At 40.9% G+C, this 72,089-nt stretch overlaps 1 non-coding gene across 1 annotated transcript; it reads left to right on the top strand.

The window, feature by feature from the left end:
* The first annotated feature begins 31,851 nt into the window (after positions 1–31,851).
* On the top strand, positions 31,852–31,958 carry LOC141619681 (small nucleolar RNA R71). The gene has a single exon (XR_012531782.1). It is a non-coding gene; the product is annotated as a small nucleolar RNA R71 (small nucleolar RNA).
* The last annotated feature ends 40,131 nt before the right edge of the window (positions 31,959–72,089 follow it).

Raw genomic sequence — 72,089 nt, 5'->3', positions numbered from 1 at the left:
GGTTTTTGTTTTTTTTTTATTAATAAAAAGACATGTTTTTGTATTTTTCAAAACTTTTCAAATTTTTATCATTTTTTTGTTTAAAAAGTCATGTTAGAATTTTCTATCCCCACACTAGTATGGGCATTGTCCTCAATGGCCAATACGATAGGAAATTATGCAATCTATATGAAAATGCATGATTTCTAAGCTAAATGAAAACTATATGATATATAAACAAAAGTTAATGCAAAATAAGCTATGCTATATGATGCATGATTTTTTGTTTGGTTAGAGAGCATAATTTAAATTAACTCCCAATGCATATGCATAAACTTCCCCAAACCAAAATAGACACTATTTCTAATGTCAAAAATTGGGGGAGTTCATGCATAAGGATGCTATGCATGAAACTACAATTGTCATTTTGGATTTTGAATGTGGGAACAATAAAAGAAACACCTCAATGGGACCGAGGTGTGAGTCCTATAGATGGTGCTAGGACTCCAAATCATGATCAAGATAAAAGAATTATATGAAAAATAAGAGAAATAGACAAACCTTAAAGGAGGTGTAGGAACTCACAAAGTAATGTGGCATCCTCCCAAGAGCTTGCTAAACCTCAATCCTCGCCCATATGGCGTCATCACTATCGTCTCCATCATCATCACCAACTCCACTAGAATCATCATCAACCTCCATAGAAGCGGAGGCATCACCACTTTCACTTGCACTTCCTTCTTCTTCCTCACTACCCTATTCTTCTTCACCTTCTTCATCATCTTCATTTTCTTTACCTTCTTGGTCACCACTCTCAACAACATCCTCCTCTTCACCCAAGCTAGCACCCGTAGAAGCACTAGGAAAGAAGACTTCCTTATCCGCCCAACTAGGCAAAGGACAAGATGGATCAAGAAGTCCTTGCCTAGCAAGATGTAGGAGAGGCGGATATTGTGCTCTATAAGCATTGACTCTATCCTCATGAGCTTACTTGTGCATTTCTTTCATCAAAAGAGTCAAGTAGTCATTCCCCGCTTTAACATTTTCGGGTTGAAACTCATGGTAGGTGAATGGGTAGGGTTGAGTGATAATAGAGGAGGAGGGATCGGCAATGTCTTCCCCTTGATGTTGTATAATGTACTCGGCTTCCTCGGAGAGTGGGAGAAGGTAGTGTAACACCCCCATATACCGAGGAGCCTTAACTAGACCTTCCTTAGCATATAAGAGCGTTACCATCTCGGTTGCCCGAGGTAAGTAATAATCAAAAGTCGATAAAAGAACAGTTATGGTTAAATATACAAGTGTTACAACCAACCAACAAAATAAAGATTCAACTCGTCAGCTACACACTAACTCTATCAGAACTCGTGATGATTCAGCCCTGCCAGGACTCCAGCTATCAACCACATCAACACCTGCTAAGACTAACTGCTCAATATAAGGGATCACGGCAGACACATAAACAAACAAGACAACCACACAAGGTCAGTACTGAGACAAAACACAACATTAACTAACATTAACCGACAACACAAAACAAAACACAACCAGTCACACACAATCATACCCACTCCAATCAATCTCCGTCACCGACTGTCCACTGGACCAGCCCTGCCAGTGGGGGACCGCAGCCGTTCCCACCTAAGCCCCGCTCATCATACCGAGCGATAACCTTGTCCCATTAATGTGCACATCCCCTCCCGTGGCGGGTTCCACGGAGGGCGAAACTAGGGCGTGAAGCCACTCCCGCAAGTGACTCTACTCAGCTGAGAACGCACCTCGAGAACCATAGACAATCAATCACAGACAGATGCAATACAACAAAAACAAACAAACTGTATACACCAACCGACTACCGCATATACTCTGCCACACAGACACAACAACAACACAACAACCACGACACAACAACCGACACGCTAGACCATCCACAGAAACTGAGTAGGCGAACCTACCTTTAAGCGACTGCAACGATTCCAAGCCCATACACGCAATATCCAGCAATCAAGCAACACCTATATACACAACACAATCATCTATCACTACCAAACTAACCCTAACTGAAAAGACAAAGATACGGATGATGATGACGACATACCTACAAGAGGAAACCTGGCAAAGGACCACTACCCGACTCAAGCTATGCACTCCTAAGGCACAAGGAAATTCAACGCCTCCCATGAAAGGTATATGGTGAAGGGAAGGGAAGGAGGCGACCTAAGGATCTGAAGAAATAAGGCGGAAATGATTTGCGGTTTTAACAAAACACGATTATAAACCCTCGCTGAAAAGACGCTACTCGATCGAGTGGCCCACCTACTCGATCGAGTGGCCCCTACTCGATCGAGTATCCAAGCTACTCGATCGAGTAGCCTCTGCTCTATCGAGTACCACCCACAACACAAAACTCAAGATAACTTTCGTACGCACTTCTAAAGACTATTACTGCTCCCAAATTCGGTCAAAGCTGGTCAACGGGTCTCTTAAAGGGCGGGTATTACAGTCTTCCCCCCTTAAAAATAACTTCGTCCCCGAAGTTCAACTTCACCTATCCCAAAGCACAAGATACGGAAACAAAACGACACCACTACTCTTCCTACATAGGTCACTACTCCCCGGAAATACTATCTTCCATGTCATCATCATCAACTTTCTAACGCTCCATATAGACCGACTTCTACAAGCTACCACTTGAAATACCAACCTCACAACATGGACCAATACAACCAACGACTACACTGCGGCTCACAACTCTTAGCCACGCACTATGAGATAACACTTTCACTAATGACAACCATTAACACGAAACATGTAACATTAAAACCACTATGTTACTCAACGATACGATTCTATTCCAACACATGACATCATAACTATCTCTTTATGACCGTCTTTTAAAGCACCCTATCAACTTTTACTTCAACATACAATTACTCGCGAACAAGTGAAAACAATTATAGTTTCATACAAGAAATGTAACCGAAATACTAGAAAACATTATAAACAAACAACAAAATAATTGCAATATCGGCCTTTTATTTTGCGACATTACTCTTCCCCTCTAAAAAGGAACTTCGTCCCCGAAGTTCACCACCGAATTACTACGCATATTACTTAAAACTTACCTCTTGACATGTACCCAACTCATATGATTCGTTATTGACATTACCCATTACTCATACCATTAATTCATAAAAGCATGTGCAACTTTATTCGAATAACTAGCCACAATTACGAGTGCATGTATAAATCATTTGTATATGTATATGGAAGGACAAAACTCCGGTGAAATATATTTAGTAGACATTACGGATGTAAAATGAATGCAATAAGAACCAACTACTGATGCGTGTATTTTATATAAGGTTTTTACCTCATTTTTACACGTATTTCTGTACTATTTATGTAGCATCTAGCTACAAATACCCCCGAATATTCTACTTTCGTTTGTTTTATGTAATTTGCAGGAATTAACCAAAGAGGAGCTAAATCGAGCCTTAATTCGTCCCGTTTGCATGCAGTTATGGAGAACGAGGAGCCGGATGTAATACCCGCCCTTTTAGGGATCCCTTTGACCAGCGTTGACTGTCCTTGGGGGCGGGAGTAACCTTAGGGAAGTATGCCAAACCATCTTGGGGTGCGTTTTATAAGTGGTACTCGATAGAGTAGAGGCTACTCGATCGAGTAGCTAGGGCACTCGATCGAGTAGGGGGTTACTCGATCGAGTATGTTGGGTACTCGATCGAGTGCCTGGTTTTCAGCGGGGGATTTATATCGCGTTTTGTTAAATCCGCAAATCACTTTCGCCACTTTCCTTCTATCCTTCAGCCGCCTCTTTCCCTTCCCTTCACCTCAAAACCTCCATGGAAGCCTTTGTGAAGATCCTTGTGCCTTAGAAGAGCGCCCTTTGAGTCGGGTAGCAGTCTTTTGCCTTGTCTCTCCCTAATAGGTATGTCATAGTCATCATCCGTGCCTTTGTTTCCATAGTTAGGGTTTTGCTTGTAGTAATAGATATTTGCATGGTGGTAATAGGCTTTGCTTGTGCGCCGGATCTTTGTGTTTGTCGACATGGATTGGTTGCGGATGCGTAAAGGTAGGTTCGCCTACTCGCAGTGTAGATCGTCTAGTGTGTCGGTCGTTGTGATAGTATTGTGGTTGCTTGACGTAGTAATTGTATTGTATTGTGTGGTGGTTGTGGTTGTGATCGTTGTGATGGTTCTCGAGATGCGTTCTCCGAGTGGGGTCGCTTGCGGGAGTGACTTCACGCCCTAGTTTCGCCCTTCGTGGAACCCGCCACGAAAGGGGATGTGCACATTAATGAGCAGGGTTATCGCTCGTATGATGAGCAGGGCTTAGGTGGGAATGGCCGCGGTCCCCCACTGGCAGGACTGGTCCGGTGGACAGTCAGTGACTGGTTTGGTTGGATTATGGTGATTGTGGTTGAGGTGGGTTCGTTGTTCGTGTTGTTGTTTGTAGTTGTCGTTGTCTTGTTTCATCTCAGTACTGACCTTGTGTGGTTGTTTGTTTGTTATGTGTCTGCCGTGATCCCTTATGGTGAGCAAATCGGTCTTAGCGGTGTTGATGTCGTGGATAGCCGGAGTCCGGGCAGGGATGAGTCTTCACGAGATATGATGGTCATAGCGTGTAGTCTTTGAGTTGTACCTTGTATTGTATTTTGGTTTGAATCACTTGTAATAAAGCTTAATAGTTCTTTTATTGACGTTTGATAATTACTTACCTCGGGCAACCGAGATGGTAACGCCCTTATATGCTAAGGAAGGCCTAGTGAAGGCTCCTCTGAATATCGGGGTGTTACAAAGTGGTATCAGAGCAACGATTTTGGAACCTGTAACAAATGAACATAACGAATGTAGAGAGTCTAATAAAATGAACCTGGTGTATGTGTAATGGGAGCCCCGGCTGATGCTAGATTTTGGGTGAGTAGGCGCCCTCACTTCAAAATCTTGGCCCCATGGCACTTAAGCCAGTCACACGGGATGGGAATGTGGAGTCCGTGTCTCAATGTGTACTAGGAATGTTAATTGTGCCGGAGCTACCTCCGGTTAAGTTTTGTTAGAATTAGTGGCGGTGTGATAGTAATGTTGGATTGAATATGGTAATTGTTAATGGAGTTATGAGTTCTTTGAATGATTTGTGAGCCTGTATGATAGCTATGTGATGCGTGACGAGATTCCTCGTCATGGAGATGCGTGAAAGTGTGCATTTGCGTGTGTAATATGAGTAGCAAACATGTAAGGGTTTGTCGTAAAACTAATGACAATTATAGTATGGATGAGTAATAATTCGAATCACGATATATGGTAATGTGTATATGCTCTATTAGTTAGTTAGAATTTTTTTTCCGCTGCGAAATATTGAATTATGCAAAATAGATTGCTTAGAATAACATGTAAAGCATAATTGATTAAGTGATTGGCAAAGTATATAATTATGTGATAAGTAAATATGGGAATTAATGTGAACTATACGTTTCAAGTTGATGTAAACACGAGTTTAGTAATGGCATGTAAAGTAGGTTTAAATGTAATAAAATGACACGGCTAGGTTTATACATAACTCGGTGACGGGTAGACCGAGTTGGGTAATTTGTATAACGTAACGTGATATGTCTCTCAGTTGTTGGAGAGTTGTATTTTGTGTGACGATGGTTATAAAACATGATTGAATGCGATAATTAGTGTCAAGTTCCGAACTTAGTTGGAATCGACACGCGGTGTTGTTTTTGCAGGAATCTTCAAAGCTACTTCGTATTCTTGATCGAGTACTTAACTATACTTGACCGAGTGCGAGTGCTTACTTGACCGAGTAGACCTCACTCGATCTAATTAGGAAGCTATGATGTCGGATGTGGGAAAATTCCCGCAGTTACTCGATGATTTAGCTCCTACTCGATCGAGTAGGGTGGTACTCGATCGAGTACCCCAGGCACTCGATCGAGTAGGTTTCAAATGACTTCTACGGGTTTTCTTAAAACCCCTAATCCTCCTATATCTTCTTCTTATTCTTCTATATTTCGACACTTTTACACATAAACCACTCTCAATCTCCTTTTTCCTCTCAAATCCTCTCTTTCTCTTGGGTTGGTAGCGATTGTTAGGGGTGATTTTTCTTGTTTAATTCGTTTCTTTATCTTACTAATCAATCAAGGTATGTAGTTCTTCTCAATTTATGTGATTTGTTATTTTGAATATGTCAAAATAGTGTAGTAATCTGAAATTTTCGATTATAATGATCAAATTGGTGCTTTTAATTGTTGAAATATGATTCATATGTCTTCTTTTCATGGTTGTTGGTGATTATATGTTGTAAAATTAGATTGGAAATTGCAATAGTTGAACCCGAAATTTCTAGGGTTACAAATTTGAAATTGATTTTTGATTGTTTTACTTTGATTAGATGATGGAATTAAGTACTATACATTGTGTACATCATGTGGAAGTATGAATTTTGATGATTATCACCTTAGAAAGTTGCCTTAAAACTCCGTCTTAAAAGTGTCTTATGAGAAATTCGTGGATCGAGAATGAGAAAATTGATGTTGTAATTGGCAATGTAAGCATAAATAGGATTCCAATATGATAAAAGAAACAATGATTGATGAATACATGCCACAATTCTCACAAATTTGTAAAGACCGTCGAAAATTTTGATTGAGTTGTTTTACATAATAGTGAAGGTGATATTGGTTTGTCATATATTATTCTTTCTCTTGCATTAGTGACATGTAGTTTGCAATGTAAATGGAACAACCTTTAGAAGCATGCTAGGATATTCAAATTCTTTGAGTATATGTGTCCACAGGCCAAACTTTCGTAATTATGGTTTATAAGTGGCTACAAACTGAGATCATAGGATAAAATTGAGGCAACTATAGATGATATATGAATACCTAGCGAAACATCTAAGTTTAATGACATTAACTATGAGCCTCGAGTATGGAATTGGTTAGCAAGTTAATGAAGTTCTTTGATTGTATAAAACTCGAATTGTGTAAAGTGTATGCCAACATGTCTTATACAAATTGCTTGAGCTTATATGTCAAAAATTGGAAACTGTTGATAAACATGTGCACTTACCTTAATATTCAAGTTTAATAACATGAATTATGTGCTTCACATGTCAAAATCGTTGGGAAATTTCGTGCTTATTTGGATATGCGAATTCAAGTTACATGAATTAAGTGTTTGGATGTTTATACAAGTTGCTTGGACTTATGCCTAAAACAGATGCCGAGACTAAACCTTGGAACCCGTCAGAGTAAACGGGGAAGAGTTGATCCACTTGAGAGGGGGAGGCTAGTGGATGGTAGTACCCGCAGCCATGATCTCGAGTACCCTACTCGTTGTCTTTGTTGACTTTAAGCAAAGAGAGCGTTTTGTAGCTTTACAAAAACGCAAGATGAGACCCACAAAGTGTATAGACACCGGTGTGCTAGAGGAGTTGGAAATAGAGACGGATGTCCGTCATATATTCGAGACCTTGGGTTTTATTGGGTTGTACCGACTGAGGAAGCACACTTACCCTTTTCTTACCCTAGAATTCATGAGTTCCTTTAACTATGACCGGTGGGTCGATCGTGGAGTTGGGACCGATGAATACCGTTTCCTTTTGACCATGGATTTGTTTGCCTCTCACCTTGGGTTGGCCAAGCCTCCCAAGGACTCCATCACCGACATTCCAGTTGAATGCGGCGTCTGCCGCCTAATGCCCCGCTTGATCGGGAAGCAAGCTCCCACCGCGAGCAATATCGATTAATGACGTTCAAAGACATCACCTTGAGAATCTTTCTCCGTTCCCTTTCAAACCTCCTCTATGACCGAAAAGATATCAGTAAGTTGAATAACCATGAGGTTTTACTTTTGATGTCGTACCTCAATCCGGAGCGGGCCAAGAAAGTGGTCTTTAATGCTCCTTCCATAGTTTGTCTTTGCTCTTGCCTTGATGGCTTCCTCTAATTCTCGGTGCACTGAGTGTGGTGCCATTGCCACTCGGTTAGCTGAAAAGCTAACCTCCTTTGAGGCTTCTTCGAAGTACGTGCCTCTAGTTACCCCCGTGCCTACCATGGATCGTGAATACTATCTCGACCTGAAATGGTTGAGAACCTTGGCGACGGTAGCCTAGCGTGGAGGGTGCTTGGCATGAGTTGGATGAAGATTCCAGCTCCTGAGCACCTCCCAGCCACAGAGCCCTTGGAGCCGGCAGTGGTGACTGTGGATGGGGACGATGAGGAGGAGGAGGAGGAGGATGAGGACACACCCGCCGGTGCAGACCTATCTCATTGATGGCACGATCCTCCGGGAGATGCCGGAGCCGACGAAGGGCGAGAATGCGGAAGTTCGGAGGGTGGAGAGACCCAGAGTGGTGAGGGGACCCCGTCGCGTGAGGGAGAGGGCCCCGGAGGCTAGGCCACGGCCAAGAGCACCACCGCAAAGAAGAATGACCCTTCCCGTACTACCCTTACCTCGACACCCCGGAGACGCGATCCGATTACCTAGCAGAGAGAGTGTCATCTACCTTGACACTCCGGAACATGCATGAGATGGCGTACACTCAGGGGATAGGGACCGAGGGACCGCATCCGGTCTGGTGGAGTGGCGTTGGGAATTACTCGGGGTTTTCCATTCTACGGGGTGGAACAATCGACATGGGGAGCACCTCGGTCCTTCCCTTATGGAGGCTTGACGCCTTGGTACGTGGGCCCGGGAGCAGGAGCAGGGGGTGATGCGGGAGTAGGTTCATCCGGAGGTGGTGGTGGTGATGATGAGGTGATGTTCGAAAAAGAAGCAGCAGCAGAAGAAGCAGGAGTGATACTCCTTGTTTTTATCTTCGTTCGTGATTGTTGATAGTAGTTGATGTTAGATGGTGGTATTGTTGTTAGACTTTGATAGTTGTTTCCTTTTATTTTGAGACTTAGTTGAAACATACGATTGGCCATAAGGCCGAATTTGACATTCTAACTGTTTGCAGGGTATTAGAAGTCGGGGAGTCGTCCCGACTCGATTTTATATGTCAAGTATGCGCATTGGTGTTAGCTTGTGACAGATTTATGAGGAGTTAGCCTGTAGGTACTCGATAGAGTACCCCGTACTCTATCGAGTAGCTGCAGGATGACATGAGAAAGAGCATTCTGATCTCGGGCTACTCGATCGAGTAGCCAAGACACTCGATCGAGTAGCATGGCACTCGATCGAGTACCTAAACATACTCGGTCGAGTGACACTGTTACAGGAGGTTTTCGAAAATTAAAAAGGTCCAATTGTTTTATAATCACGATTTTAATGTTTAAAGTAGTTGTGAGTGCGTAGTAACACATTTGAACCATTAATTTCATATGTTACAAGTCATGATTGAAGTTTTATAAGCGTATCTGTCACAATTAGTGAGGCAGTAATAATCTATTGTTGCTTTTATTTTGTATGCGCCTTTTACGATCTATTTAGCGGAGTTGTAGCTTCTCGTACTTTTGTGCTTACCATATTAATACATGTTATCAATCGGTGGCTTGTTATTCCGGTGGCATGTGTATGATTTTAACTTAACGAGTGTATAATTAGCGAGTAATGTCCATAATAAATAATATGGTTATCTTTAATGATTCGGATACAAGTAGTAAATTATATACGTGATAATTTGGGGGTGGTGAACTTCGGGGACGAAGTTCCTTTTTAGAGGGGAAGAGTAATGTCGCGAAGTAAAAAGGTTGTTTTGAATAAATGTTTTGCGTTTATAACGTTGTCGGTAGTTGTTTAAAATGTTTAGTTGTTTACAATGTTGTTGATGTTATGATCCGCTTTAGCATAACGAGTTATCTTAGTCCTTTAATATGAAAGTGAGTGTGGTTGTATGTTTCATTATGATGGAATCACGTTGCCAAATAACAAGGCGGTAGTAGTTACACCACATGAAACGTTGATATGAGACATGTTCTAGATCGACAATTTGATAATTGTTATGGTATGTGGGGAGATCACGAGTGACGTTTCGCATTGCAAGTTGGACGTTTTATATATATATATAAAATAACGGTTGACTGTGATAAAGTTTGCATGAGAGTGTCAAGAGTCGATAGGTATAAATGTGGTCGGTGATGATGATGACATGGGGGGGGATGGTATTTTCAAGAGGTATTGGTTTGGCCGGGAAGTTTGGTAAGGTCGTGTTGTTTCCATGTCGTGCGGGAGATAGGTGAGGTGAACTTCGGGGACGAAGTTCTTTCTAAGGGGGGAAGACTGTAATACCCGCCCTTTTAGGGATCCCTTTGACCAGCGTTGACTGTCCTTGGGGGCGGGAGTAACCTTAGGGAAGTATGCCAAACCATCTTGGGGTGCGTTTTATAAGTGGTACTCGATAGAGTAGAGGCTACTCGATCGAGTAGCTAGGGCACTCGATCGAGTAGGGGGTTACTCGATCGAGTATGTTGGGTACTCGATCGAGTGCCTGGTTTTCATTGCGGGGATTTATATCGCGTTTTGTTAAATCCGCAAATCACTTTCGCCACTTTCCTTCTATCCTTCAGCCGCCTCTTTCCCTTCCCTTCACCTCAAAACCTCCATGGAAGCCTTTGTGAAGATCCTTGTGCCTTAGAAGAGCGCCCTTTGAGTCGGGTAGCGGTCTTTTGCCTTGTCTCTCCCTAATAGGTATGTCATAGTCATCATCCGTGCCTTTGTTTCCATAGTTAGGGTTTTGCTTGTAGTAATAGATATTTGCATGGTGGTAATAGGCTTTGCTTGTGCGCTGGATCTTTGTGTTTGTCGACATGGATTGGTTGCGGATGCGTAAAGGTAGGTTCGCCTACTCGAGAGTCGTAGATCGTCTAGTGTGTCGGTCGTTGTGATAGTATTGTGGTTGCTTGACGTAGTAATTGTATTGTATTGTGTGGTGGTTGTGGTTGTGATCGTTGTGATGGTTCTCGAGATGCGTTCTCGCGAGTGGGGTCGCTTGCGGGAGTGACTTCACGCCCTAGTTTCGCCCTTCGTGGAACCCGCCACGAAAGGGGATGTGCACATTAATGAGCAGGGTTATCGCTCGTATGATGAGCGGGGCTTAGGTGGGAACGGCCGCGGTCCCCCACTGGCAGGACTGGTCCGGTGGACATTCAGTGACTGGTTTGGTTGGATTATGGTGATTGTGGTTGAGGTGGGTTCGTTGTTCGTGTTGTTGTTTGTAGTTGTCGTTGTCTTGTTTCATCTCAGTACTGACCTTGTGTGGTTGTTTGTTTGTTATGTGTCTGCCGTGATCCCTTATGGTGAGCAGTCGGTCTTAGCAGGTGTTGATGTCGTGGATAGCCGGAGTCCGGGCAGGGATGAGTCTTCACGAGATATGATGGTCATAGCGTGTAGTCTTTGAGTTGTACCTTGTATTGTATTTTGGTTTGAATCACTTGTAATAAAGCTTAATAGTTCTTTTATTGACGTTTGATAATTACTTACCTCGGGCAACCGAGATGGTAACGCCCTTATATGCTAAGGAAGGCCTAGTGAAGGCTCCTCTGAATATCGAGGTGTTACACCGGAGCTGGGAAATCTAACACTTGGAAGACGCGTGATTATCTATCTGTTATTATTGTTAACTCGATGTTGATGCATAGCTAATTTCCTTTTGCTAAGACAAAAGGGGATCCATGTTTATGAAGGGATAGTAATCATTTTATTAGGTTAATGCTGGTATAGTCTTCGTTGTTAACTGCTGCATTTATCTGTATCTGTTTAATTGAGTCGACGCAATTAGGCATTTATATCTTAGTGAACCTTGACCTGGACCGACAGATTGGAAAAGGGGAGACTCGTAGCGAACAATAGAGCATTATAGTTAGGGCGAAAGCTAAGCTATTTATACTTTAGGGCGAATTGAGACCGAAAGGAGATATTTATTACTCCTTAGACCACACTTGCATTGACCTGAGACCTAGATTACTTGACTGAATGATCATGGTGAACCGTCTGTCTTAGCTGCTTTCTCTATCTGGTTAATTCCTTTTCTCTGCTTTATTCTCTCTCTTACTCTCTTTAGTTTTAGAACAACACAATTAAAACCTCCAAATTTGGTTACCCAGACGAACTTAGACAAAGCTGACACTTTCCCATCTCCCTGTGGAGATCGACCCGACTTCCCTAACTATATTAGTTAGAGCCAGTTGGTTATTTTTTATAGGTATACGACTGCCCTGTCAATTTTTGGCGCCGTTGCCGGGGAGGTGGCGCAATTTTGTTGCTTTATTTAAGTTTGTTTCTCGTCTCAAGGAATTTATTCCTTGAGGATGATCTCATTTCTGCAAAGTTTTTGATTAGTTTTGCAGGTTATTTGTTTGCTTTGTAAAGTCTATTTGCCAGAATGCCTAATTTAGCCAGCCATTCAGAACCTAATGTGGATTCGCTTCCAAAAGGTTTCCTATTACCCATTACTGATCCGGGAAACTTTGGAATCCACCCATCTTACATACAGCTGGCAGAGAGAAATCTCTTTAGGGAGGTACCTGAAGAAGATCCATGAAGGCATATAGAGATGTTTACAGAGTATTGCTCTACCATTCCTCTTTCTGCTGAGGTGACACAGGACAAAGTGAAGGGAGCTCTTTTTCCCTTTTCTTTAACTGATGATGCCCGGGAATGGTTGAGAGATCTAGATAGGGAGGCAGCCGGTGTAACCGACTGGAGTTCCCTTGCTTTGGCCTTTTACAGGCGATATTTCCCACCGCAGCGCACCAATACCTTGAGAGCTCAGATTAGTTCTTTTGAGTAACTACCCACTGAAAACTTGGATGGGGCTTGAACTAGATTTAAGAAGCTTGTCCGCTCTGTGCCTCATCACGGGTTCAAACGTTGGTTCCTTTGTACTCAGTTTTACAACGGATTATATCGAAACCAGAGAGCTATTCTTGATAGTGTAGCTAAGGGGAGATTCACGAAGAATGTTGAAGATGACCAAGGGTGGCGTCTCATTGAGGAGATGGCTATTAATGTCTCTGAATATGGAAATCCTCGAGGTAGTGAGCAAGTTAATGAGTTGGCAGCAGCTGCAGTGGAAGGTCCTAGCAAAGGTCTAGGTAATGTGGAGATTACAGAAGCTATAGGCGAGAGTGCACAGGTTTGTTCGATTACTGAGCACGTGGAGCTATGTGGTAGACGTGGCATGGAAGGGAATGACCCAATTGAGTGCCTGGCAAGTATAGAGCGCGTCCTTGCTTATCAGAAATACAAGCAAGGAGTTCCTTTTTCTCAACTTTATGAAGAGATGAAGAATGTTTCTACCCTTTCTACGCCAACACCGCAACCGGTTTCTCCTCCTGCAAATCAGGAAATTGCCGAACTGAAATCCTTGATGTTAACCATAACACAACAGTTTGGTGAGAAGTGCAATAGGAAAGAAACTGTCATAGCGGAATTGAGAGAACAAGTCCCGCAGTTAACACTCGCGAAAGACCAAGCCAAACTTCTACCGACATGCGATCCAGTCAATGTAACGAATCTCCAAGTTGGCCTTACTCATGAGGGGCCAAAAGTACCAGAAGACGGGGTTTTGATAGCTGAAGATACCCCGGAGGATGATATTGATGAGTTTTTAGACGAAATCCTTGCTGCGTGTGGTCTAGACACTCGATCGAGTGAAAAATCTACTCGATCGAGTGAAATAATTCATCTTATCACTCGATCGAGTGATAATTATGGTCGATCGAGAAGTGCATATATTGCTGATGGTCGATCGAGTGATATTCTTACTCGATCGAGTAACTTTGCTGAAGAAATCACTCGATCGAGTGATAAAAATGCTCGACCGAGTAAGCCTGAAAAAGAGATCACTCGATCGAGTGATAAAAATGGTCGATCGAGTGAATGCCTACATGAAACCATTCGATCGAGTGGTAAAAGTACTCGATCGAGTACCAGAAGCGGCGGAGATCCTATTTTACTATCTAATTCCGCTACCGTGTCATCTTCCCCTGCTGTGGAGACGTCACGTACTGATAAAGGTAAAGAGAAAGTCACGGGTCCACTCATTGCTACCAAAGTACCTTTCTCAGGTCTTCTGAAGGACGCAAAGATCGAGCGACAATACGGTAGGTTTATGGACGTTGTTAAGAACCTCCAGGTAACCGTCCCTTTTACCGAACTTGTTACCCAGGTACCTACTTACGCTAAATTTATGAAAGATATTGTGACGCGTAAGAGAGAGCTAAGTGAATTTGAGACAGTTTCATTTATGGAAGAGTCTAGTAATTTGGTTTTAAACAAGGCTCCACCTAAAATGAAAGACCCGAGTAGCTTCTCTATTACCTGTATTATAGGCAATGTGGTTATTGATAAGGCTCTTTGTGATTTAGGAGCCAGCGTTAGTGTCATGCCCCTATCTGTCTGCAAGAAATTGAATATGAGTCATCTCAAAGTGACTAATATTACCCTACAGATGGCTGATAGATCTGTTAGGAGACCCTTAGGTGTCTTAGAGGACGTGCCTGTGAAAATAGGCAAGTTCTTTATCCCAGTGGATTTCATTGTTTTAGATATAGCTGAGGACACCCGGACCCCAATTATCTTAGGAAGACCATTCCTTTGTACAGCTGGGGCCGTTATTGATGTCAAACAAGGGCGTTTGACTATTGCGGTAGGGGATGACAACATCACTTTCAGTTTGCCTAGTACTTTGGCTCGGCCAATGATAGAGGATACTTGTTATTCGGTTGATATTATTGACGAGTCGGTTGGGTTCTTTCATGAAGGACCCACTAGAAGCTCTTATGTTTTTTTATGAGTGTGCAGATAGCCCAGATGACGATGACGCTGTGTTGGATTTGCTTATAGATGATCTAGATGAGCGGGGACTCACCGACGCTGAGGGAGAGCAAGTGGAACAGATGATTAGCACTTTTTGCTCCATTGAGGTAAAGGTACCAGAACGTAAGCCTCTTCCTTCTCATCTAAAATATGTTTTCTTAGACGATACTGAGCAATATCCAGTCATTGTTAGTGCTAAGCTTGATAATGATCAGCTGGCTTCCTTGTTAGCTGTGCTTAAGAAAAACAGGAAAGCAATGGGTTATTCATTAGACGATATCAAGGGGATTAGTCCCGATATTTGTATGCACAGGATAGAGCTGGAGGAAGATCACAAACCTTGCAGACAGGGTCAGCGCACACTGAAATAGAAGATGCAAGATGTTGTGATGGCTGAGGTAATGAAGCTGCTCGACGTAGGTATTATTTATTCTGTTGGTCATTCTAAATGAGTGAGTCCAGTGCAGGTTGTCCCAAAGAAAGGAGGAACAACTGTGGTTAAGAATGATAAGAATGAGTTAATACCTACTCGAGTAGTGACTGGTTGGCGGATGTGTATAGATTACAGACAGCTTAATTCCGCCACCAAGAAAGATCACTTTCCCCTTCCTTTTATTGATCAAATGGTAGAAAGGTTAGCTTCTCACCAATTTTTCTGCTATTTAGACGGGTATTCAGGGTTCTTTCAGATCCCTATCCACCCAGACGATCAAGCTAAGACTACATTTGCTTGTCCTCAGGGCGTGTTTGCTTATCGCAGGATGCCTTTTGGTTTATGTAATGCCCCAGTCACCTTTCAAAGGTGCATAATGGGGATATTTTCAGAGTATATTGAGTCTATTATGGAAGTTTTCATGGACGATTTCAGTGTTTATGGAAGTGATTTTTCCAACTGTCTGTCTAACCTTGATAAAGTGTTGCAGTGCTGCATTGAGGTTAATCTTGTGCTTAACTGGGAGAAGTGCCATTTCATGGTCAATGAGGGAGTTGTCTTAGGGCACTTAGTTTCTGATAGGGGAATAGAGGTTGATAAAGCAAAGGTGGAAGTGATTCAGCAATTACCACCTCCTGTCAATGTTAAGGGGGTGAGGAGTTTCCTTGGCCACGCCGTCTTTTATCGCCGGTTTATCAAGGATTTCTTTAAAATTGCTAAACCACTTACACAGCTGCTACTTAAGGATGCCCTTTTTGTGTTCACTGATGAGTGTATTTCTGCTTTTCACAGGTTAAAGCAGACTTTAATCTCTGCGCCGATCATATAGCCTCCCGACTGGGACTTGCCGTTTGAGATAATGTGTGATGCCAGTGACTATGCACTAGGAGCGGTGCTAGGCCAAAGGAAAGACAAAGCTTTAAATGCAATCTACTATGCAAGCCGAAATCTGGATGAGGCTCAAGTGAAGTATACTACCACTGAAAAAGAGCCGCTAGCTGTAGTTTATGCCTTAGAGAAGTTTCGTTCTTATTTGGTTGGGTCAGAAGTTACTGTTTTTACTGACCATGCAGCTTTGAGGCATCTCCTTGCTAAGAAGGAGGCTAAACCACGGCTATTGAGATGGATACTCCTTCTTCAGGAGTTTGATTTGCAGATTAAGGATAATAAAGGAGCTGAGAACGTTGTAGCTGATCATTTGTCGCGACTGACGCGACAGGATGGGGAAGATTCTCTACCTATTGATGACTCTTTCCCTGACGATACTTTATTTGCTGTTTTATCGTCTATTGCTAACCAAGAACCTTGGTATGCAGATATAGCTAACTTCGTTGTCAGTGGCAAGCTGCCGCCTGACCTTTCTCATCAGCAGAGGAAGCGTTTTCTGTATAACGCTAAGCAGTATTTCTAGGATGATCCTTATTTGTTTAAGGAATGTGCAGACGGTCTCTACAGACGGTGTATTCCGCAGTGGGAGGCCAAGGTAGTCCTGGGAGGCTGTCACTCCTCTTCCTATGGTGGTCACCACGGTCCATCACGCACCGTGGCTAAGGTACTTCAGTCTGGTTTTTACTGGCCTTCTTTGTTTGCTGATGCTAAGTCTTTTGTTTCAGCTTGTGATGCTTGCCAACGATCAGGGAATATTTCGAAGAGACATGAGATGCCACAAAATGGCATCTTAGAGGTTGAGGTTTTCGATGTCTGGGGCATTGATTTCAAAGGACCGTTCTCGTCTAGTAAAGGTAACAGGTACATCTTAGTGGCTGTAGATTATGTGTCGAAATGGGTTGAGGCAATTGCCTCACCTCATTGTGATGCCAAGACCGTGATAAAAATGTTTAAAAAGGTCATATTTCCCCGATTAGGTGTCCCTAGGGTCGTCATTAGTGATGGGGGAATGCACCTTAAGGAAAAGAAACTAACTTCTATTCTGTCTAAAGTTGGTGTCCAACACCGGCGTGGTTTGGGGTATCATCCCCAAACTAGTGGTCAGGTTGAGGTCTCTAATCGCGAGTTGAAAGAGATCTTGTCTAAGGTAGTTTCTAAATCACGGAAGGACTGGAGTCTTAAATTAGAAGATACATTATGGGCCTACATAACTGCCTTTAAGACACCAATTGGTGCATCGCCTTATAGGTTAGTTTATGGGAAATCATGTCACTTACCTGTTGAATTGGAATGTAAGGCTTAGTGGGCAATTCGTGAGCTTAACTTTGATCCTAAGTTGTGTGGTCAGAATCGTCTTTTGCAGCTAGATGAGTAGGAAGAGTTTAGGCTTAATGCCTATGATAGTTCGCGCGTTTATAAAGAAAAGACGAAGAGATGGCATGACAAGAGAATTCTACCTCGGGAGTTTCATGTTGGGCAAAAGGTGCTGCTGTTTAATGCCCGATTGAGATTATTTCTGGCAAGTCAAGTCCGGTGGAGTGGTCCTTATACGGTGACAAAGAAGTTACCAAATTTGGATCCGTGGAGCTCATGAGACTACGAAGGTAGTAGGTTCAAGGTGAATGGGCAATATGTGAAGCATTATCACGAGGCAAATGAAGCAGACAATCGTGTTGAAGTCTTGTACTTCGACGAGCTTGACGCGCCAGTTAATTGATGCCAGAAAGGTCGTGCGGGATCTCTTAAACCTGCGCTCTCCGGGAGGGAGCCCGGACTGTTTTATTATATTTTTGTTGAACTTTTTATTTTTATTTAGCTTTATGTCGAACTTTAGACGCTGTTTTTATGCAACATTTGTACTTTCCTTGCTTTTAATGCGTGTTTTGCAGGTTAATCCACTCGATCGAGTAGTTTTTCTACTCGATCGAGCGTTTTTGGGGTAATATTCACTCGATCGAGTGATATATATACTCGATCGACCAGTTGCATAAACACGTTTACTCGATCGAGCGTTTTTGGGGTAATATTCACTCGATCGAGTGATATATATACTCGATCGACCAGTTGCATAAACACGTTTACTCGATCGAGCGGTTCTTTTACTCGATCGAGTCCTTCCAGACACCAGTTCACTCGATCGAGCAGTTCCAAGCTACTCGATCGAGTAGTTATGTCTTCCAGCTGCTATTTCACATCTATAGAACTACTGCTTGACTTTCTTTGACCTCCCATGTTCATGGTCGGTTTGGGGAGGTCCCTCTTCACGACGTTTTGTGAGTATTCCGACTCCACTTCTCCTTCTCTCTTCAGTTTGCATTTCTTTCCCTATTTTTGGTACAATAAGGGCATTGTACGGTTTGGTTTGGGGAGGTATGCATCCATATCTGTGTCTGCATGTTTTCTTGCATTTCCGCTTGCACGTTTATTTATTTTCGCATGCATTGTCGTTTTTAATTCAAAAAAATCATAAAATTCAAAAAAAATTCACGTTTAATTTGAGTCGGAACGTTTGAACTTTGACGCTACATTGAATCTTTATTTTAGCCTTGCATATTCTTGACATTTAGTTGGCATGATTATGTGCATGATCTACGAGTTTTTGTTTCTCTCTTATCTGAACGAATAGACTTGACTCTTATATCGGCAAGCTACATTACATTCTGAGGTTAGAGCTTTATAAACTGGTGACATTCATGACCGGTTTCATTTAGGATGTGAGTAGTACTCTTTTTAAGGCATGTAACATCAATTTGCATAAGCATGAGTCTAGTCTTCTTAATACCTGTATGCATTCGGTCTGTGGATGGTGACACATGTTAGGAGAAGCAGTTCCTTTTATTTCATTCTACCCATGAGCCCCACATAGCCAAATTGCCTTTTTGTCCTATTAGCTATTGTCTATAATTTTTCCTACCCTAGCCGAGCTAGTGATGAGTAGCTGTTTGGAATGTTTTACTGCAGTTTGGTTATTTTTATCTGATTTCAGAAGATGGTGGAAGAATTGAAGGGAATGAAAGAAAAAAAATGATGAATGAAAAAAATGAAAAAAAATGAAGTGAAAAGAAAAAAAAAAGAACGAAAAAGATGGAAATAAGAAAAAGAAGGAAAAGAAAGAAAAATCATGTGCGCAGAAAAATTAGAAATTGTATAATGATTTTCACTCCCATGTCTTACTTATATCTTATGGGGAGTTGACGAGTATTTGGTGTTTTGTGAGTAGAGTGCATGGTATTTGCACCGTTTCGTTTTATATTGAGTACGAAGTTGGGATGCAGTTCAAAATTTGGAATTCGTTGTTGCTAGCCTGGCTATTAACTCCACATATCCAAATTCGTTTTAGCCCCTTATTACCCATTACCTCACTTACCCAAATGTAAGTCCTCGGCATGTGTCTTGGTCATTAGTATGGTTGGAATGCGTATGTACGGTTGTAGAGACTTTATTCATGTTAACTGCATGCATGTTCTTATAGGTCGAGTTAGGTGAGTGTCTTTACTTCTTTCTATCCTTCGCATATATACTCACCTTGTGCCTAATTTTGAGTGATGAGCGACCCGTGAGAGTCCGATATCTTTTGAGTCTTGCAAGGCGACGGTTCAGTAAGTTTGAAACATTGATTTAATTCGTTTGCACTTCTCATTTGTCACTTTCTCAGTTATTGCATTAAACTGGTTTTAGTGGGTGATTTGTAGCTAATGCGTTGGTCCCGTTCCACTGTTTGTCCTTAGTTGCATTCATAATTTGCTTGGGGACAAGTAAAGGTTTGGTTTGGGGAGATTTGATGCGTGTATTTTATATAAGGTTTTTACCTCATTTTTACACGCATTTCTGTACTATTTATGTAGCATCTAGCTACAAATACCCCCGAATATTCTACTTTGGTTTGTTTTATGTAATTTGCAGGAATTAAACAAAGAGGAGCTAAATCGAGCCTTAATTCGTCCCGTTTGCATACATTTATGGAGAACGAGGAGCCGGAGCTGGGAAATCTAACACTTGGAAGACGCGTGAGCTGGTTTTGGGAGGTGTTTCAATGTCTAACGTACCTAAACAGCTCGATCGACTAGTTTTCTAGTCGATCGAAAGCTTTATTTATTGAAAGTTGCTCGATCGAATGGTTCGAGTGTTCAAACGAGAAGACATTGCAAGGAGTACTCGATCGAGTGGTTTATTTCCACTCGATCGAGAGGTTTGATGCTAAGTTGCTCGATCGAGTGGTTTATTTCCACTCGATCGAGTGGTTTAGCCTGCTTTAGATTATTTTCAGCCTAATTTCGTATGGGCTTTTGTAATTAGTCCATAGGTTAGGTTTAGGAGAGGATTTTCGAATGTTAAAAAGAACACTAAACTGCGTAACTCCTCTCATTCACTTTTACTCTATCTTTGGCTACTGTTTCTTGGATTTTTGCTCTCTTCTACTCTCTTGCTACTTGAATTCGGATTTGTATTGGTATTATTATTCTTCTTTAATCCTTAGCCCTTTAATCGTTTTTATTGTTTTGCTTTTTCTCTTTATTACTTTCATCATTACTCTATTCAATCTTATTTAGCCTCGTTAGTATGTTTAATTTCGATTATCTATCTGTTATTATTGTTAACTCGATGTTGATGCATAGCTAATTCCCTTTTGCTAAGACTAAAGGGGATCCATGTTTATGAAGGGATAGTAATCGTTTTATTCGGTTAATGCTGGTATAGTCTTCATTGTTAACTGCTGCATTTATCTGTATTTGTTTAATTGAGTCGACGCAATTAGGCATTTATATCTTAGTGAACCTTGACCTGGACCGAAAGGTTGGAAAAGGGGAGACTCGTAGCGAACAATAGAGCATTATAGTTAGGGCGAAAGCTAAGCTATTTATACTTTAGGGCAAATTGAGACCGAAAGGAGATATTCACTGCTCCTTAGACCATACTTGCATTGACCTGAGACCTAGATTACTTGACTGAATGATCATGGTGAACCGTCTGTCTTAGCTGCTTTCTCTATCTGGTTAATTCCTTTTCTCTGCTTTATTCTCTCTCTTACTCTCTTTAGTTTTAGAACAACACAATTAAAACCCCCCAATTTGGTTACCGAGACGAACTTAGACAAAGCTGACACTTTCCCATCTCCCTGTGGAGATCAACCCGACTTCCCTAGCTATATTAGTTAGAGGCAGTTGGTTATTTTTGATAGGTATACGACTGCCCTGTCAACTGCTACTTGCACTGTTCGTTACGAATACGCATCCAAAACACAAACACGACTCCCAACATATGAAATTAACGGTTCAAACATGTTACTAATCATAAACAACTCTATTAAACCTCAAAACATGTAACGATATTAACATTAAAACGATTTTAAATAACGAAATGTTCCTGTAACAGTGCTACTCGATCGAGTATATAGGGTACTCGATCGAGTGCCCGCTACTCGATCGAGTGTCTTGGCTACTCGATCGAGTAGCCCGAGATCAGAATACTCCCTCCTCGTCACATCTGCAGCTACTCGACCGAGTGAGGGACACTCTGTCGAGTAACCACAGGTCAAAGCCCTCGAAGTCTTCCCGTCATAACAATATATATATATATATATATATATATATATATATATATATATATATATATATATATATATATATATATATATATATATATATATATAAGATGATAGATAAACGCGAGTCGGGATGAAAACCCGACTCCTCAAAATCCCGCAACAAGTTTAAACCAAGCAAATACGGCCTTATGGCCATCCATACAAACCAAATATAAAAAGTACCAACTAAAATACCTACTACCATCCAACACAAACAACCGTAAACAAAGAGAAAGAAAGGAGTATCACTCCTGCTGCTGGTGCTCGTCAATCATCTCATCTCCACCACCATCCCCTCCCGAGGTGGCTGCTCCTGATGACCCAAGACCCGCATCAACCCCTGCTCCAGCGCCTGGACTCTCATACCATGGGATCAAACCACCAAATGACCAAAGGCAAAGGACTGAGGTCTCCCCATGCCGCCATGTCCACTCCGTAGGAATGGAAAACCCCACTATAGTCCCCAACTCCGCTCCACCACACTAGATGTGGTCCCTCGGTCCCAATACCCGGAGCATACGCCATCTCATGCATGTTCCGGAGTGTCAAAGTAGATGACACTCTCTCTGCCAAGTAGCTCGAACGTGTCTCTGGGGTATAGAGGTAGGGGTAACAAGGAAAGGGTGTCTTTGTTGGCGTGGTCAGTCTCACTGTCCTCTCCCTCACACGACGAGGTCCTCTCCCCAACCTGGGCCTATCCTCCGCCGCTCTCATGTTCTCCCCCTTCTTCAGCTCAGGCATCACCCGAAGGATCGTGTCGTCAATGAGGTATGTCTGTAACTGTCGAGGTGCATCCTCGTCCTCCTCATCAGAATCAACCGCATCCAAAGGCTCAATCGGTGGAAGGTGCTCGGGAGCCGGTATCCTCATCCAGCTCATACCCCACACCCTTCATGCTAGGCTACCATCCTCCAAGGTTCTCAACCATTTCAGGTCGAGGTAGTAGTCTCTGTTAGAGGTGGCAATTATTGACACGACCCGAAAATACGACACGAACCCGACACGAAGTTAATGGGTTAGGGTCAAGACGTTGCGACCCATTTATTTAATTGGGTTGACAAGGACACGACACGAAACTTAAACGGGTCGGGTTAGGGTTGAGCTCTTTTGACACGAACCCGACACGAATAACCCGCTTATTGAAAAGTGTCAGGATATATTTGTGTTGAATCAGTAATCCACCCAAATAACTTAAAAATAAGTATTTTCAATCCTCATTTTTGAGATAATAGGCTTATAAAGCTTAGTTTATTTTATTAGTTTATTGGGTCAAACGGATTAAGTGGGTTAAAAATGACCCGTTAAAAGATAAATGGGTTATACATGACCTGGTAAAAGATAAATGGGTTAAACAGGTCGGGTTGGGTTATAGAAAAATTAAATGGGTTGGGTTAAGGTTGAGACAAATGACCCGTTTATGTAATTGGGTCGGGTTAGGGTTGGGGTAGTGATGACCTGTTTAAAGTTGACACGAACACAAACACGACACGACCTGACCCGTTTGCCAGGTCTAGTCTCTGTCCATGGTAGGCATCGGTGTGGATAGGGGAACGTACTCAGAAGAAGCCTCAAAGGAGGCTAGCTTTTCAGCTAACCGGGTGGCAAGAGCACCACAACTCAAGTACCGAGTGGTAGAAGTAGCCATCAAAGCAAGGCTAGCATAGACCATGGCAGGAGCATTGAAGACCACCCTCTTGGTCCGCTCCGGTTAAGATAAGACATCAAAAGCAACAACTCGTGATTGTTCAGCTTACTCATATCCGGCCTCTCATAAAGAAGATTCGATATAGAACGAAGGAAGATCCTCAAAGTGACATGTTGAACATCGTTAATCAACATGTTACTGGAAGTGGGAGCTGACTTTCCAGACAAACAAGGCATAAGACGGCAGACCCCGCACTCAGATGGAATCTCACTGATGGAATCCTTGGGAGGCTTAGCCAAACCAAGGTGAGAAGCAAAGAGGTCCATGGTCAACACAAAACTCGTGTTCATAAGACGGAACTCAACAGACTGTTGAGCTGGCTCGTATTTAAACGAGCTCATGAATTCCAAAGTCAGAAAAGGATAGGTATGCTTCCTCAAACGATACAACCATGTGAACCCCAAGGTCTCAAAGATATGACGGACATCCATCTCAATCCCCAGGTCATCAAGAAGTGTGGTGTCCACACAACGGGTGGGTCTCATCTTGCGTTTCTACAACACTACAAACCTCTCCCTCTGTTTGAAGTCCACAAAGACTACTGAAGGATACTCGGGTACAGACGGTACGATCGATCCGCTACCCTCCCCAATTTTGGGCTGAGAAGCCCTCCCTCTCTTACTTTGACGGGTCCCCAGGTTCAGTCTCGACATCTGTTTCAGCATACAATTTACACATACTTGCATAGGCACTTAAAACATGTAATTTACACACATTGAACATTGAATAATCATCTATGTACACAATTTCACCAACCAATCCCAAATTTTGATATATAAATTCAGTTTATAGCATTTCAGACGATCTCTTTAGCTGTGAAAATTTTAGCATGGATAAATATGATTTACTCGACTACTTCAACTGTCATGACATGGCTCAAACGCTACTCCATATATACTTGATAACATGTGAAACATTCATATATGTTCATAGAAAGGCAACTTAGTACATGCCATCACTGACATTCAACATTATGAGCAACTTCTCAATTCAAATAGTCAGACGATCTCTACAGCTATAACAATTGTGACATATTTGACAAGAATTAATCATCAGAACTACCATATCGAAGGTTTAGCTCTTACACATTCATTCATATTCAACACAAAATCTCAATTATAGAAAACGAATTTCAATTTGGGGCACTTTTAAGACTGAGTTTTAAGGCAAATTTTAAGGTGAAAATCACAAAATTCAACTTTCAACATGATATAGGCAACCTATACTACTCAATTTCATCATCCAACATGTAGAGAACACCCAAAAATCAATTTGGTTTCACAAACCCTAGAAAATTCGTCCCCCAAATTTGCAATTTCTATTCTATTTTTAGCTCCATAAACATCAATAATCATGGAAGGGAAGCATGTGGATCATATTACAACAATTATAAGTAACTTTTCGTCCATATGAATCGAAATTTCAAATTATTCTATCATTCCAATAGATTCTAAGTGATGAAAACATGAAATTAGGAAAGAAATTTATACCTTTATCAAATAGGAGGTGAAAGAACAAGATCAAACAAAGAAAAGTACCCAAATTAATCACCACAACCACAAAGATATAAGAGTTTTTGAGAGGTTTGAGAGGTTAGGGTTTCGAAATAGGAAGAAAGAATAAGAAGAATGAGAAGGATTAAGGGTTTTAAGAAACCCGTAAAAGCCACTGTACTGTAGCCTACTCGATCGAGTGCCTAGGGTACTCGATCGAGTGCCCTCTACTCGATCGAGTAGGTGCTATTTTGTTGAGTATCCGCAGAAAATTCCTACATCTCGACGTCATAGCTTCCTAACTAGATCGAGTGAGGTCTACTCGGTCTAGTAAGCACTCACACTCGGTCAAGTAAGGTTGAGTACACAGTTAGAGTTACAAAATTAACTGAAGATTCCTGCAAAACAACATTACGTGTCGATTCCAAACCAAGTTCGGAAATCGTCACTGGTTATCGTACTTACTCATATATTATCATTACTACTCAAATATATACCACCCGGTCTCATCAGATAAGATTCATATCATGTTACGCTACAACAAACTTCACACAACATGATTTACCTGCTACCGAGTCATCCGTATACGCAATTATGTCATTGTATCATGTCTAAACTCGTCTTACCACATTGATAGCAACTTATACTTACGTTAATCAAAACACATAATTAACGATAAATTTTTCCATACGTCATCCAAGTGCATTACTATCATGTTCAAGCTTCAACATAAACAAATTATTCTACACAAATTAATCACCACATAGCGGAAACTTTCAATCATTAAACATTGCATATACCCACTACTATCTTGATGTTTCGCATACTATATCTCAACACTTCTTTAACTATCATTATTATGGCTACGGTAAGACTTATAAACTCGTATAGGAGCACTATCACTAACAACCTGAAACAAACATCAACATTACCACATTTCCTACTACAGCATACACTTCTACACTTTTCACGCACTTCTATCATATAAAACCCTTCACATTCCTCATTATCATCACATACGCTCCCCCACTCCATCACCAATTCACCATACACGATTTTAACGTAACTACTGTACCAATATCAATTTCAACAAAGACTCAACCACAAACAATTTCCACATCATCAACATACACGTTAAGTACATACTTTCTGACTCCATATACCCATACCCAGTGACTGGCTTAAGCACAATGGGGCCAAGATTTTGAAATGAGGGCGCCTACTCACTCAAAATCTAGCATCAGCTGGGGCTCCCATTACATATACACCAGGTTCATTTTATTAGACTCACTACGTTCACTAGGTTCATTTGTTACAGGTTCCAAAATCGTCGCTCTGATACCACTTTGTAACACCCCCATATACCGAGGAGCCTTAACTAGACCTTCCTAAGCATATAAGAGCATTACCATCTCGGTTGCCCGAGGTAAGTAATCATCAAAAGTCGATAAAAGAACAGTTATGGTTAAATATACAAGTTTACAACCAACCAACAAAATAAAGATACAACTCGTCAGCTACACACTAACTCTATCAGAACTCGTGATGATTCAGCCCTGCCAAGACTCCAGCTATCAACCACATCAACACCTGCTAAGACTGACTGCTCACCATAAGGGATCACGACAGACACATAAACAAACAAGACAATCACACAAGGTCAGTACTGAGACAAAACACAACATTAACTAACATTAACCGACAACACAAAACAAAACACAACCAGTCACACACAATCATACCCACTCCAATCAATCTCCGTCACCGACTGTCCACTAGACCAGCCCTGCCAGTGGGGGACCGCAGCCGTTCCCACCTAAGCCCCGCTCATCATACCGAGCGACAACCCTGTCCCATTAATGTGCACATCCCCTCCCGTGGCGGGTTCCACGAAGGGCGAAACTAGGGCGTGAAGCCACTCCCGCAAGTGACTCCACTCTGCCCAGGACGCACCTCGAGAACCATAGACAATCAATCACATACAGCTGCAATACAACAACAACCAACAAACTGTATACACCAACCGACTACCGCATATACTCTGCCACACAGACACAACAACACAACAACCACGACACAACAACCGACACGCTAGACCATCCACAGAAACTGAGTAGGCGAACCCACCTTTAAGCGACTGCAACGATTCCAAGCCCATACACGCAATATCCAGTAATCAAGCAACACCTATATACACAACACAATCGTCTATCACTACCAAACTAACCCTAACTGAAAAGACAAAGATACGGATGATGATGACGACATACCTACAAGAGGAAACCTGGCAAAAGACCGCTACCCGACTCAAGCTATGCACTCCTAAGGCACACGGACCTTCAAAGGCTCCCATTGAAGGTATATGGTGAAGGGAAGGAAAGGAGGCGACCTAAGGATCTGAAGAAATGAGGCTGAAATGATTTGCGGTTTTAACAAAACACGATTATAAACCCTTGCTGAAAATACGCTACTCGATCGAGTGGCCCACCTACTCGATCGAGTGGCCCCTACTCGATCGAGTATCCAAGTTACTCGATCGAGTAGCCTCTGCTCTATCGAGTATCACCCACAACACAAAACTCAAGATAACTTTGGTACGCACTTCTAAGGACTATTACTGCTCCCAAAGCCGGTCAAAGCTGGTCAACGGGTCTCTAAAAGGGCGGGTATTACAGGTAGTTTGGCCTATGGACATTCAATCGGCAAATTTTGCTTGGCAATGTGAAGGATTTGGCATCTTTTGTTAACCACCCAAATTTGTCGTCAAGAGTGTCATTCTTGACCCATTTGAATTTTTGAACCATGGTGGCTAGATCAATGGTTGGGCCTCCCTTAACCGGTTTATAGGTACCATCTTTGTTGAAGTCCCGGTTGAAGTGTTTAGCCAAATAAGTTACCAAACCTCCATTAACAATAAAGGTCGTGCCTTCCTTGCCATGATCGACATTGAGCCACCTCTCAATTAAAAGTTGAAGAATGTTGTACTTTTTGGTGAACTCTCTACCAATATTCAAGGCCGACTCGAGATAAATAAAATTAAGCTCGGTGAAGTGGTTTTTTCCCTTCCTATCAATCAAAGTATACCCAACAACCTTGTGCCATACCCTTATGCCCGGATGATGGACAAAGAGAGCACGACAATCATGGTAAGATGTAAACTTTCTCCCGGTAATAGCCTTCCATAAGGGAGCGGGATCATACTTAGCATTGGGTTTATTCACATAGGTCGGGTCATTACTAAGGCCAAAAACATTACCAAATTCTTCAAAAGACAATTTCCTATCAACATTCTCGAGGCGAAATTCAATGTTCCTTAGAGCCTCCACCTTGGTGACTTTCAATGAGCTTAAAAACTCTAAGGTGAGGGATGAGTAAGTCAACTCTTGCATATTAAACAAAGTACTCAACCCCATGGACTCGAAAAAGGTCTTGGTTTGTTCTAAGACACCCAATTTTGTCAAGGCCTCTTGGCATATGAACTTGGTGGGTAAAATAGATTTCCTAGCAAGGGGTATAAATTTCTTCCTATGAGCATCGGATGTGAAAATCACCTCCGGATAATCATCTAGTTGCTCAACAACCGGAGTAGTAACGGTAGTTTCCACCATAGGAGGAGTAGTCTCTTGAATTTCCATCCTTGCATTTTGAACCACCAAAGCCTTTGATGCTTGTAGAGCTTGTTGCCTTTTTGAGAGAGTCTTCTTTGGAGGTGCCTTGCTTCCCCATTTTGTCCTAGCCATCTTCTCTTTTATGTAGTAACACCAAGGATATGCTTGAATTCTTCAAATTTTAATAAGACCCAAATCAATTTAGGATAGTTGAGTTTTGCCTTGTATCCTAAAAATCGATTCAAACTTTGAAGATTTTGGTGTTTTAATTGCTTATTGTTGACAAAGGAGTGATTTGTTTAAGTTTTGAGGGAGTTTGGAATTGATTTGGGTGAATTTGGTTGAGAAATTTGATTTTGGTGGATGGAGGGATTGAGGGTTTTGAGGGTTTTGGAGATGTGTTTGTGTTATGAATGAGTAACATGAATTGGGAAAGGTAGGGTTTTAATCCCGTTGGATTTGAAATTCAGAAGGGAGACGAGAGGATCTGGGTCGGGATGCTCGGATTCTGCTCAGTTTGCTTCAGGAATTATGACCGTGCTGAGACGAGCGTCTTCTGGGGAAGACGAGCGTCTTTTTGAAGGAGGACGAGCGGATTCTGCAGGAGACGCTCGGATTCCTTCTTAGAATAAAATCTCAAATTTCAGCAGCAGTAGGACGAGCGGATTCTTTGCAAGACGAGCGTCTTGACTGCGACGAGCGGATTCTATAGGAGACACTCGGATTCTCAGTCAGACCAAAAAAAAACTTTTCCAGCTCTTCTCAGAACGAGCGTCTTCTACCAAGGACGCTCGGGTTGTCTGCAGGACGAGCGGATTCTTGTGGGGCAGCTCAGATTCTCCCTATACCACACGGATTCAGTTCCACCCGTGGATATTTCATAACCCGTGTCATTTACTCTTCATTCCTTTGGTCTTCATTGTGGGGGCACTATGAAGGCTTGGATAGCCTAGGCAATTTCTATCCCCACAATGTCAAAACACTACACATCAATAATCACATAAGTCCCTCGTTCACTTTCTCTCGAAATGATGAAAATTCTTGATCAAGGCAATAAAAATATAAATCCAAAATTGATAAAAATGCAATACAACAAGTAAAATGCAAGTTAAGGGGTTAGAATATTTACAAATGGTGGTTTAGGGAGGACTCCACCAAACTCTCATCCATGTGAGATGTCAAGGGGGCATATCTAAGGTGTTGTTGATGTTGCTCAACACCTTGAAGAAGTAATCGAAAGCTTGTTCATTGGCATGATAAAGATCCTCAATAGACCTTTGCACTTGTTGTTCTTCATTGTGGTGACCCGAATCAAGATGGTCACCAAAGCCTTGGTCTAGAGTCATAGCATTGCCAATGTAAGGATTGACTATTCCATCGAATTCATCATCCCATAGACCACAAACTTCATTAGCTTGCTTCCCAATTGTATCATGAGTTGATGGAAACAACTCCTCTTTCTTCTTGTCATCATGGCCAATGAGGCCTTCTTCTTTACTTGTCATGGGTGAGCTTTTCAAGCTCTCATTGCTGAAACTTTCTTTCTCTTTGGATGGAACATCTTTCACTTTCTTCTTCCATATGGGTGGTGATTCTTTACCCATAGCTTGTTCCTTGCATTGAGATGCCAACTTCTTCCTATCGCTTTCTCGGCTATACTGATCAACCATGAAACACGGCTCATGTAATCAGGGAGCTCTCATTGTCTTATCAATATTAAAAGTGATCGTTTCATCTCCCACTTCGAGGGTGAGCTCTCCATGTTTCACATCAATCACCGCTCCCGCGGTGTGCAAGAAAGGTCTTCCTAAGATGATAGGAATGTTGGAATCCTCCTCCATATCAACAGTAACAAAGTCTACCGGGATGAAGAATTTTCCAATTCTTACGGGCACATCTTCCCATACCCCTAAAGGTATCTTTGTTGATCGATCTGCCATTTGAAGCATGATATTAGTGTACTTGACCTCTCCCATTCCTAGCCTCTTGCATACCGAGTATGGGGTGACACTTACACTTGCCCCAAGATCACATAAAGCTTTGTTGATTATAGTGTCACCAATAGTGCATGGAATGGAGAAACTTCCCGGATCCTTTAGTTTTGGAGGTGAACTTCCTTGAAGAATAGCACTACTCACTTTAGTGAAAGCAATAGTCTCAAGTTTCCGGATGGATTTCTTCTTTGTAAGAATATCTTTCATGTATTTTGCATAAGCCGAAACATGATTAATCAATTCCGTGAATGGAATCGAGACTTCCAAGTTCTTCACAATCTCCATGAACTTGCCAAGTTGTTCATCAAACTTAGGTTTAGCTTGACGACTTGGGAATGGAAGTCTAATCACAATATGCTCCTTCTCTTTAGCCTTTTCTTCATTCTTCTTTGAAACTTCTTGAATGGTGGGTTCTTCTTCCCTAGAGTTTTCCATAACTCTTTCCTTGTCACTAGCCTCCACAATGTCTTCCACAATTTGCTCCTTTGGCCCTTCATACCTTGTATCGCTCCTCAAATGGATGGCACTCACCGATTCATGTCTTGGGGAATTACTTTAATGTGGTAATTGCCCCTTTTGTCTTTGAGCGCTAGAGGATGCTAATTGAGACATTTGGGTTTCCAACATTTTGGTGTGGGCTAGGATGTTGTTGATGGTGATGTCTTTTTCTTGGCTATCTTTTTGCATTTGAGTGAAAAATTCTTGTTGGTTCTTTTGCATTTGGAGGACCGCTTTTTGAACATCAAAACCTTGGTCATTTGATTAATTGTATGGAGTTTGGTTTTGATAACCTTGGTTTTGGTTGTAATAGGGTCTTTGAGCTTGGTTTCTCATTGGAGGTGGGGTGTATGTTGGTTGAGGGTTTTGAACATTTTGGCTTTTGTATGAGAGGTTTGGATGGAATTTGGTGTCTTCATTGTAATAGTTGGAATAAGGGGTACCACTCTTGTATACTTGGAAAGTATTCACTTATTCACTTGTTCCCCTATATTCACTTTGGTCATGTCCCAAAGTTCCACAACTCTCACATACTCCATTTGGAATTGATGAAGATGCCACCATGGCATTAACATGTTCCATAGGTGATTTGGAGGCTTCTTCGAGTTTAGCCATAGCCTTCTCAAACTTCAAGTTAATGGTATTAATATGAGCACTAAGTTGAGCACCCAATTGAGTAATAGAGTCCACTTCATGCTTTCCTCCTCTAGAAGCCTTTCGAGGTCTACTATATTGTGAGTTATGGACCGCCATTTCCTCAATCTTGTTCCATGTTTGATTGTCATCAACTTCGGTGAACATACCATATCCCATATTGAGAATGTTTCGGGAGTCTTCATATAGACCATTCCAAAATTGTTGTACAAGGAACCACTAGCTAAGTCCATGATGTGGACAAGATCGGTAAGTATCCTTGAATCTCTCCCATGCTTCATACAAAGATTCCTCATCCCTTTGCTTGAACCCGGTGATTTGGGCTCTCAACATGTTAGTCTTTTCCGGAGGATAGAATTTCTTGTAGAAAGCAAGTGTCAGTTTCTTCCAAGAGTCAATACCAAGAGTAGCCTTATCTAGGCTCTTCAACCATTGTTTCGCGGAACCAATCAAAGAAAAAGTAAATAAGACCCATCGAATTTGGTCTTGAGTAACTCCGGTTTGAGAAATCGCATCACAATAGTCACAAAAGTCTCCATATGAGAATGGGGGTCTTCACTAGGCATCCCCCCAAATTGACTTCTCTCAACTAATTGTATGAATGCGGATTTTGCAATGAAATTACCGCTTAAATATTGTGGTGTAGGAGTACCATTTGGTAGGTTCTCCTCAGTTGGTACGGAATGTGATGAAAATTTAGGCATTGTGGGTTGATTTTGTGGTTGGTTATGTATTGGGTTATCCTCTCCTTCTCTTGCAAAAGGGTTGATAAACTCAATATTGTTTGGTTGAATGTCCACAATATCACCAATACCTCTCAAAGTATTTCTAGCAAGTCTTCTACTGTTGGTCAAAGTCCTTTCAATTTCAAGATCAATAAGTAACAAGTTACATTGTGATCTCCTAAACACGCAAAATATCAAACAACTTGAAAACAATTAGAACAAACCTTGAGGAGTTTTACTTCCCCGAGGTAAAGAAAGACACAACTAAAAACAATCAAAGAAAATCAAATCAAGTTAACACCGTCCCCGGCAACGGCGCCATTTTTGGTCGGTTTATTGATTTTGGTTACTTGTCGTTAAGAGTTACCTAGACCAAAACAATATTTATAACTTCACAAACTACTCTACTTTTAGTACAGAGGTAAGTAAATGTTGGATCCCAAGGGACAGGTATTGATGTAGGATTTTCGATTGCAATTGGTTGTGTCTAAGGGTGTCACAATTTGGGTTGAGGTAGGAGATCAATTAAACTAATTAACAATGTAAACAAATTAACAAAAAAAACAAGATGATTAAAATGAGATGTAAACAATTGATTAAAAGCACTAGGGTGTCATGGGTTCATAGGGGATGCATGTGATTTGATCATACAAACATGTTTTCTACTAGATGCATGCACTTATTGTTGTGATGGGATCGAGTTGATTTATATCTTACAATCCCTAGGAAGGTTTGGGTCCCGGAGCCGAATCGATTAGATTGTACAACACCTACAAGTCGACTTAACCCTCCCTATCCAACTATATGCATGGTCTAATGAGACTCGAGTTGGTTTATGTCTTACAAGTCTCAATGAAAAGATAAGTGATGGGTAAAAAATACAAGGATTCATAGGCTCGCATTTCATCAAACATAACATGTGCATAAGTTGGAATCACAAAAAGCAAGCAAATTAATTATGAAAACATATTAGATTAAGCATGAATCAATCCCCCTGTTGGTTTTCCCTAATTACCCATTAACCCTAGTTAAGGAAACTACTCACTCATTATTAAATTTAACATGTTAACAAGGTTGTCATCAAATTAACAAAGCGAAACATGATGAATGAATTAAAATGATTAACAATAATTAAAACAAGGATTAAGAGAATTATACCTATGGAGATTTCCAAATAACAAAGCAAAGAACAATAGAAGTACTTGATGATTGATGGAAGGTTGTCAATCTTCCAAATAAACCCAAATAATCTTCTAATTACCCAAAATAAAGGATGAACAATAGAGAAATTAAGGAAAGATTAAGAAATGAGATTTGTATTAATACTAAATTAAGAGATGATTATAAGATTAAGAGAGTATTAGGACTTGATTAAGATAAAATAAAATGATATTAAGATTGCTTGCTAATCTAGGTAGTACAAAGGGGGTATTTATACTAAAGATTAGGTACAAAATTAGGGTTACTAAGGGCTTAAATGACTATTAAGACTCTTAAGAAAAGTTGAGGAAGTGCTCCTCTCCAAGGAGATGCTCATTTCCGTTTTGGTGGTCTCCGGAGGATCTGCGCGTCCCGAGCGTCTAGGCAGCTGAGACGGTTGGCACTGTATAGGAATCCGAGTGGATTGTGGGAGGGACACTCGGATCATTTGGCCTCAAGACGAGCGTCTTGGCATCGGGACGCTCGGATCATGGGTCGTGGAGACGCTCGTCCTGGGTAGGGAGACGCTCGGATCACTAGTCAGTCACTTCTCTTCTTTTCTTTCCTCAACAATCCTCGGGGATCGTGTTGGGGATACAAGGATCCTTTCATCATTGCCCAAGATACTTTATTTCCTACATAGTCCTTCTAGCATTGTCTTCCCTTTGATGCTTGGTCATTGAATTTGATAAATTTAGCTCCATTTTGCCATGAAAATGCAAGGTTTGCGCTCCTTTCCTACCAAGGGAACAAAACCTCAAAGAATATGCAAAACAAGGAACTAAAGATAGTAAATGACCCAATTATACAATAAAATGCATAGGAACGAGGCTAATTCGGGGACTAAATATGCTCAAATATGAGTCACATCACAAGCTTCCCTCGATGCGTCACTCTCATGGAAATCTATAAACTCATCCCCTTCGCTATTTAGCTCCACCGTGTTCCACCATTTGATTTTTCACTCCCCTCATCTCCTCGACCATGCGCTCCACCATTAGCTCTCTCCGAATTCGGGAAAAGGATATGCATTTGGGCCCAAGAGGGGAGCATTCCCTCTTCGCTACTGTGTCCTTGCCGAGCCATTTGGTGAAATTGTGGGTATAAGGCATAGTAATTATCCACATTGGCTTCAAACTGTCGGAGATGTATGTCTTGAAGTATTCCCATCACAAAATCATCCCTAGGGAGGATGAAAGAATTCGGGTGGTTGTAAGGTTGGTATTGGAAGGGGTAAGGTGGGATCGCAACTTTTTCATTGTCATTCTTTTGTTGTTCATGTCGTTGATGTTGTGTTGGAGGTGGTGCTTGATTTGCTTGATTTATGCTTGTTGGAATGAGATAGGACGGTATTGGAGAGAGAGGGCCTCGTCTTGGTGAAATTCATGCTCATCCTTCCATTGGTAGGTGAATGGGAGTGCTCACCTTAGTAAGCCATTTGATTATCTTCCCATACCCCTCAAGGGTTATCCAATGGTGTTGCCTAAGGATTAGCTCTTCATTGATCGTTGTGTTGCCCAGAAGGGGTACATATTTATTGTTTTCATTGAATTTGGGGTTGAAAAACTTGGCAAGCCTTGTGATAAGTCGCCCATTGACAATATGTTTTACGCCATCATCGTCCCCATTCTGGAATCTAGCCTATTTCTCGAGAAGAACAAGGGGGGCGTTGAAATGGTACCCTCTCCTTCCTTGAATTTGGAGGTATGACTCCATGAAGATAAGATCAAGCTCATTCACTATTGCGGGATCTCGACGGGCAAGAAGAGTGCCGGCTAAAAATCGGTAAGTGAGCCTAATGATAGGTTTTGAATGTGAAAAGCTAAGCATTCTTTGATGTAAGAAAAATCCCGACCCGTCATTGCTCTCCAAAAGGGTGATATGCTATACTTTCTTGGTTTCGATGTTCAGGTAGGCGAAACATCAAGCCCTAGTACACTAGGGAATTCAACAAGGGTCATCATCCAGGTGGTGCTTTCTAATCAAAATTCCACACATATGGTCTTGTTCAAGGTGGTGATTTTTAGGAAGCTCAAGAACTCAAGAACCAAAGATCGATAGGTAGGCTCATGCATGTTAAATAAGGTTGAAAGACCAAACAATTCAAAGAGAGCTTTGGTTTGATGAAATATTCCAAGTTTCCTCAAAGTCTCATGGCACATAAATTTAGTGGGAAGGATATTCTTACCAAGAAGACGATGGAAAACAAGCCTTTGGACGCCATTAATGAACTATATGTTTGAAAACTCATCAAGTTTTGTAAGATCAATTATCTCTTCATGTTCCCTCCTCAAAGTATTGAGGTGAGAAGTGGGTGAGCTCCCCATCACCCTTGGTCTTCTTCTCTCTCTATGTAATGATCCTCTTGGCCTCATCTTTGAATGTAGATCTAGAATTGGACTTGTTGAATATGGAGATGTTCCTTGTGATTTAGATCTTCTTTGAAACCCTAGATTTTGGGGGATTTTCTTTTTGAGGAGTGAATGAGTGCTTGAGATATGATTTGAGTCATATGAGAGGGGGTTTTATGTTTTATAGTGGAAGAAAGGATGAGGTGTCACGAAATGTGTGGTGGGGGAGAGTTTTAATTGGCGAGAAAATGGAAGAGTGGGACGGCAGGGCGACGAGCGGATCAATCACGGAACGCTCGGATCATAACTCCTGGAGACGAGCGGTTTTTTCCTGGGACGCTCGGATTCAAGGTCAGGGGGAAATCCCAGATTTTAATAAACTAGGACGAGCGGATCTTCACTGAGACGAGCATCTTGGTTGAGACGAGCGGACTCCCCATGGGACGCTCGGATTTTCAGTCAGAGAAAATCCCCATATTTTGGAGTAGCCAGGACGCTCAGATTTCAGATGACACGAGCGACTTTCTGTAAAGAGACGAGCGTCTTAACCTGTGGACGCTCGGATACATAGTCAACGCAGTTTCTCCAACTTCCAGGTACCCCAAGACAAGCGGATAATATCCAGGACGCTCGGATACTTGCCTAGACGAGCGGATTCATACTGAGACGCTCGGGTTTCTTGTAATCTCTTCCTTTTTTGTCCTCTTCTTTCTCAATTAGTGAAAGTGCTTCATCACACTTAAATTCTTCATTCATCAAAAAGGGTTAGTGACCCTCCCTCACTTACTCTTATGGCGAGAATCATGCTTATGATAAAAATGCAATAATGTTAAAAATACAAGTAAGAAGAGTTAGTATATTTACAAACGGTGGTTTAGAGAGAACTCCACCAAACTCTCTCTTTGATGATCTTCTCATAGAGGGGGAGGTCCGAGGTAGGTGACCTCGAACTCTCCAATGAATGCTCCTTCGTAATATGGTTTAAACCTTTGGCCATTGACTTTAAATTTGCTCCCATCTTCCGACCTTATCTTGAAGTCTCCATATTTTCTTACTTCGGTGATCACATAGGGACCCATCCATCTAGAGTTCAACTTCCCGGGAAAGAGTCGTTATAGGGAGTTGAATAGAAGGACTTTGTCTCCCTTGTTCAAGGCCTTTTGCTTGATTCTCTTGTCATGAAGCAACTTTGTCCTCTCTTTGTAGATTTTGGCATTTTCATAAGATTGTAGTCGGAATTCCTCCAACTCTTGGATTTGCATCATCCTCTTTTGTCCACTTAGTTTAAGATCAAGGTTGAGAGCTTTGATTGCCCAAAAAGCTTTGTATTCTAGCTCAATTAGCAAGTGGCATGCTTTCCCATAGACAAGTTTGTAAGGGGAGGCTCCTATGGGAGTTTTATAGGCCGTCCTATAAGCCCAAAGAGCATCATCAAGCTTCATGCTCCAATCCTTACGAGTCTTGTTGACAACCTTCTCAAGAATTTGCTTGATCTCTCTATTCGAAACTTCAACTTGGCCGCTTGTTTGAGGATGATATCCCAAGCCGGTTTTATGTTGAACACCATATTTGGTCAAAAGGAATGTGAGCTTCTTTTCATGAAAATGTGTCCTTCCATCACTTATGATAGCTCTAGGGACTCCGAACCTTGGGAAGATTATCTTCTTGAAGAGTTTGGTGACCGTTTTGGCATCATCGGTCGAGGTAGCAATTGCCTCTACCCACTTTGAGACATAGTCAACGGCTACAAGAATGTACTTATTTCCATTAGATGTCACAAACGGTCCTTGGTAGTTAATTCCCCAAACATCGAAAATTTCTACTTCCAATATTCCTCGTTGTGGCATCTCATTCCTCCAAGAAATATTTCCGGTTTTTTGACAAGGATCACAATGGATAATGAATTCCCTAACATCTTCAAACTTGGTAGCCCAAAAGAAACCCGATTGGAGGACTTTAGCAATAGTCCTACGTGCTCCATGGTGTCCACCATAAGGTGATGAATGACATCCTTCCAAAACACCATGAACCTCCCATTGGGGTATGCACCTCCAGTAAAGTCCATCACTACACTCTTTGTAAAGATTGGGATCATCTCAAAAGTATCTCTTTACCTCAAACAAGAATCTCTTTCTTTGATTGTAGTTCAAATTCGGAGGAAGAACTCCTCCAACAATATAGTTAGCATAGTCGGCGAATCATGGAGTAGTATGATTCTCAAGTTGTGAATGAATGGCCATCAAAATATCATCGGGGAAAGAGTCATTGATCGGTGTCTCTCCCTCTTCATCATGAAATCGAATGCTTGACAAGTGATCTGCTACCACATTTTCGGCCCCCTTATTATCTCTTATTTCTAAGTCAAATTCTTGAAGTAGCAAAATCCATCTCAACAATCTTGGTTTTGCCTCTTTCTTTATCAAGAGATGTCGAAGAGCACGGTGATCCGAGAAAACAATCTCTTTTGATCCAAGCAAATAGGAACGGAATTTGTCTAATGCATAGACAATGGCAAGGAGTTCCTTCTTGGTAGTATCATAATTCACTTGGGTGGAATCAAGAGTCTTGCTTATATAATAGATAGCATGTAAAGCCCTTCCTACCCGTTGGCCAAGAACTGCTCCAACGGCGTAGTTACTCGCATCGCACATGATCTCAAATGGTAGTTCCCAATTTGGTGGTTGGATGATCGGTGCCGAGATTAGTGCTTCCTTAATTATACTAAAGACTTCAACACACTCATTAGTGAAGTGGAATTGGGCATTTTTAAGCAAGAGTTGAGTGAGGGGTTTCGCGATTTTTGAGAAATCTTTATAAAACGGCGATAGAAACCCGCGTGACCGAGAAAGTTTCTCACCCCTCTAACATTGACGGGAGGTGGGAGTTTCTCTATCACCTCAACTTTAGCCTTATCGACTTCGATGCCCTTTTCCGAGATTAAATGACCCAAAACAATACCTTCATTGACCATAAAGTGACACTTTTCCCAATTTAAAACGAGGCTAACATCTTCACATTTTTGCAATACAAGAGAAAGGTTATGCAAGCAAGAGTCAAAGTCTTTCCCGTAAACACTAAAATCATCCATAAAAACTCCATTATGGTTTCTAGATAGTCAGAGAAGACACTCATCATGCATCTTTGGAAAGTAGCGGGGGCATTACATAAGCCAAAAGGCATTCTCCTATATGCAAAAGTACCATAAGGGCATGTGAAGGTGGTCTTATGTTGGTCATCCGGATGTATTGGGATTTGGAAGAATCCCGAATACCCGTCAAGGTAGCAAAAGAAATTGTTAGAGGCTAACCTCTCAAGCATTTAGTCAATGAATGGTAGGGGGAAATGATCTTTTCTTGTTGCGGAATTCAATTTTCGTTAGTCAATACAAAAACGCCAACCGGTGATCTTCCTTGTGGGTATTAGCTCATTTTTATCATTTGTTACCACCGTGGTACCTCCTTTCTTGGGTACCACTTGAACGGGGCTAACCCACAAGGAATCTGATATAGGTTATATGATTCCCGCATCAAGTAATTTCATAACCTCCGCTTTTAGAACTTCTTGCATGTGGGGGTTTAATCTCCTTTGGGACTGTATAGTAGGTCTATGGTCTTCTTCTAGATGAATTCTATGCATGCAAAAATTGGGACTTATCCCCTTAAGATCATCTAGACTATAACCTATAGCCTTTTTATGTTGTTTTAGCACATCAAGCAAACTTTTCAATTGGTTCTTGTTGGGCCCTAAATTATCCTGCCTAACCTGAATAGGCCAGACAACAGCCAAGGACAATTCCCAGGCCAAAGATAACTAAAATCAGGCATTACTTCAACTCGGATAGGCACCAAGCAGGAATTGATAAAAGACAGGCGAAAGACAACCAGCAGCCTGAAAAGGAAAAGCACCAGGCTACTTCAGGCTACAAACAGGCAGTTTATGTATATTCCCTACAAAAAAGGAAGACCAATTCAAGAAGCCAAAAGATATAAGAAGCAGTCAAAGCAACGGCTAGTCTAAAGGCAACCACCTCCGAGTAAATAGGGCACATCCCCTATTTACCAGGAAAACCTAAACGGCACAAAAACATTTGGAAATAACCACCTATAAATAGAAAGGAGGAGAAGACAAGAAGCATTATCTGAAAGACCATCACTTTTACTCATATTCTTTGTATTCTTAAGCTATATATTCGCCTGTCACGCCTGATATAACAATACTCTGTCAGGCTACCTAAAATCATAGTAACAATCACTCCTGGCTTGGTGCCCGTGGTTTTTTCCCTTATTCCCAGGGTTTTTCCACGTATAAATCCTTGTGTCATTATTTATTAATTTGTTTTACATTTAATTATACCAATCAGGCGAGTTATTCGAGTTAGATCACCCTACACATAAATCCCTGGCGGGACGCTCTAGATCAATAAAAATCCTGCTAAAACAATTGGCGCCCACCGTGGGGCATCTAACTCAAAAATAATCAAAAGCCCACCATCAAATACCACAGAAAACTAAGAAAAAATGGCAGGAGATAGCATTGAGCAACAATTAGTCTTGCCAAACAACGATTGTTGGAGATGGAACAATGAAACAAAAAATGATCCAGTGAAGTGAAGTGGCAAAATTGAAAGAATCAGAATCCAGCCTAAAGATACAGCTGGGAGAAAAAGCTTCAGGATCAAAATTGAAAGTCCAGCCTGGCACACCATTCTCCTCCATCATAAGGAACATTGACTTCTCCAATATTGGTACTCCAACTCCATCAAAATCCAAAGCAGGAGAAGAAATGGACTCAGGAGAACTCCAAAATCAAGAACTCCAAGACCAGACTAACACACCATTATGATGGCTATGCTCCAGAAATCCAAAAACTTCACGAGAGATTTGAAAAGATCCCAGGAGTTCCTACCCCAAATGAAGAAGCAAATCCAGAAAGCTATGCCGATTCTCCCTTCGTGGATGAAATAGCAAAAATAGACTCGCTAAAGAAATTTGTGATTCCCTCAATGAGAATCTATGATGGAACCACGGATCCACAAAACCATGTTGCCTATTACAAGCAAAGGATCTTTGGCAAAGCATCAATTCCCAGTGAACTACGTCAAGTCTGCATGTGTAAGGGATTTGGAACAACTCTGAACGGACCTGCCCTGCAATGGTACATAAACCTGCCAAATGGAAGCATCAAGTCCTTTGCTGACCTGGTCAATTCTTTCAATCATCAGTTTGCCAGCAGCAGGGAACTAGAAAAGAGATCCAGTGACCTGTACAGGGTTAAACAGAAGCCTGGAGAATCCATCAGATCATACATGACAAGATTCAACAAAGAAAAAGTGTCAATCCCCAGATGTGATGTTGGAACAGCCGTTGAAGCTTTCACGCAAGGGCTACCCCGGACAAAGTGACTTCTACGATGAAATGACCATGAAGCCCTGTCATACCTTTGAAGATGTCCAAGCATTAGCCATAGGCTATATCAGGCTGGAAGAAGACAAAGGCTACAAGGCAAGATAATGCGACAACAACTCAGGATATGACAAAACCAACAGGAAAAGCTTTAACAACAAAGGAAGCAGTTCCAGGCCATCTCCTACACAAGACCCGACGGATCGAAGTCAACTATACACATGAACAACGAGGTAACTCCTATACTTATCCTCCTGTCCAGGAATATAACTTCTCTGTTGACATTGCAGGATTAATCAAGAGGCTTGGCCATATGGGAGACATTGTCAAGTGGCCAAAGAAGTCAGACAACCCCAACTCAAGAAAGGACACCACCAGGTGGTGTGAATTTCACATGGACATAGGTCACACAACAGAAGAATGCCTGGGATTACGGAGACAAGTGGCTTACCTGCTAAAGAAAGGATACCTGAAAGACTTGATGCAAACAAAGAACAGGGAAGATGACGGAACAAGAAGAAACACAGAAAGGCAACAACGTGACCTACCCCCTGCACCACCCATTTATGAAGTCAAATTCATCAATGGAGGATCAGAAATTTGTGGCCTGACCAGTTCAGCTGCTAAGAAAATTGCCAGGGAGTCAAAAATGAAATCTCCTTTTAAATCTATCAATTTACCTCAAATTACTTTTGACGACACGATATGCGGGGCATTCCGGACCTCCACCATGACACTGGTAATCACCATGCAAATAGGGACCGCACGTGTCATGAGAATCCTGGTAGATGGAGGCGATTGATAAACCTGATCATGCTTGATGTCCTTAAAGCAATGAAGATTGATGAAAGCCAAATAATAAAGAAGTCTAATGTCCTAGTAGGATTCAGTGGAGAAACAAGAAACACATTGGGAGAAATACACCTGCCCACATACGTGGAAGGAGTATCTTCATATGAAAGATTTGGAGTCTGGATCGCCTGTCATCCTATAATGCCATATTAGGAAGACCATGGATCCACAACGTGAGAGCCATACCCTCCACCTATCACCAATGCATTAAAATTCCAACAGAATGGGGAGTAGCAACCATTAAAGGTGAACAAAAATCGCCGGGAATGTTATACTCGAGTCACTAAAGCCTTCCAAGGCGGGTAAGTCCCTCGCCTAGCAATTACAGTACCACTGTCGGGACAACTCATGTGGCAGAAACCAAAATGGAAACCGATCAAGTAATTTTAGACCCGAGTACCCGACAGGCACGTCTTGGTAGGATCGATGTCCCCGATCATATCAGGCCGAATTAGTAAATTTTCTTAGAGGTAAATCTTCATGTTTTGCCTGGTCACATTTTGATATGACCGGAATAGATGCCAATATTATTACACATAAACTAAATGTTGATGAGTCTTATAAGCCTGTCCAGCAGAAAAGAAGAAAGTTTGCCGCTGAAAGACATGCCATCATCAATGAAGAAGTAGACAAACTATTGGACATGGGGATGATAAGAGAAGTCATGTACCCTAGCTGGCTAGCCAACGTAGTGGTGGTTCAGAAGAAGAATGGCAAGTGGAGAGTTTGTGTAGATTACACAGACCTCAATAAAGCATGTCCAAAAGACCCATTTCCACTCCCACACATAGACGCAATGGTGGATGCTACAGCAGGACATGAACTCCTGACATTCATGGATGCCTCAAGTGGATTCAACCAAATCAAGATGCACCCATCTCGATCGGGGAACATCTTTGCATTTATCACGGAAAGGGGCATATCTGCTACACAAAGAATGCCCTTTGGCACGAAAAATGCGGGGGCAACATACCAACGCCTGGTCAATACAATGTTTAAAGACCAAATAGGGGACACCATGGAAGTCTATATTGATGACATGGTAGTCAAATCAAAGAAAGTCAAGATCATGTAAGGGACTTGAAAATGACCTTTAAAATCCTAGAAGATTTCAATATGAAACTCAACCCATCCAAATGCCATTTCGGGGTATCCTCAGGAAAATTCCTGGGGTACATGGTGACCAAAAGAGGAATAGAAGCTAGCCCAGAACAAATAAGAGCCATACTAGAACTGGAATCCCCCAAGTCAGTCAAAGATATTCAAAACCGACATGACGAGTTGCGACCACTGAATAGATTCATTTCCGGATCATCGGTGAGATGCAAGGCATTCTATGACCTACTCGGGAAGAACAAAGCATTCAAATGGTTGCACGAACACGAGTCGGCCTTCCAGAGCTCAAAACATACCGACTACACCTCCGCTACTTGCCAAACCAGACAAAGGAGAACCCCTGACGGTCTACCTATCTGTCACAGAAACAGCAGTAAGTGGAGTCCTGACCAAAGAAATTGATGGCCAACAGCATCCAGTCTACTATGTAAGTAAAAGTCTTCTAGATGCAGAAACCAGGTATGGCCTACTTGAAAAATATGTACTTGCTTTAGTAATGTCCTGCACTAAACTTCGACCTTATTTTGAAAGTCACCCAATCATTGTAAGAACCAACTTGCCTATCAAATCTGTCCTGAGAAAGCCTGAGTTGTCAGGCAGAATGGCAAAATGGTCAGTACAAATCAGCACCTATGATATAACCTTTGAACCCAGGACATCAATTAAATCTCAGGCACTAGCAGACTTCGTGGCTGAATTCAGTCCTACCCTAGAACCAGACCTCATAAAAGAGGTCAATCTTCTTGACACCCAAAAAACAGACCAGGAATGGACTCTCCATGTAGATGGGGCAACAAATATGAAAGGCACTGGCCTAGGATTAGTCCTAAAATCACCACAGGGAGACCTGATTGCACAGGCTATTAGTTGTGAGTTCAAAGCCACGAATAATGAGGCTGAATATGAAGCCCCGATTCTTTGGATTAAAGGTATGTATAGAACTCGGTGTAGCAAACCTCAAGGTAAAAACTGACTCTCTCTTAATTTCCAATCAAGTTAAAGGAGTATATGCTGCAAAAGATTCAAAGATGATACTCTATTTGGAATATGTCAAAAACCTTTGCAAAAAATTCAAAACCTTTGACATTGACCAAATACCAAGGGACTTAAATACCCAGGCGGATGCCCTAGCGACTGGGATCAAATTTCAGACCTGCTTTGTGTTTGACAAAATACCCATCGTCCACTGCTGGAACCAACCATAGAAAGGCACGAACAAATTTGCCCTATCCTGGAAGATACAAATTCTGGACTAAACCTTACTATGATTGGTTCCTACAAGGGATACTCCCTACAAATAAAAACGAAGCAAGGGCCCTGAAAATCAAAGCATCCACCTATACCATTATAAATAACACCTTGTTTAAAAAGTCTCAGGCTGGACCTTACTTACGTTGCCTGGAACCAAATGAAGCCAGCCAAGTCATAGAAGACATACATAATGGATACTGCGGAAATCATAAAGGTGGAAGGAGCCTGGCAAGCAAAATTCTCAGGACAGGCTACTTCTGGCCAACCCGAGAGTGATCGCATAGCATACAGCTCAAAATGTGAAGCATGTCAAATCCATTCCCCTTATATCCATCAACCATCAGAACTACTACATTCCATCTCGGCCCCCTGGCCATTCATGAAATGGGGCATGGACATAGTAGGGAAGCTACCTCAGGCGCCTGGACAAAAAGTCTTCATGCTAGCAATGACTGACTACTTTTCCAAATGGATAGAGGCAGACTCTTACAGGCAAGTCAAAGAAAAAGATGTCATATCATTTATCAAGAGGAATATCATATGTAGATATGGAATACCTTCAGAAATAGTCTGTGATAATGGGACACAATTTGTGGGAAAGAGAAAGACTAATTTCAGTGCACAATGGAATATCAATTTAGTCACATCTACACTAGGCTACCCTAAAGCCAACGGCCAAGCAGAATCAAGCAACAAAATAGTAATCAGTTGCTTGAAGAAAAAGCTGAAAAGAAGAAAAGGAAGATGGGCAGAAGAGCTTCCCCTAGTCCTATGGGCCGACGGGACCACACCCAAGCGACCCACAGGCCAAACACCATATTCCCTGGTATATGGTGCGAAGCGATAATACCAAGCAGAAATTCATGTGCCAACTACCGAAGCGACTGAACACAATAGAAGAGAACAGTCCCCTATTGCAAGATAACCTACTCTTAAAAGAACCGAGAGATGCGGCCAAAGTCGGGTTAGCCGCCTACCCAACAGACAAAGGCTGGCAGGAGTTATAACAAAAATGTCAACATCAGAGTATTCAAAGAAGGAGACCTGGTATTAAGGAAAGTTTTCCCCAACACCAGAGAAAAGAACGCAGGCAAACTAGCCCCTACATGGGAAGGCCCGTACTTAATTGATTCAATAGTGGGACAGGGAGCTTACAGGCTACAAACTTTGGAAGGAGAAATGATCCCCAGATCTTGGAACATTTCCCACTTAAAACTATTTCATATCTGAGAAGCAGGTAAAACTACCCACCCTATATACATGTGCTAAGTTTCATACCTGCTATGTGCTAAGTTCCCACCTAAAACTATTTCATACCTGCTATGTGCTAAGTTACTTGCCTGTTATTCTTAATTTCACCTAAAACTTTATTTCAAATCCTGAAAACTTGTTTTACGCCTTTTTTTCACTTATTATGTTATACTTTAGGCTTAAACAAATGTTCAGGATTGAGGGCCACTCCACCCAACCTGAACAGCATTTCTAAAAATGCTCTAATTTGGCACCGCCGCTCGACCCGAAAATTAAAGCGAGCTCAAGTACATAAAAAGACAAGTACAAAGGTGGAATAGACCATAGTACTTGTCAAAGAAGCCCTCCGACAGTGAGGGCCATAAGCCCTCCTGACCGGCAACCACCCTCATTCTTAAAAGCCCTCCTGACAGGCAGATAAAGCCACCATTTCCCATAAACACAGGAATGAGGGCCATAAGCCCTCCTGACAGGCATTACTCTAACAAAAAATATCACATGAATGTACAGGTACAAATTCCAGTCAAAAACAGCAAGAAAATCAAGGAAAGGATATATATATTAAAACCTACCCAGGAATACACCCTCCCGGCGGGGAAGAACACACCGTTTATCCGGCAAAGCCAACAAAAACCAAAACAAATCCTAAATTATTTGTTCCGGGAACATCCCCCCCTGAATAGGCCAAAACAACACAAAATCCCACAAAAAAAAAAAATCAAACTAGCCCACCTTGGACACGATGTAGCAGAACCAATCCCCTCATCAGCAGCCTCCTCTTCTTCATCTCCATCCCCTTCAACATCACTATTTTTCCCTTTGGATGGAGGAGAGTCCACCTCCTCGTCAGCATGCAACTTACAAAGCTCAGGATAAGTGGTATTGAGATCAGCCAATTCCTGATCAGGATTCCAAAAAGGCCTGACTTCAGCAGGCTCTTTCATGGCATCCACACGACCCTTGCCAAAGAAATACAATGCAGCATCTTTATACCGGCCCGGACCTCATCCTCTCTCTGACCAATTCTTCATTTACCTTTAATCGCTCCGCATAGCCTTTGTTTTTCAGCCTTCAATTCTTCCTGGGCAATATCAAACTTAGCCTGAAGAGCTTTCAAGGCATCCTGAGCGATTTCACTTAGCGAGACTCCACCAAAGAACCGAGCCTTTCTGCCTCATTATCCTCCTTCAATGAATGATTCTCGGCCTTGGACACCTCCAAATCGGCTTTAAACTTGTCAAGCATCTTTCTTCAAGATTTGTACCTCCCAATCAAAGGCATTTTTAGACCATGGATGATTCCGGTTGTGAGCACTCCTCAAAGACATCATTAACATTCTAAAACAAAAGAAAATGCCCATCTAAGCCACAAAAAAAAAACACACACAAAAACCCACAACAAACAAAGACAAAAAATATATACCTCCTGAAGCATGGTAACCAAGTTGCGCAAAGCATAATCCTCGGAACGATACATAGCGGCCAAAGCACGAGCGAAGCTTCCTCCGCTGGTACTTGAAATAAGGATCATCAACCACAAAAGCCCGAGCCTGAATTTGATCCTTAGCAAACCGGACCTCATCCATACGAGCCCCGACTCCCCGACCTCATGAACTCCTCCCAAAGACTCATCCACTCTCTTCCTCTTCTCGGGACGATCACTTTCACCCACAATCTTTTCGGGCGACACCAACCGAGCCCCCGCACTGATTCCCGAATTTGAACAAAGACTATTACTCCCCGTTGCCTCACTTTGCTCTTTGACTTCTCCCCGTAATTTGAGAAACCCCGCCTTCACCAAAGACAGACCAAAACTAGCAATTCGGCGCGAAGCCCTGGTAGCCGCACGACGAGTTTCTAAATCAAGCAATATAAGCATGAATCCAATACAGAAACAGAATGACAAACAAGCAAAAGAACTTACTCCCCGACGAAGATGCCCCTGGAACCTTAGTGCTCTTCACAGGCTTATAAGTGCTCAACTTAGCCTTCTTAAAACGAGGCATAGCGGCTTGCCCCAGACAGGCAGGCCAAGCCCTCTCCTCTTCAGCAACGCCATAAATCTGCTATCCGGTCACCGAGTGAGGCCCCTCAAAGATCGGGATCATTCACCCAGTCATTTACTAAAAAGCACGGGCAAAGTAAGTAAACTCTCCAAAAAATATTATTACCAAACCAAAAAATAATGCAGGAAAGAAAGATTACCTCCTTCAACAATTTGGGTAATTAAGATAGTCCAGGTCGGGGGCAATTGAGTCACCTTGATAAACATATAAGTTTGAGCCCACCTTTATCATCCCCTGAATCAAAATTGGTGATCGGGTGAGCCATCTTTGACCGACTCGAAAATTAAACCTCCCAGTAGAATGACTCTTCAGGTGATAGACATTCTTAAAATCATCTAGGGTAATAACCAACTTATGCTTAGAACATAAATGCTCAATAGAATGGACAATCTTCCAAACCATTGGCATGAGTTGAAACGGAGGAACCCTAATAGCCCTAATCACCTCAGTCATAAAAGGAGAAAGGGGAAGTTGACCACCACCCCTGAAAGCCCACTCAAAAATACAGAACCAACCCGGGCTACTCCAATTAGCCCTGATAGGACCATTCTCAGGAATCCAAACCTCAGCCCCATGAGGAATGAGACCCCTGCCTTTTATATAATGCTCAAAAGCAGGTTTCAGTTGATTAGCCTCATGGAAAGAGACTGCCAAAGCCTTATTAGGAGAATACTCAACCCCCTTATAAGACATAGAGAATCTCCGGAGGAGGAACAACCTCCACCACATCATCCTCGGGGATGACATCAGGGACCCCCTCAACCTCAGCAGAAACCATCTCAACTTCAACAGGAACTTTTTCGACCTCGGCAGAGCTTTTGAAAGTCTTTGTCTTTCTCCGCCACCAGCCATATATTATTTTTGGGAAATGAATTTTTTACAAAGGGAGAATTTTTAGAAAGAGAAAGAAGAAAGTTAGAGATTGGAATGTGAAGACATACACGGAATAAGCAGGATATTTATAGCCGCAAAACTATAACGGCTAGGAAAGCAAGTGGTTAAGATCAATCATGACTCTCCTAGGGTTTTGTGAACCTACCCTATTTATGGCAAGTAACCGTTACAAGAAGTTGAATCAAACACAAATTCTGAATCCGATAGAAAGTCCCTGCACAAATCACTTGCCTGGCCCAAATTTTTATCTCCTCATTCCTGGCCAGACCCAATAAAGGAATAAGCAGATAAGGGGCAATTGTTGGGCCCTAAATTATCCTGCCTGACCTGAATAGGCCAGACAACAGCCAAGGACAATTGCCAGGCCAAAGATAACTAAAATCAGGCATTACTTCAATGCGGATAGGCACCAAGCAGGAATTGATAAAAGACAGGCGAAAGACAACCAGCAACCTGAAAAGGAAAAGCACCAGGCTACTTCAGGCTACAAACAGGCAGTTTATGTATATTCCCTACAAAAAAGGAAGACCAATTCAAGAAGCCAAAAGATATAAGAAGCAGTCAAAGCAACGGCTAGTCTAAAGGCAACCACCTCCGAGTAAATAGGGCACATCCCCTATTTACCAGGAAAACCTAAACGGCACAAAAACATTTGGAAATAACCACCTATAAATAGAAAGGAGGAGAAGACAAGAAGCATTATCTGAAAGACCATCACTTTTACTCATATTCTTTGTATTCTTAAGCTATATATTCGCCTGTCACGCCTGATATAACAATACTCTGTCAGGCTACCTAAAATCATAGTAACAATCACTCCTGGCTTGGTGCCCGTGGTTTTTTCCCTTATTCCCAGGGTTTTTCCACGTATAAATCCTTGTGTCATTATTTATTAATTTGTTTTACATTTAATTATACCAATCAGGCGAGTTATTCGAGTTAGATCACCCTACACATAAATCCCTGGCAGGACGCTCTAGATCAATAAAAATCCTGCTAAAACAGTTCTCATCAAGTTTGTCATTAACAATCACGGGTTTAGTTTTAGATTTATCAAGGTAAGCATATTTCAAATTTGGGGGAAGGGGTTTTAGAGTTGGAATTTGTACCTCACTTTCTTCCATTGAAGATTCATTAAGGACTTGCTCCATTTCCATTAGACATTCCATTCTCATGGCGTATTCAACTTGTTCCTCATGCTCACTAATCTCATCATACTAAAATTCCATGACAAATTCATCTAACTCCTTGGCTTGTATGATATCATCTTCGGTTGCTTGTTCTTCTTCTATAGATTGAGAAGCTTCCACAAGAATGTCATGTACTAATACGGATTGCTCGTAAGTAAGTTCTTTGTTGGCTAGGATGGCCTCAAGGAGATCTACTTCTAATTCCCAATGCATATTTTTGGCCTCACTTGCTTCAAAGGCTTCCAATGCTTGCATGGGGTCTTTGAAGAAAGGTATACTCAGGTGGTCCTCAACAAAACAATCTATAATATCCATCTTGAAAAATGTACTAAGAGAAAAAGATGAGAAGTACCTTGAGGAGTTTTACTTCCCCAAGGTAAAGAGAGACACAACTAAAAACAATTAAAGAAAATCAAATCAAGTTAACACCTTTCCCGGCAACGATGCCATTTTTGGTTCGAGAGTGAGACTCGTCGTCAAAAGTTACCCTACCAAAAGAATATTTATAACTCTATAAACTACTCTTAGTAAAGAAGCAAGTAAAGGTCGGATCCCAAGAGACGGGTATTGATGTAGGATTTTTAATTGTAAGTGGTTGTGTCTTAGGGTGTCACTATTTGGGGTTGAGATAGGAGATCAATTAAAACTAATCAATAAAAACAAAGCAAGATGATTAAAATGAGATGTAAACAATTGATTAAAAAGCACTAGGGTGTCATGGGTTCATAGGGGATTCATGGGATTTGATCATACAAACATGTTCTCAAATTATAAGCAAGCAATTATTGTTGTGATGAGATCGAGTTAGTGTATATCTTACAATCCCTAAAAAGGTTTGGGTCCCAGAGCCGAATCGATTAGATTGTACAACACCTACAAGTCGACTTATTTCTTCCTATTTAACTATATGCATGGTCTAATGAGACTCGAGTTGGTTTATGTCTTACAAGTCTCATTGAAAAGATAAGTGATGGGTAAAAAATGCAAGGATTCATGGGCTCGCATTTTATCAAACATAACATGTGCATAAGTGAAATTACAACAAGCAAGCAAATAAATTATGTGTACATATTAGATTAAGTATGAATCTTTCCCCATGTTGGTTTCCCCTAATTGCCCATTAACCCTAACTAAGGAAACTACTCACTCATTATCAAGTCAAGCATGCTAACAAGGTTGTCAATCATACTGGCAAGGCAAAACATGATGAATGAATGGAAATGATTAACAATAATTAACACAAGGATTAATAGAATTATACCTATGGAGATTCCACAACAATAATGCAAAGAATAGTAGAAGTACTTGATGATTGATAGAAGGTTGTCAATCTCCCAATAAACCCAAATGATCTTCTAATTACCCAAAATAAAAGATGAACAATAGAGAAATTAAGGAAAGATTAAATGTTGAGATTTGTATTAAGACAAGATTAAGAGTTGATTACAAGATTAAAATGAGATTAAGATTGTATTAAGATAGCCTGTTAATCTAGGTAGTACAAAGGGGTATGTATACTAAAGATTAGGGACAAAAATTAGGGTTACTTAGAGCTTAAATGACTATTAAGACCCTTAAGAAAAGTTGAGGAAATGCTCCTCTCCAAGGAAATGAGCATCTCCATTTTGCTAGTCCCGTATGGATACGCTCGTCCCGAGCGGCTTGGAAGCTGGCATGATGGTTTCTGTCCTCTTATCCGAGCGAATCATAGAGGAGACGCTCGGATCCTGTAGCTTCAAGACGAGCGTCTTGAGGTCGGGACGCTCGGATTCTGGGTGGAGGGAGACGCCCGGATTGCTAACAATCCGCTCGGATCCTGGGTCAGAAAACTTCTCTTCTCTTCATTCTTCAACAATCCGCGGGGATCTTGTTGAGGATGCAAGGAACTTTTCATCATTGCCCAATCTACTTTATTATCTACATATGCCTTCTATTATCGTCTTCCCTTTAATTCTTGGTCATTGGATGCGATCAATTTAGCTCCATTTTGCCATGTAAATGCAAGGTTTGCACTCCTATCCTACCAAGTGTGGACATGGGCCACGGGGGAGTTTGGGAAACAAGCGTTTGCATTTGTGGAGTCGCCACCAATTTTTATAGGAAATTGGAACCGTTCGAATACCTCGTGTCATGTCAAGACACAAAGTAGTGACATGAACACTAAGAACTCGTTACCCTTAGCATTCTATGTTTAGAATGACTCTCGTGGATGCCAATGAACACGGATGTTCACAGAGATCTGGAGTAAGGGGTGAGGGTACGTATTAGGAAGCTCTTTTGATCGAACACCTAATCCTGCCCGCCTCGATAGCGGCCTCTACTAATGATTAGGAAATTTATTCATACTCGATATGTTGTCGATTATATGCATGCAATGCAACAAACAACGTTTTAATCCTAGCATGTGAAGATTAACTAAGTCGGTGAAAAGTTAATTAGCACTCATTAATGTCGAAGTAGGGTTTAGATTAATTACATGTGAAAACAAGTAAATAAATCATCCATGATAAAATACAATAAGTAAATAAAGAAATAAATTACAATGATTTAACTGATTTACGTCATAAACATGCCCAAAAGAGTTTTAGAAATAAAAGAAAAGAATAAATAAAATAAGGAAAATTAGAAAATTGGAAAAATAAGGAAATTGGAAAATAAGGAAATTTGGAAAACAAGGAATTTTGGAAAACAAGGAATTTTGGAAAATAAGGAATTTTGGAAAACAAGGAATTTTGGAAAATTGAAAAATAAGGAAATTTGAAGAAAAGGAAAATTTGGACAATAAGGAAAATTTGAAAATAAGGAAATTTGAAAATTTGAAAATTTGGAAAATAAGGAAATAAAATAGAAAATATGAAAAATATGAAGAAAAGGAAAACATCTCGAATTATGGTGATAATAAGAATAATAGTTAATTAAAATCCTAATTAGAAACCCTACGTCAAAACGATAAGAGTTCAGAGGCAGAAACCACCTCAGAACAGGCGCAGCATCTGCTGCGTCCTTTAGAAGAGGCGCAGCAGTTAATGCGACTGTTCTTGAGTTGGTTTCTGACTGTGAAAGTCATACTCGTGGGTTGTTAATGCTCGTTGGTAATTTAAGGCCGATTATTGATATTAGAACTCGAGTAGAAGTGATTTAGCAGATTACATACATACTAATATTGTCATAAGATGATGAAAACGGATTGAAACGAATTATTATAAGTTAGATATTATTTACGATGTCGGAAGTGAGTTTATATACGAACTTGAAATTAGAGGCGGAAATCTCCCCTACTAATAAGAGAATAAAATTCTCTTAGTATTTTCCCGCCAAGTGCTCCCTACTTTAATGGGCCTACTTTATGGATTGAAAACACCACAATCATATTCTATGTTGAGCCCACTATTTAAAAATAATCTTTGACTTTTCTAATTAACAATCCTATATGAAAACAAATTGATTTTCCATTGATTGCCAGATCTATTACTAACATTCTAACGTATAACCAACAAAATTCTGTCGTTGATAATTAACAATCCTATATGGAAACAAATGGATTTCCCTTTGATTTGGCAGATCTCATTACTAACAATTCTAACGTTAGAAACAAATTGATTTCCCTTTGATTTTTAAATCGTCTCTTTAAACGCGTAGTATATTATTTCTACCGTTTTTTTTTTATAATGATAATAGGTCTTTTTAATTATAATTTACATCTAACTTAATTTCATAAATTAGTTCCCCTTAATGATTTAACATTATAGTATTATTATTAATAGTTTGAACGAGACTAACTTAGTTTCAACTATACTTTTACAGTAATAAACTTTATTTTTTTCCTTGCTAATATTATATCTACTATATTATAACCTTAACTTAAAAGTATCATATATTTTATGCCAAAAACAATTTTATTGAATTCTCCTCTTTATAAACCTAATCTTAAAAATGTTGTGCTTTAGAGCTGGTCCTATACTAGTTAAAGATTAAGAATTAAAGAGAAAAACAGAATTAAAATATGTATCAAAGACGAATTCAAGGAACTTGATATGAACAAATCGAGCCTCTTAAACCCGGGTTTGAATTTGTGACGAAAACCCGCAAATATTGATTATAAGGGATTTAAGTCGGAGATAAAACGTGATAAATATTAATAACGTACTAAAAGTTATTATGTACAAAAAAAAGAGAAGAAAATAAGAAAGTAAAATAAAAGAGACGAAGTCAACAGAAAACCGAGGAAGAAGAAGAAGAGCAGAAACAGCGGCAGCCCCTGGAAGAGGCGTAGCAGATGTTGCGACTCTTCGAAGAGGCGCATCTGTTGCTGCGTTTCTTCTTGACGTCTGGTTAATGCTAATCCGTAAAAGCGGTTTAATAAAAGGGTTTTTAGAGGTCGATTTTAAGCATGCTTATGACATAAACTCGTACATTAATTACATATTTACTCCCTGTTTTCCAATCATTTGTTTTTTTTTTTCCATTTTGAGGTGTCATAGTCAATTGTTGTACTTTTTTATTTTAAGAATGATTTGTTGCACAATTTAATCATTTACACTTATGTATTCCAGTTGTCATTTAGTAATTGGCTTCATTTTCTTTCCTTAGTCTTTCTGCCAAAATTAAAGGATAACAATTGATAAAGAGGAAATACATTATTTAATTAGCATATGTCAATCCTTTAAGTTCACAAATTAAGTTATTTATACTTTATTTTTTTAATTTTATTGTTAGATTTTTTGCACTAAGGCCCTGTTCTTTCTGTCTTATTTGCAGCCCACTTCAGTTCAGCTCAACTCTATTCAGTTCAGTTCAGCTCAGCTCTATTCAGTTCAGTTCAGTTCAGCTCAGCTCAGCTCAGCTCCATTCAGTTCAGCTCAACTCACTTTAGCCCAGCTCCACTAATCTTAAACTTAATAGTTTTTATTAATATTATATATTTATTATTATTATTATTATTATGAAAAAAAACGCAAACTTTTATTAATCAATCAAAAGTTATTATTATTATTATTATTATTATTATTATTATTGTTATTATTGTTGTTGTTGTTGTTGTTGTTGTTGTTATTATTATTATTATTATTATTATTATCATCATCATCATCATTAATTTATTATTAATTAATCATTCTCATTATTGTTATTATTATGAATATTATGGTTATTAAAATCAATAATATTCATCTTAATATAATTAATACTATTATTATTATTATTATTATTATTATTATTATTATTATGAATATGAATATTAATTAATAATAATATTATTATTAATAACATTGTTAATTTTAATATTACTATTATTATTAATACCTAATTATTTTTTACTATACGAACTTTACTCTTTCACATACAATTTTTCATAACGTTCTGTTTTTTACCCTTTTCACCTAAAACATAACCAATTAAACTCTTAAATCAATATTTTTCCCTAAAACTTAATTTAGTTGCTCAAATGACTCAAAACTTACAAGATGGATTCTAATTTATCAAATAATAAATTAATTTACTTGTTATCAATTATTAATATTATTTGCTGAGTTTTAATTAATCAACCAAATTTTATATATTTGTTAAAGATGAAATTAGGGTCTGTCGATTTTTATTTATCTAATTAATTAAATTAGGATTGTTGGTGCTTCGTGGTGGCTACCTAATCAGTCAAATTAGGATGATAAACGGCTAGACTTTGAACATCAATCTAGCAAATCGGTGCTCCATTATTTCACGTAATTAGATTGATGGTGAACCGTGGTTCATGGTGGCTACCTAGTTAATCACTCAAATTAGTATAATTAATAGTATTAATATTATTATTCTTATTAATGTTCTTCTTCTTCTTCTTATAATAATAATAATAATAATAATAATAATAATAATAATAATAATATTATTATTATTATTATTATATTTAGTATTAATATTAATATTATTTCAGTTCAATTCAGCTCCAATCATTTTAGTTCGATTCAATCAGTATTGATTGATTGACTTCATTGATTGATTGATTCGATTAAATTTCGGCTCCATTGATTATTGGGCTCACCACTCACTTTCATTTCGATTCACTTTATTGATTGATTTAATTGATTAATTCAAATTCTAAAAATTCAGAAAAAACAGGGCCTAAGTACAACTTTTTATTGGTGTACATTGGGATAATCAACGTGAATAACGTTGAAGGACACACTAGATAAAGTGTCACCAACTCCCTCGTCACACCAAATATTCTACAGTAAATAATTGTGGGGTTAAAGTGGAAAATACCACGTGAAATCAGCCTAATCCATCACCTCGTCAAACCTCAGTGCACTTGGATCTCCTCACCTATTTGTACTACAAACAATTTTACAATGAATACTTGGCCGCCTACTCCAACTCAGATAACTTTCGTACGTCCGTGAGGTAAGCCACGTGAAATCGTGATTCTATTTCTATAATCCCAAATTTTTGAGTGAAGTAAACTATAAGAGCATCCGTAACAATGGGGCTTCTCATATTTTCTCTTTCCTTTTCTTATTCGTCCATCTCATTTTCCACTAACTTTTTCATTTAGCCTCCCCATTTCATAACTACATCTCTGCAACAATGGGGTTCCCCAACAATATTTTTATATTTGACAAGGATGATTAGAATTTGTTAAATAAATCGATTATTAAGATTTTAATTACCAATTTTAATTAGTTAATTATATTGATAACTAATTTATTATTGTTAAGTATTTTTTATTTTTAAGTAATTGAGTTAATAAGTTGATTAATTCCGAAAATAAGACAAGAAAGATAATTTTTTAAATTTGAAACTAAACACGAGAAAGATAAAACAACCACGCTAAATAGATTTGAAGTTACAACTCAAATGTACCTCATCCAACCCGACTCGACTCTACTCTACTCTACTCTATTATGCTCTAAATAATCCTGCAAAAGTAGAGGAACCCCAACAATTATTTATTTATTAGAGCATGACCCACTTTTTCATTTGGGAAGCTCCTCCAAAAGTAGAGGAACCCCAAATGTTGGGGAGGTTGGCGCAATGATGAGGAGCCCCATATAAGGAGAAAAAGTGCATATGAGGAGGCACCTCCCCACCTTTGCGGATGCTCTAAGGACCCAAACTTTTGGTAAAAGTAGCTATAAGGACCTAAATTACTAAGACAAAGTTTTAAGGACCTCAAATTTCTATTCCGTCAAATGTAACTGTGGTTTCTAACACTTTGTGTCTTTGTCTTTTGTGTTCCTTTTGTATCTTTTTATTAAATGATCTTTAATGTTTATTTGAGCTTATATTACTGAATAGTGGTTTTAAGTTTACTACTTCATTTGACTTTCGGAAAATGTCACATATTCCATCTTCGCGTATTTTTTATAAAACTGAAACATTTTATTTTGAGAATATTCGTCTTTTTTTATTAGTCAAACTCACCACCTTAATAATAATACATACATCAAAGCGTTTTACTTGTGACGAGTACGTTTCGTCACAAGTTGAAGACGGGTAAAATGTGACCCGTTTAAGATGAAAATGTAAATGGTTATCAGAACAAGTTCTTAAGCTATAATAATTTGTCATTAAAATGGTCACATTTTATCGTTAAAATGACGACATTTGGTCCGTCTTCAGCTTGTGATGAAAAATGTCCGTCTTCAATGAGAATTGGTGTACATTAATACTACTAGTAGTCTAGTACTGTAGTACATGTCATTGTACTATACTTGGGGTCCGCATTCTTATCCATTAAATATTGCCAATACGGTCTTGATGAAATTCGTACCGGATATACGGGAATTCTTACCGTATACTCATAAATTCATAGTATTGAAATCCAATACCATATTATCGTATACGTATAATAAAACCGTATTGTATATTATTGCTCACTCATTTCTATAGTACTACTATTGTGTTAATATTGTCTCTTCTCTCTTCATCTTATTTCTTGCTTACGGAAGACCTTATTCATTTTTCTTGTTATCTATTACGTCATTTTTACGATCAATAATCTGTGTATGAAATTAAAACGATACTAGAACATACAATATTTACTCATTTTTTTTTTCAGAAGGGAAGTAAATGTCGCAATTTAAAGTGCGTGTATGATTTACGAAATATAACAAACACAAATTCTTACTTAAGACAAGTATATCCGTCTTAAACTTAAGACGAGTTAAGTAGTTAGAATAAGACAAAGGCATAATGCATGGAAAATGAAAAAAAAATAAAAAATTATTTTATATGTTCAAATGGTATGATATTTGACCCATTTTAATGTTAAAACGGATACACGGGAGACTAAATATAATCAAAAATGGGAGGAAAAGTGAAGAATGAAAGAAAAATGAGAATATTTTTTTTTTCCATGAAACTAGTTGAAATAGAATTTCGTTTTATCTTATAATCACTCTAAGCCCGTCCTTTGGTCTTGTTTTAACTTATTTACCGTACCTTATGTTTGATTTATTAATTATTGAGTATTTTTTTTTTTTGTCAAAGTGTCTTTTTAATTGTGGGATCACAACATTGTATAACGAACTAACGGCAACTTAACGGCAGATTGTCTTCGGGTCCTTAAAGCTAGCGTATAATATTGGAGGTCCTCATCGCTATATTTTAAGATGGTTTAGGTCCTTTCTTTATAGTTTACTCCAAATTTTTTCATCACCCCCTCTTACTCATTACGGTTACAAGCTTACAATCTCTCCCAGTCCTCTCTCACTTTTCTTTCCACTTAACCCTACCACTTACCTCTTTATCTCACGTCACAAGCTTGTCACCATCACTCACCACCGTAATTAGTAGTGCTTCCAAAACTCATCCAAAACTAATCTCAAATGAATTTGTAATTTTTTATACCCAATTTCATAATATCGACGGCATTTTTTTTTAAAAAGACGTCATTTTCTCTCTCTCTCATCCAAAACTAATCCAGCTCCAACCTCACCACCTCCCGCCACCACCTCTGCGACCACCGGTCCCACCAGCACTGTCGCCACCACTCACAACCGTTGTTAGTAGTGCTTCCACCATTGCCAACACCCATCTTCATCTTCCCTCTTATTATATATCTTGTTTTTCCCTTGTCACCATCGCACGACTGTCCACCACTGCTGCCCTTGCCGCCAACCAGAAGGCCCAGCGTCACCACTTTTTGTTTTGTAATTAATAAATTTAATTGGGTTTGTATTTTATAGTTTATGATTTTAATTATGTTTATTCAATCCTCCCCTTTTGTTTATGTTATATGTTATAATTTAGTTATATTAATTTTTGTTGTTGTTGTTGTTGTTGTTGTTGTTGTTGTTGTTGTTGTTGTTGTTGTTGTTGTTGTTGTTGTTGTTTGACCGTTGTTGCTTGTATTGTCGATGTTGTAGTTTCTTGTTCTCTTCATTGTTGTTGTTATCGTGGTATATTGTTGGTGTTAATACTATGGTGAGACGTTGGAAATCAACGTTTGAAACCCCAAAGGGATGTTGAACTTCAACGTCTTCCCTTGGTTGGGACGTCAAGTTGAAAGTCCCTCCATGGGTCTGACTTTGAAGATCAACATCCACCTATGAAGGGACATTGATCTTCAAAGTGCGTCTATGGATATACTTTGAATATCAATATCCGTCCATGAATTGACTTTGATTTTTAATGTCCGACTCGGCGGACTTTGAAATTTTGGACGCCTGACAGAATAAGTCCATCCAAGGTTCGGAATTTGAAATTTCATAGGAGCGAAGAAGCTCTTGTGAAATCTCCTTTTCCTGAAAAATTTCCGTGGTCACTAGAATATTTATAGGGTGTCGGACGAGCCAGCCATACAAGCGTTGTTATTATATTGAGATGAATAGATGATTATTGTTAACACACAACTCTATTTCATGTAAGGTGTTTGATGTCGGCGTTTTGGGGTGGGATTTTTGAGTTTAGACTCTGGTTGACTCGGGTTTCGAATTTCGAGTCTTTTTTTTGGTCTGGAGTCCGTTGTGGAGAGTGATGTGCACTAACTATACTTAATAGGGTCGAAAGTGATATTGAATTGGCAAGGTTAGATGACAATAATAGGGACTACAATAAGACTTTTGACCCACATGTTCAGGGTCTACCATTCACAGCGGCATCTAGAACTCGCAAACATACATTCCTACGATCCAAAAAGTGGAAAACGATTCAAATCATCGTAGGATCGTTTTGGTGGTAGGATCGGTACAAGATCAGTCAGGATCGGGTAGGATAACATAGGATCGTACAGAATCATGTAGGATCGATGGTAGGATCGTTCAGGATCGTAAAATGCTTATTTGTGTTAAAAATTTGTGAGTTGGTGTTTCGGCTAAAAATAGCACAACAAAGAAGGCCCACTTAATAAAATAAAAGTTATGGAAGGAGTGATAAGGAGGAAGGAAGCCCGCGGTTAGAGAAAGAGGAAACGGACTCAAGGGAGAACAGGAGCCCATCATAGAAGGCGTCCGGATTAAGGAAAGAGGAGTTAGGGAGAAGTTAGGGAGAAGTTAGAGAGATCAGGGAGAATTGGGAAAGGCGTCCGAATTTGGAAAGAGTCCTTATGGAAATTACATTCACTTTCCATATTCGAGGTAGGATATATCTAGGGTTCTTACCCTATAAATAGCCAAAGGAGCAAATCAAGAAGGCATTCATTCAACACCCCGTATTCATACATCCACATTCAAGACCACATCACAACATATAATATACGTTCGGTCAAGATCTTGCAGACCTGACATCAGGGGCCAGCAGGATTAGCTTCATGCTATAATTGTAATCATCCTCCTATTCATATAGTGCAATACTTGGCAGGGTACCGTCCTCTCCGCTAAGTTGTTCCTACATTGGGTTTTCCGCGTCACCAAATCTTACGTGTCAACTTACATTACGCACTTTATCTTTACTTACAAACATACAATCAACCAACGAATAAAGACTACATTGACCCTAATTAATCGACTTGGATAAAAATACCTAAACAGTTTGGCGCCCACCGTGGGGCATTGTGGTCGTCAATCGTTGATATTCTAGATATACAATGGAAAAGCAAGCATCCGAAGCCGTGACAGGGAGCAGGCAACCATCGCCACCGCCACCGTCTACCCAAAATCCAACATCAACAGTGGCTACGCAGGCTCCCGGACACACCTCAAGAATCATACCGACAACAAAAGCCTCTCTACCCCCGGGACTCTACGCCGTGGCCCGTGCCGATCGGATAAAGGGAACAAAGCAAGTTCAGCCTCACTCCGCCACCTAGTCCCACACAAATCTTACTCACCGGCGTAGAAAATCTTCAAAAAGCCATGGAAAACATGAGAGAAGACCAAAGGAGAGCAGAGATCGAAGCAAGAAAGAGAGACAGAGAGCTCGGGGCACGATTGATATCCTAAAGCGATCTGTCACCCCAGTAAGTGGGACGGTGAAGGAAGATCTCCTTTGGTAGATCCGACACGGGAGCATCGGGCAAACAGCGGATACCAGTGAATTAATAACAAGATTAGATTTGGCTACGATCGTCGGATGGAAGAATAACGCCACGAGGGTTGGGATACCTCACACGAGATAGCGCGGCGGCCAACCGCATAGGGACACAAACAGGTGGCCTCCCCCGCCAGCCCCCCGCAACAATCGATCAGACACCTGTAGCAGGATCCGAGTCAAACCAGCAAATGAACTGGCAGCAGGGAACAATCGTTACTACAACCCCCCTGGCTGTCGGAGCCTATCAGAACCTTTAAAAACCCGGATCAGGAGGAAATATGCAGACAGCCAACTGGCGGACCCCAGATTCAGCCAGTATAACCAATCAACAGTACTTGGAACTAAAGGAGATGCTGAGCAGGGTCCCAGGGCTACCACCTCCACTCGAGAAAGCTCAGACGATTCGCCGACTCACCATTCGTGGACACCATATCCATCACAGCCATGCCAAAGGGATTCACAAATCCAAATATGCCTCTCTTCGACGGCACAACAGATCCCTTTGATCATATCAGCCAGTATAAACAGAAAATGATGACGGTAACAGCTATAGGGCAAGTCAAGGAGGCTTGCATGTGCAAAGGATTTGGGTCCACCCTAACAGGACCGACACTTCGATGGTTTGTGAGCCTGCCCAACAGGTCGATATCTACATTTGCTGAATTGGTGAATGCATTTACTCAACAGTTCGCAAGCAGCAGAAAACCACAGAAGCACGCAGGAGATCTGTACAGAATCGTCCAGGGGGCAGGAGAGAGCATTGGAGAATACAATACTAGGTTCAACAATGAGAAGGTGGCAGTACGAGAGTGTGATGTCTCAACAGCAGTAGAAGCCTTCAGAAGAGGCCTCCACCACGACTCCGACCTATATAAGCAGTTAACCATGCATCCATGCCATAGTTTCGAGGCGGTACATGAGAAGGCAACTGCCGCAATCAGGTTGGAGGAAGATGTCTTAGCCAGAGTCAGCTTACTAAGCGCGCCTAGTATCTCTAGTACCTCGGCCGTGGAGAAATCAGGAAGAAAGCAAACCACCAGCAAGAAAGATGAGAGATACAGACCATATGGGAGGGGAGTTAACAGAATCGAGGAAAATCAGCTACTCCCCACTCTGGCAGAATACGGATTCACTACAGGTATCGGAGGAATCTTGAAGGCACTCAGGGAGATGGGAGATGGAGTTAGGTGGCCCAACCCACCAGTAGGAGAGCAAGCATGGAGAAAGGACAGCAAGAAGAAGTGCGAGTTCCACCGAGATATTGGGCACAACACTGAGGATTGCTATACATTACGAAGAGAGATCAAGCGCCTGTACGAACAAGGAAAGCTGAGCCACCTATTACCACGTGGGGGCAAGCAGCAAGATAAGGTAGGCTCCGCCAAGCCGGCAGACCCACCCACATGCACCAAAATCATAAACGTGATAACAGGCGGCTCAGACTTAAGTGGGCTGACATATTCAGTAGCTAAGAGACGTGCTACAGAGACCAAAGGAGATAGACCAGCCAATTCGTGCAGAATTTCTCACAGCGACCTGCCAGCAGTCAGCTTTGATGAAGGAGATACATACGATGAGCGAGAACATCATGACGCACTTATTATCACCTTATCAATGGCCAATTGCACAGTTAGAAAGGTCTTGGTAGATACAGGAAGCTCGGTCAACTTAATCATGCTGAAAACTATAGAAAACATGGGATTCAGCGAGAAGGATTTACAGAAGAAGACTATTCCGCTAGTTGGCTTCAGTGGAGAAACAACCAGCTCGCTAGGGGAGATAGTCATCCCAACCTATGTGGGAGGAGTCAACAAGCAGGTCAGGTACCTAGTTATAGACGGCTCCTCTACTTACAACGTCATCTTGAGAAGACCATGGTTGCACCAGATGAAGGCAGTCCCCTCAACATACCACCAGTGCATAAAATTTCCCACACCATGGGGAGTAGAAACGATAAGAGGAGATCAGGAGGAAGCTAGAGGCTGCTATAAGAAGGCACTCAAGTGCACTGCCAGCCCCCCCGCATAGCAATTACAGAAGCAGCCTATCCAGGATGAATACATCGAACCTCCAGCAGAAGAGCTGGATCAAATCAACCTGGATAAGCTACACCCAAAACGAATCGTGCTCATTGGAGCTGGATGCACAGGAAGCTTAAGACAGCAACTAGTCAAGTTCTTACAGGATAACATGGATTATTTTGCATGGTCACACGATGACATGATAGGAATAGATCCGTCCATCATAACACATAAGCTTAGTGTGGACCCAAAGTGTAAGCCCGTCCAACAGAGAAGAGGGAAGTTTGCAGCGGAGAGAAATAAGGTGATCAACCAGGAAGTAGATAGCCTACTGGCAGCGAAGAAAATAAGAGAAGTAAAATATCCAGAATGGCTGTCTAACGTAGTGGTGGTGCCTAAGAAGAATGGGAAGTGGAGAGTATGTGTGGACTTCAACGATCTCAACAAAGCATGCCCTAAAGATCCATTCCCGCTGCCTCATATTGATGCAATGGTGGACGCAACAGCTAGACACGAGATGTTAACATTCCTGGACGCATGGAGTGGATACAATCAGATCAAGATGGATCCTGCAGATCAACAGAAGACGACATTTATGTCTGAAAGAGGAATATATTGCTACAACGTCATGCCATTCGACCTAAAGAATGCAGGCTCCACATATCAAAGACTGGTTAATCGAATGTTCAAAGAACAGATAGGAAGAACAATGGAGGTGTATATTGATGACATGGTGGTGAAATCAGAGAAGGCCAAAGATCACATGCGGCATCTGGCAGAAACATTCAGCACCCTCAGGGAATACAAAATGAAGTTAAACCCATCTAAATGCACCTTCGGAGTATCTTCTGGCAAATTCTTGGGCTATATCGTAACTCAAAGAGGGATAGAGGCCAGCATCGAGCAGATCAAAGCCATCTTGCACCGGAGTCACCCGAGAAGCCTAAGGATGTTCAAAGACTAGCTGGGAAGGTAGCGACCACGAACGAGTTCATTTCAAGATCTTCGGATAAATGCAGGCTGTTTTACGATGTACTAAGGAAAAGCCAGAAGTTTGAATGGACCTCTGAGCACGAGCAAGCCTTCAGAGAGTTGAAGGACTACCTCAGCAGCCCACCACTGCTGTCAAAGCCAAAGCCAGGAGAACCATTATTCCTATACCTAGCCATCACAGAAGTGGCAGTGAGTGCTGTCCTGGTTAGAGAATAAGAAAAGGAGCAGAAGCTAGTATACTACGTGAGCAAGTCTCTGCTGCCGGCAGAGACGAGGTACACATCTCTTGAAAAGTTAGTACTAGCATTGGTAGTAGCATCTCGCAAACTGTGCCCCTATTTTGAGTCCCACATCATACATGTCGTGACCAACTACCCGCTAAAAGCTATCATGAGGAAGCCTGAACTGTCAGGCAGAATGTCAAAATGGTTTGTACACCTCAGTGGATACGACATTCAATATGACCCCAGAACAGCAATCAAATCACAAGCACTGGCCGACTTCGTATCGATTTCGATCCCCGCCATCCGAGAACCGGGCGGATACAGAGATCCTCACCTTAGAAGGAAGCAAGGAGACGGAAGTCCGCGCAGATGCATATTGACGGAGCCTCCAACCAAAGGGGGGGCAGGCGTAGGATTAATCCTGCGGTCACCACAGGGAGACCTGATAGCGCAAGCAGTAAGATGTGAATTCAAGGCAACCAACAATGAAACAGAGTATGAGGCCTTGATATTAGGAATGAAGCTAGCTTTGGAGTTAGGGGTCAGGTACATGCTCATATCCAGTGACTCTCTATTAATAGTCAACCACGTGAATGATGAGTTTATAGCCAGAGATTCGAAGATGATTTCATACCTAAAAGTAGCAAAGGAATTAAAACAGAAATTCGAAACTTGCAAACTTAAGCAAATCCCCAGAGATCAGAATGTGGAGGTAGACGCCTTAGCAACTTTGGGGGCAACATTTAAACCAACAGAGCTATCCAGCATTCCAATAGCACACGTGCTGGAACCGTTTATTCAGAAGGCGGACGAAATAGACAGAGGTGAATTGGAGGATCCACAGAGCGAGAAAGAAATCCAAGCAGTTACAGAGGAAGGTGAGAACTCCCAGCCAAACAGGCAGACACCTTGTAACACCCCCATACTCTAAGTGCCTTACCAGGACCACCCAGGTATAAGGATGTTACCATCTCGGTTACTCGAGGTAATGATAATCAAATAAACAATAACGAAACAGCATTTAAATAGAAATACTTTAGGTGAAAGGTTACAATCCAAAAACCAAACCAAAATACGAATACATGTCTCAAACCAACTGTCTAATCAGCTAACTGAAATGTTTATGAAAACTACTAAGCTACAGCGGAAGACTTCTATCATCAGACCGTGGCACATCCAAACCTATCCCAAAGACTCAACTCATACCTGCTCAATATCTGCTCACCATCCCCGAATGGATCACCACAGGTTTTAAAACAATAAACCGGGGTTAGTACTATTCACACAATTATATATATCCAACAATACAGTAATCAAGATGGCTCCAGCAGTCACACACAATCACCCACTCCAATCAATCTCCATCACCGACTGTCCACTGAACCAGCCCTGCCAGTGGGGGACCGGAGCCGTACCCACCAAATCCCCGCTCATCATACCGAGCGATAACCCTGTCCCATTAATGTGCACATCCCCTTCCGTGGCGGGTTCCACGAAGGGCGAAACTAGGGCGTGAAGCCACTCCCGCAAGTGACTCCACTCAGCCGAGAACGCATCTCGAGAACCAGAGACAAACAATCAGCAATCACAATACAACATCAACAACCGTCTGAATCAATCAACAATCACTAACTACAACACAATCACCACAAATTATGTAAATAATACTGAGTAGGGAAACCCTACCTAGAAAGCACAACAATCAGACAATCTCATAGCTGATATCAAAATGCTTTCTCTACGAATCCTCCTCCTAATATACAAGCACATAATCACTACCAATCATACAAATAACAAAACCCCCAAATTAGGGTTTAACCAACTTTCAAGAAACATTATAAAAACGGTATATAGGTCTTACCCTCGACGCAAGGATCACAACGGTATAAAGAAAGGTAGAATCCGACCTTCCAAGCTCCAGGATTTGCCAACAATGCGATTAAAGCGAATGACGTAGTTTGATTTCTCTTCTCACAGTGATTAGGTTTTAAAAAGTGTTTTAAGAACAATGACGGAAGTATTATATACTCTAATCGCATTATTAACAAAACCCGAGAAATAATCCCCCGTAAACCGGCTACTCGGTCGAGTAGCTAAGGTACTCGATCGAGTGCCCTCTTACTCGATCGAGTATCCACGTTACTCGATCGAGTACCCAACAGGTCAAAAACTATTTTAATCTGCAACTCGCCCTTACTCGACAGAGTAAGGCCTACTCGATAGAGTACCCAGAGACTCATAAATACGTAGTATTACACACCTGACCAAATAGCCGATCAAGCAGACAACTGGCGCACACCTTACCTAGACTGGCTGCGCCATAACAAGCTACCAGATGACAAGAAGGAAGTAAGAGCTTTCAGAGTAAAGGCCTCTGTGGACAAGGCCCTCGGGAACTGCGTCCGCGGGATCCACACCCGGCATAATCGACTCGAGGTTCTTTCGAATCGAATTAAGACAAATTAGAGTCGCCACCAAGTTTTTTGGGAACTTGGAACCGTTCAAGTCAACTTTACACCTTTCATCGAAAAGCATAAAGCCAATCGACTACGAGTGATTAAAGATAAAGACTTGTACCCTATATCACTCGATTTGAATGACTCTCGTAATCCAATGGTATTTAGACGGATCCACAAACCATAGATCTTGAGTAAGGGGTGAGGGTACGTGTTGGGAAGCCCATAAGGACACCCAACCCCGCCCGTCGATAACGGCCTCTACTAAGTCAAGTGTCGGAGTTCAAACAAGGTCATAGCTACTACGATGTATGATATGCAAACGTTGTTTTAACCCTATCATGTGACAACAATTTCTATGTCGTTTTAGATGCAACTAGACTAACTTTGTCAAAGTTGTAATTTAGCATGTGGGTTGATTAATCTAACAACATACAAACAAAGCAAACAAGGCTTAAGAGGGAATGGGAGAGCCGTTGGGATCTACCTATTACAAACCAGGCATTTCATGCCGACACAACAACAAATTAAAGATACAACTCGATCTAAATACAATTGCTACATACATAACCATAAACGACACAAAACACGGCCACTTGGCCTAGAAAGCCGTGCACAAGGGGGGGTGACTCACGGCCTACATGACACACGGCCTTGGGTCACTCCTCGTAATGCGTGCTCGCGCTTAATCTCATCGAATTAGACATAGGGCTACGCACCAAAGCATGCATTAGCATAAACCGGGCCATGTTGCTTTAGACAACACGCGGTTTACTACGCTTCTACAAGCATTGGGAACAACCGTCTAACCAAACAAGACCAAGGTTTTTGAAGAGGTTTTGACTCAAAAAGAAGTAAAACAAACTTGAAAGATTACAACTCGATAAACAAACTGTAAATTACAAACTACCAAAACAACAAAGAACAAACGATAAACAAAGAAAGAGAAATGAAAAAAAGAAAGCCAAAACACACGGCCAAATCACGGCCCAAACCAACGGCCAAGATAAGGCCAACCTAGTTCCTAAGTTAGATTCATTGGTTAGATTGAATGATTGCAAAACGGATTGGAAACAAGTTAGAAAACGAGTTAAAAACGATGTCGATTGATTGGCGCATGAGGGTGCATTCTACACGGCCTAAAGGGTCTAATTAGGTCACATTCGCTAATTAATTTAACTCATCGAGTGTCAATAAGAAGGTGCTAATCACGCACTCTTATCCTAGCGAGAAATTAAGTGAAAGAGAGAGATGCATTCAATTATTTACAGAATCGTCGATTGATTTTATAACTTACGTCGAAGCCACCTATCGTGTCTAATTAGATTATTAAATTAATTTAAAGTCATCTAAATACGTCATAGGTTAACAATCAGAGGTTAAACTAACATACAACGGGTCCTAGGGTATGTCGATTTGGCCGAAACAATAAGGGGGTCGAAAGCGACGAAAGTTAGACAACTCGTTTTATTTATGCCTTACCTTGAACACGAGGATATGTAAATGAGACGGGGGTGTACGACCGACAGAAGGAGCGGTTTCTTTTCCCATATCAAGTCAACGCGGGTGTTCATGGTGGTACTTTAACTCATACTCGGACTAACTAGTTTCATAGTTAATTAAAACAAACGATAAACAAAACGAAAACAAACAAAAAACAAACTATAAAAAAGACATAAAAAAAACGAAATAAAAAAGGAGAGAAAAGGGGATTTGATGCACCCTCAACCTACATGTATCGTTGACACCGTCTTGGGTCGTAATCGATGGTAGATTTTATCTCGAGAGGCCGTCGTCGACGAAGAATAAAGCAAACACGCGTTTTGGAAAGTTTCTGGACAGCGATTTTAAAACAGTGATATCTCCCTCGTTTCAAGACGAAAATTCGATTCGAAAGATGTTTTGGAAACTAGAAAGAGAGGAGAACAAGGATATTAAAGCAACCCCTGCTCGTTTTGGGTTATTGAGCACGAAAAACGAGCACAAACAGAACTGGACAGACAAGAAGAAACCGCGAAAACAGAGTGTTATTTCACTCTGTTTTTCGAGGGATTTCGTGTACTCTCAAGGGCAATTTGGCTCGTAATTCTTTGTCTAATGTGTAGATGGATGTTATTTGTTTAATTAGGAACAAGAAACTCGAATTTTTATGGAGGTTTGATGGAGGAACGAAAGGGTTTTCGAAGGGGACACACAAACAGTTTCAGTTTGTGTGTCGGTTTTGTTTAGGGTTTTTTGGAGGATGTTTAGGGTTTGTTTCTGAGGTTTAAAGCTTGTGGGTGATGGTTGGATGTATGTAGAACTTAGAGGAATGATTGTATGGTGAAGGGGTGGTATTTATAAGGGTTTAAAATAGGTTAAAAGAGAGGAGGAGGCAGTCGGGCTCAATCCCGTATGGCTGCTGTCCATCGACTTTTGTGAGGGTTTGAGGGGGGTTTTCTTGGTGATTAAGCTAGGATAATATGGGTAGGATACTAGGGTATGGGTTAGGGTTAATGGGTACGGGTTTTGGTAGTGTTTGGAGCGGGTTTGGGCTCGGGATTTGAGCTGCCAAAACAGGGGCTGCTCGGTTTGGTGCGTGCTGTTTGGGGCTTGTTTTGGAGGAGAATTTGGGCCGTGGTTGGGGGGTTCTAACAAGGGTGGATGGGTAGAGGTCTAGGTGGGTTAGCATACTCGAGATTCGTGCCAATTCGTAAAAGAAACGGGCTCAAAAATCGAGCTAAAATCGAGCTCAAAAACAAGTGTTCAAAACGAGTTTTCTTCGTTTTTCAAATCGATTTTTCAAATCAAATAATCCATTAAAATAAATGACTTTTCAAATCAAAAATACTCATAAAATGATTTTTCAAATCAATTATTTATTTTATTTTCAATAAAATAAACTTGGAAAAATAAATTCAAAATAAGATAAATTAAATTGAAATTACTTTAAAAAACAAACTTTAATTTAAATGTCATTTAAATTAATAGAAAGAACTCACTAAAAAAACATTAATTTAAATATCATTTAAATTAATAAATTACTTCATCGACGACGCCCATTCTACCTCGTAAAACGAGCCCAAATAATGACAATGACAACTAAAGAATACATGTGTCCTATCATCATCGGGTGTTTGTCGGGTTCTCTATAAATTCCAATATCGACGGATACGGGTATCTACAGAGCCCCCACTTTGACTGAGGCTTGGACAAGGCGAAAGTCAAAGTATACCCCAGGTCCCTTTCGACCTGAGGATTCTTCGGGTCGTTTATAGTCCGTTAGACTTGCGTATATAAGCTCGCCAGCCATAAGAAGAGATCATACCTGAAACTTCGTTGGGGTTAACTCTTGCTTCTGTTGCGTCGAAATATCATCGTTGGTCATCGACCCATAAATTGCATAAATGGTGGATTGAGCCTTATCCTTAGGCGCCTACGTATCCGTTTCTGACGGAATCAAACCCGCGTCGTAGTTCGGCAGCTGCTGACACATGCCCAAAGTTTATCATCTGCTGGCATTTGTCCAAAATTCATCATCTGTTGACACTTGCCCAAAACTTATCATCTGCTGGCACTTGTCCGAATGGGACGGGACTTTCCAAGGAGGTTGTCGCCGCTTTCATCATTTGCTTTCAGCTACGGAATTCTTCCAGTTCATACTCTTGTATTGAATTGAATTCTGAGTGGATGTCATCCTTTACATCTTGATAATGGTCTCTGAAGCCAACGGCTTCGTGAGCCCCTGATTTGAATGGCTCTAAAGTCGAAGACTTTAGAGCCCCCAGTTGAAGCATATCCTGCTACATTTGAAACACAAAAAAATGTACTAGCAATAATCATTACATAAGCACATTTGGATCATCGATCCTAAAATTAGATCATTTGAAAGATTGGGTCATCGACCCGAAAATTGAATTTGAAAATTTTGAATAATTGGGTCATCGACCCGAAGTTTAAATTTGACATTACTTGGTATGTTGGGCCATCGACCCAAAAAATTGAATTTGAATTTTTGAATTTCGAAAGATTGGATCATCGACTTGAAAAGATTCTACTACTTGGATCATCTATCCATAATTTGCAAAAAGTTTTTTGAAATTTCGGAATTTTGAACTTTTGAAATTTTGTTGAAATCGAACCTTGATGGGTGAGCATGAAATACGACTCAGACACTCTGTATGACCGGTAAACAACGTGGGCGTAGCCCGCTACCGTAAAACAAAAAAGGAAAATAAAACCGTAAGTGTGCACGGGTTTTAATTCAATTATTGACTTGTTGGGGGTAGAAATGTAAATTGGCCGTTCCGGCACCAAAAGATGGCAAATGGAAATCACAAGGTCGTCGGACTTGGGACGGAGATATCGTATGGCATGGGCGTGCTCCCGAGGGCACATGGGAATCAGGATCACTTGGCATTGACAAGGTGGATTAAACTCACAGAGCAACAACGTTGGCTTCGCCCAGACACTAAACACGGACTGATTTTATGAAAGCACTTAGACATCACACATGACTTTTGTTGGGAACATTCTGTCACTCTTCTCCTCGCCTCCTTTCTTTTCAGCGAGTTTTCATCATTTCTTGCCACCGCCTTCTTTCTTTTCAGCGGGCTTCTACTATTTTTCTTCCACGCCTTCTTTCTTTTCAGCGGGTTTTTCATATTTTCTGTTCCTAACACAAACCCACATCTATGTGACTCAACATCTTTGCCTAAACTGTTAGATAAAGCTCATTCTGAGACTCGATACTATTCATCCGAACCTATATCCTCATCCTAGCCTACATCGAGTGCTAAGACCGACTCAAACAAATGTGGATTCATTTGTACTTGGTTAAGACCCGTAAGAAACCGACAAGATGACAACTTGGTTGATGAGTGGATTGAATCTCTTATTCTGAAGGACTGCCTACGTATTCGCGTGGAGCGAAATCAAATCCGACGTAGTTCGACCAAGGTGCATAAACTTGGCATTTTGATTGTGTGTACACACTCTAAGGTTTCACCTAAGGTATCATGTCATATCCCA

This window comes from Silene latifolia, chromosome 1 (genome assembly GCF_048544455.1).
Source record: "Silene latifolia isolate original U9 population chromosome 1, ASM4854445v1, whole genome shotgun sequence".
NCBI lineage: Eukaryota > Viridiplantae > Streptophyta > Magnoliopsida > Caryophyllales > Caryophyllaceae > Silene > Silene latifolia.
Note: the sequence above shows the minus strand (reverse complement) of the source record. Positions and strands in the feature narration are given on the sequence as shown.